General features: G+C 37.3%; 4 protein-coding genes across 4 annotated transcripts; all 4 read right to left on the minus strand.

Moving 5' to 3' along the window:
• Positions 1-3,103: 3,103 nt before the first annotated feature.
• On the minus strand, positions 3,104-4,115 carry LOC126959216 (olfactory receptor 4F6). The gene has a single exon (XM_050798147.1). It carries the CDS (start codon positions 4,100-4,102, stop codon positions 3,104-3,106), a length of 999 nt encoding a protein of 332 aa, XP_050654104.1. The 5' UTR covers positions 4,103-4,115.
• A 12,851-nt stretch (positions 4,116-16,966) lies between these two features.
• On the minus strand, positions 16,967-17,906 carry LOC126960098 (olfactory receptor 4F15-like). Its single transcript, XM_050800067.1, is given in 2 exon segments — positions 16,967-17,362; positions 17,364-17,906. Coding segments are annotated over 2 exon segments (939 nt in total).
• Positions 17,907-32,674: 14,768 nt separating this feature from the next.
• On the minus strand, positions 32,675-33,664 carry LOC126959217 (olfactory receptor 4F3/4F16/4F29-like). The gene has a single exon (XM_050798148.1). It carries the CDS (start codon positions 33,662-33,664, stop codon positions 32,675-32,677), a length of 990 nt encoding a protein of 329 aa, XP_050654105.1.
• Positions 33,665-61,975: 28,311 nt separating this feature from the next.
• LOC126959218 (olfactory receptor 4F15-like) lies at positions 61,976-62,908 on the minus strand. Its single transcript, XM_050798149.1, has one exon. It carries the CDS (start codon positions 62,906-62,908, stop codon positions 61,976-61,978), a length of 933 nt encoding a protein of 310 aa, XP_050654106.1.
• Between the last annotated feature and the right edge of the window lie 9,181 nt (positions 62,909-72,089).

The raw sequence follows: 72,089 nt of genomic DNA on the forward strand, positions 1-72,089 counted from the left end.
CAAGAAAATCTCTACCCCAGCCATATCCCCAAGAAAAATCTGTTATATACTCAAATTACACCAAACCATCATCAATCCCATAGATAACTTGGGGGGACTTAATCAGGAAGAAAGAATGCAGATGCCGTATGTAACACCTAAGAAGTCACTTCTATCAAGATCAAATACTAAACCAATTGAGCAAATTTAACATCACTAGTGATGCTGTGTGGATATTATGTACTCTCTGATATCATGTGATTAGAAGATCTTTTCATCTTTTGGGTATTCTTTTCAAAAATCCAGAACCCATGTATAACTGTAATGAAAAATGTCAGACAAACTCAAATTGAGGGACATTATACAAAATATCTGACCAATATTCCTCAAAGATGTGACACCATGAAAAGCAAGGTAAGACTGAGAAATTGTCACAAACCTCAGAGGAGATTAAAGAGACATAATAGCTAAATGTAATGTGATATAAGGATTGGATTCTGGAACATAAAAAGACATTAATGGAAAAAAACTGGTGAAATTTGAATAAAGTCTAGAATTTAGTTTACAGTAATGTATTATACCAGTGATGATTTCTCAGTTTTGGAAAATGTACCATGGAAATACGAGGTGATAACATTAGGGGAAATTGAAACTTGGTAAGGGGCATATGGGCACCCTCTGGACCATCTCTGTAACTTTTCTGTAAATCTAAAATTATTCCAAAATAAAAGCCTTATTTTAAAACAATCCAAAGGATCAGAAAAAGAAATGTAAAATAGGACTGAATAGATTAAGTGAAAACCATGCTTGAAGATTTGTTGAAACTCTGCTATTTGACAGTCACTCAAGATACAAGGTGAATAATATGTTATGTAAGTAAAAAATTAACAGTCCAGTGGGAACACCAGATTTATCAACTAAGAAAATATGTTCTAAAATGATAGAAAACAGCAGAAGACCAGGAGTCTGTCAGTCTGGGTTCTAGGGTCTAGATTTGGATCTTCCATACACTACTTTTAGCATTTTCTTTTCTAGTAGTCGAGAGTTTCCAAAATGAGGAAGGACTAAAATTATTTATAATTTACTTTAAAATTCAAAAACTCTATTGTCCTACTAAGTAACCGCATGTGCTTTCAGTGCCAACATATCTTTCTACACTCTGTATGATGCAGGAGCTGGCACTCTGCCAACTTTCTCTTTTTTCTTTTCAGTTTCTCCTTGCTTGGATTCACCATTAGGGATACTAGAGGGAAGTGAGGGAAGTTGAAAGGCTGGAGATGGAAAAAGGGACTTCCTTCTTCCTGTTTGCCTCCTTTCTGCTTGCTGTGCCTGTCAGCATCACCCAACCACACTCATCACCTCAGCAACCTTGGTTGTTTTCCAAAGCAGCAGCTGAATCCAGTTAGTTTTTCTGATGCTAGAGGAGCTCTGCACCTCACACCCTCACTCAGGAACACCTGCACCAGCCAGTAGTGCCTCTCCCTCAGGGGCGTGTTATGACCCATAGGGCCTCCGCTAAGCTCAGAGACACTAGCCCCAGCCAGGCAGCATCCACCTCTGCTCAGATATTTGAGTTTCACCTCCACAGGTTCTTCCTCCAAGCTTTAAGAGTTTGGGGTTTTTTATTTATTTAAGTCTTAGTAGTTCTAACCTCTTTCCTTTATTTTCCCTTTTCTAGGAGTGAAAGCTGCTTCCTACAAATGCTACATTTTTATCTCAAAGTTTGATTTTTTCAAATAACTAGTTAACAACTGTCAAAACTAAGAAGTTACAATTTTAAAGATGTAATTGGCTTTTATTAGTGATTCTAGAATTGGGCAATACTTCGTTCTATCAACAGAATGAGTGTTCTCAATGAGCTGAGCAGAAGAGCTTGGCTTTGTAGGCAGAAAAAGGCTGAAGATAGCAGAATCAGAGAAAAAAAATGGACTGGCCTTTTCAAAGATACTTGAAACAGAAGGGACTTTTGTGTTATAGTGACTCAGGCTGACTGAGTTAATGGGTTTTTTGGGGTTTTTTTTTTTTTTTTTTTTTGTTTTGTTTTTTTTGTTTTTTTGTTTTTTTGTTTGTGGGGGAGTTGAAAATGGCTAATTTTGAAGTTTAGTCTGATTACGTGGCACCTAGCACAAGTGACTCTCTTCTGGTTTGCCTGCTGTATTAGTTCATTCTACACTGCTATAAAAAAAATACCCATGACTTGGTAATTTATAAAGGAAAGAGATTTAATTGACTCACAGTTCTGCATGGCTGGGGAGGCCTCAGGAAACTTACAATATGTTGGAAGGCAAAGGGGAAGCAAGCATCTTCTTCACAAGGCAGCGGGAGGGAGTGAGTGCAAACAGGGGAAATGCCAGTAGTTTATAAAACCATCAGATCTCGTGAGACTCACTCACTATCACGAGAACAACATGGGGGAAACCATGTTGTTCCCATAATCCAATCACCTCCCATCAGGTTCTTCCCTTGACACATGGGTATTATAATTCAAGATGAGATTTGGGTGGGGTCACAGAGCCAAACTATATCACCTGTTTGGCTGGGGCCTAATACAGGAGGCTAACCCAAAACAGTAGCTCCCATAAAATTTATTTAACACAAATTCATACTTAGTTAATTCTTTATACCAAAATTCCCCTTAAAAAAAAAAAAAGGCAACAGTGTACTTTCTCTTTACTGGACTTTGAGAAAAGATTAGCAAATAAATAGCTAACAGATAATGAGCTGAAAAAATAAAAAACAACTTTAGCAAATAAATAGCTAACAGATAATGAACTGAAAAAAATAAAAAAAATTACTTAGCTACATAGTAAGACAAATCATTAAGTCTAGTAAAAACCTTTATCTTTAAAGCAAGATAGTCTACCTTAAATGAAAAAAATAGAAAATGGGCAATAAACCACATACTGACATTCAAAATGAATTGTTTAACATTTAGAGTAATTCTATTTGACACTATATATAGGTAAGAATGTTGGTGAGATAAAGTAACCACACTCTTTAATCTTTAAATCTCTTACATAAGCAAGAAATCTATATCACAATTCAATTTGGGAAGGAAAAAAAAAAGACAACCCAACACATACTAGTAGAAAGTGATATTCTGGTTAAATTTAACATAACTTACTTAGCACATATCTGTCTGAAATTCTAGTATAATTTGCCTTTTTGTATATTCTTGATATATTTTAAAGATTTTACTGTAATTCACAAACTGAGACCATAGTCTTCTCATTGCCACCTTCATCTCTTTATTCCTAAAAGTATAGATGACTGGATTTAAAACAGGTGTGATAACTGCATCAAAGATGGCAAGGAATTTATCCAGATGTGATGTGGGAAATGGGAAAATATAGAAAAAGATTAATGGCCCAAAGAACAAAACCACCACAGTGACATGAGCTGACAGCGTAGAGAAAGCCTTGAATATACCACCCAAAGATTTTTTCTGAACAGTCACCAAAATAAAGATGTAAGAGATTATGAGAATTAAAAAAGAAGCCAGAGAAATAAATCCACTATTGGCAGTAACCATGAATCCCAATGTGTAGGTCTCTATGCAAGCCAGTTTGATAAATCGAGGAAGATCACAAAAGAAACTATCTAATTCATTAGGGCCACAGAACGGCAGGTCTACAACAAAAGCCAACTGAATCACTGAGTGAATAATACCTATAATCCAGGAGATGACTAAAAACAAAATGCACCTTTGTGGGCTCATGATGGTCAGGTAGTGGAGAGGCTTACATATGGCCACATATCGGTCAAAGGCCATGACTATAAGCAGCACCATCTCAGTGCCCCCAACTGCATGGATAAAGAAGATCTGAGCCACACAGCCCCCAAAAGAGATGGTTTTGTGCTTCCTGAAAAGGTCATAAATCATCTTGGGAGCTGTGGAGGAGCAAAATACCAAATCAATGATGGAAAGGTTGGCCAGCAGGAAGTACACAGGGGACTGTAAACGAGGGTCAGAGGTCACAGTTAGCACAATCAGGAGGTTTCCCATCAGACTTGACACATAGAACACTGAAGAAAAGAGGAAGAGGAGGAGCTGGATCTTCCATGAATTGGAGAGTCCCAGGAACACAAACTCAGAGACCACAGAATGATTGGCTTCATCCATTGCCTCTGTCGGCTGTGACGACTCTCATGCTACCTGAAAGAGTAGAGTAAGGAGAAACTTTGATTTAGGACAAAAAGCATTGATGTTAGCAAAATCACGAGCAATTCATATGTTGTCAGAAAACTAGACATGGGCTAATATACGCCTTTGGAGACAACTTCAGTCACAAAGCAACTCATATTCCTCTATCATAAATTTTGTCACCAGAAAGTACATTGCACAGAATAAGAACTCATTTACTTACTTGAATGGATACCTTTGTTTTATTTTTAAGTATTTTTTTATAGCCATATCTCAGATATGACTGTAAGCTAAAGACTTTCTGTAAAGTACGTGAAATAGTTAAGTGACAGTGGATTTCATAACTTGGGCATCCTTGATATACATATTAATTAATTAATTTATTTATTTATTTTTGAGACAGGATCTTGCTCTGTCACCCAGGCTGGAGTGCAGGGCATGATCACAGCTCACTACAACCTGCCTGCAATTCCTGAGTTCAAGCAATCCTCCCACCTCAGCCTCAGCCTCCCAAGTAGCTGGCACTACAGGCACATACCACCACACTTGGCTAATTTTTGTAGTTTTTGTAGAGATGGGGTCTCACTGTTTCCTAGACTGGTCTCCAGCTCCTGGGCTCAAGTGATCCTCCCACCTCAGCCTCCCAAAGTACTGGTATTACAGGCATGAGCCACCATGCCCAGCCCTCAATATACTAATATCATTTATATGACCATATTGACAAGTTCTTTCAATATTAATATGCTCTCTTAAGGCCTGGAGATGTAAATTTCTCATATCTGTAAATTGGGTAGATAAGGTGAGTTACCTATAAGAAGGCAAGAACTATAGGAGTAGAGGATGCCAGATCATGGCACAAACCATGAATGCTAGAAAAAATGACACAATTATGGGTGCTGTTAAGGAGATTCTAAGAGAGATTATTTCCTGAGGGAGGAAAGAATGTGAGACATTAAAAAAGGCAACCACAGAATGAAAATGATGAGTTCTAAATCTTAAGTAAAGGAGAACAAGAAAGAGTGAAAATATCAGAAAATTTAGAAACTTTCTGTCTACTTTAACTGCCCGTTAAAGTCTCTGTCTAGCTTTAAATGAGATATTTAACCTCATTCATAAACAAACACATACTAAAATAGTAAGACACCAGTTGTTTCATCAGTTTGGCAGATATGCAAACATTTGAGAAAAGTCAGAGCTTGGTAGGAAATGGAAAAATAGGCTATTTCATAACTGGTGATGGGGAAGTAAACTGAGAAAACATTTGCCAATTTGGAAACATCTTCTGAATTTTTATATTCTCATATACTTCGACTCGGTTCTATTTTGGGGGCAGGGAGGAAAACCCTTGAATATACCTACGTGTGCATATGAACAAAGTGGACAAAGCATGTCTTTGTTATTTTTGCTAAAGCATTACTTTGTTTGTTTGTTTGTTTTGTTTTAGTTTTTGAGATGGAATCTCACCCTGTCACCAGGCTGGAGTGCAGTGGTGCAATCTCGGCTCACTGCAACCTCCGACTCCCTGGTTCAAGTGATTCTCCTGCCTCAGCCTCCCAAGTAGCTGGAATTACAGGCATGCACCACCACACCAGGCTAATTTTTGTATTTTCAGTAAAGACGGGGTTTCACCATATTGGCCAGTATGGTCTCGATCTCCTGACCTCATGATTCGCCCGCCTCAGCCTCCCAAAGTGCTGGTATTACAGGCGTGAACCACCACGCCTGGCCTAAAGCGTTGTTTTAAGAGCAAAATCCTGACACTAATGTCAATGTATAGACTAAGAAGCTAGTTAAATAACTTATCTTAGATAGTTTCCGTGAAATACTATGCAGCCATTTATAATATTGAGGCAGATCTAAATATACTGAGGAGAGATAGGGGAGAGGTTGTCAGTTGCCTGCACTACGTCATTCCATCTGGACTTAAAAATAAAATTAGTCAAATAAAATAATAAGTAGATAGAAAATGTCTAGATTGATACACAAAAACATGTTAATAATTATCTCCAAGGGTTGGGATTGAGACAGTAATGAAGGAAAAGATAACTTTCAGTTTTTGCTTTTCCTAGCTTACATTTTTGCAGTGAGCACACATCAATTTCACTCTTACAATAAGGTAAATGTTTTCCAAAATTACACAATTAGTGTCTTCAGAGTATCCAAAGATATTACCATAATCTAACCCTCAAATTAAGATAAGAATCAAAGCTATTCCCAAAATATTCACTAACTTTGTTACTTCATTTCTCCCTACACCTTATACACGCTAAGCTAAACTACTTCTTTTTTGCTGGACATGTTCCCAAAAGGCATTTATTCTTCACACACGCGCGCGCGCACACACACACACACACACAACTTCAGCTCATGTCTTCACTCCACATTCTTCACTCAGCCTACATGCCTTTGTCATCATTACGTCTCTCTAATTTTTCCTATTTTCTTTAGTACCCACTCTGTCTAATTCCTTTCTCCATGAAGTCCTCTTTGATACCCTTACCTTTATATACACTAAATGGAAATAAACCTTGTTTATACTGTGGTAACCAAACCGAAAACCTTTGTACTAATAGTGTGCTACGAGTGATCTAACAAAGAACGCTATTGAATTTCCGATCATTGTAAATAATGTGTCTTCAACATGTCTTCAAATTATCCTTTTCAGACTTTTGCATGATAATACTATAAATGGCATTTACATTCATAAAGGGCAACTCAGCTTGGAATAAATTAAGTTCCTTTCACACTGATTATCATCAGCACCCTTCCCACTGAAGCAATTTATTTAAATGAATGATTAAATTCTAAATTGCTCCCCTAGAAGCTGAAAGATACTCTATCAATGTCTCCAATTTCCACTCACTCCTAAAACCATTTTAATTTTTACACAAGACTTTTGTTTTATCTTTAAAATAACACTTTTTTATTTTTATATATAAGATTAGCAAAGATTTATATTAGATTATTCCTAGTGTTGCTAAAAATTTGGAAAACAGGTTTGTCTGCTCCTTGTTGGTATTACTGCCTTCTAGCCAGTCTGTCATGTTCTATCTCTATTTTAAACTTAAGGTCTTTAGGTACCACACTTTGTATTAGTCCCCACTGAACATTTGTTTTAAAGCAGGGCAGAATAGTTGTTTAAATCTGATCTTTTCCATAATGACAGAGTTAAGCTCTCCACTTAGCTCACTCCTACAAAAGGAAAACAGGTTATCAGTGGTGATAAGCCACTCAATCCCAGTGTGACTTTGTAGTGTTCTGAATCTCATGATTGCATTCAACACAGAGCACCAACCTCTCTCACACTCCTACTATTAAGCCCAGAATGTAAGAAAAGAAAGATACGTCAAAGATCATCTACTGATCAACTCATTCTCTCCTCTGCTCAGGTTGCTCATCCCTGTGCTGCCCAACATAAATAGGAAATGAATTAAAGCCATGTGAGCTAATCACCAATCCAAATAAGGATGATAATTCTAATGATTTTTAAGTAGATCAGTGTTTGAAGTCTCTCAGATAAAGATGGATAGAAAGAGCTCAGGACACCACTCAAAATACGAAAAAGATGGACGGGAATGGGCACTGGAGCTGCATGCTCCCAAAATTACTGTTCTTACTACCATCAACAATACAGCAAGCCTTGTAGAAGTCTGCTGTTATGACTTGAATGAAACTTTGCTAACGATTGTAAAATTCTTTCATTTTAGGGTTAAGAAAACCAAGGTACAAAGAGGGTAAATGACTCTGCTAAAGCTACAGAACAAGTTGGTGGCAAATCCAGAATATGTTTGACTTTTGGCTTCCTTAGTACAGGTTATTTCTACTACATCGTGTTTCTTTTGCTGTGATGGTCTTTGCGTACTGTATGTGGCCCAGGAAACCATAACATACCAAAACTAGTTTGTTTAGCATTGTCTACTTACACTGTACTCAAATTTTCCACTCTGGCTTTATTATTTGCCTGGAGACCCACACATGACACATCCGTGTGCAAATGTCACTGGAATAACCTTTCCAATACTGAACACGAAATTATGACTTGACTCTACTCATTCAGATGCATTCTATATTTTGGTTGTTAGTTAATCTGCTGCAATTTTCCTGTTGAATAACAGATAATTCATTACTCCTAGTTGATTAAATTCTCCCTCTCACTGTTCTGTGTGTTTCCACTTAAAGTTCTGATCTCCATCAAAGACAGTTTCTATCCATTTAACCTACCTGGACCAATGTTGGAATAGAGGATCACAAAATGCAGAGCTCACTGATGTTATGATCGTCACTTGGCATAAAAAATCATGTGTAATACCTCCACAGGGGGAAAGGGAGCTAATTAGCAGCACAGAAAAGTTACTTCAATGTTGCTGTAGAGACCTGGGATTGCCATCCTGAGTACATTTGGCCAAGGGAATTAATTCTGTGCCATCCACAGAACTTTGGCCACAGCAATTAAAGGGAAAAACTGGCAATGGGTCACCTGAAGAGAAGGAAGAAGAGAAACTATGGACCTTTTGTGTGTAAAAATTACAGATTTTTGTTTGTTTGTTTTTGTTTTTGAGACGGAGTCTTGCTCTGTCCCCCAGGCTGGAGTGCAGTGGCCGGATCTCAGCTCACTGCAAGCTCCGCCTCCCGGGTTCACGCCCTTCTCCTGCCTCAGCGTCCCGAGTAGCTGGGACTACAGGCGCCCGCCACATGTCCGGCTAGTTTTTTTTTTTTTTTTTGAGACGGAGTCTTGCTCAGTTTTTTTCTCGGCTCACTGCAAGCTCCGCCTCCCGGGTTTCGCCATTCTCCTGCAGAGCCTCCCGAGTAGCTGGGACACCAGGCGCCCGCCACTACGCCCGGCTGTTTTGTATTTTTAGCTAGGACGGGGTTTCACCGTGTTAGACAGGATGGTCTCGATCTCCTGATCTCGTGATCCGCCCACTTCGGCCTCCCAAAGGGCTGAGATTACAGGTATGAGCCACTGCACCTTGCCTGTTTTATCTTTTTACCTGCTTGTTTTCCTTATCTATAAGGGAAGAAACGCCGTAAGAATGAAAATATATACTTTTCAAAAAGTGAAATCAAGTTTACCATTGAGGAAGGAAGGAAGAACGGAAGGGAAGGGAAGGGGAGAGGAGGGGAGGGGAGGGCACGGGAGGGGAGGGGAGGGGACGGGAGGGAGAGGCCTCCAATGTGGCATCTAAAATGTGATCCATGCCCCACTAGAAAGGATAACTAAATTAGAGGTAATCATATGTACAGTTGTGTAGTCAACATTTGGTTAGTTCTTAATCGTGTGTATGATATGGGGAGATGAATAAGGTGTTATAAAAGCAGCATACCAGGATGGACTAAAAATACTAGTACAGCTGAAATAAAGAAAATCAGTAATTGACTTAACCTCTCATAGATTAAGTTTTTTTATTTATAAAAACAATCAACAAAACAGAAAACCTCTGATTATGTTTTATTTCTTTACATCAAAAATATGCAGAGTCAGTGAAAGGGCCACTGATAAATTATAATTATACAGAGTATACTATATCACTTATCTATTGCTGCACAACAAAGTAGCCTAAATCAATAACGTTTTACTCACTCATGTGTCTGCAATTCAGGCTAAGGTCAGCTGGGCAGTTCGTCTGCTGGTCTCCCCTGGGCTTTCTCATGAGACATTAGTTATCTGGCAACTTGACTGGGGTTGGAGGGTCTATGGTGGCCTTACTCACCTGTCTGAAGCCTAATCCTGGCTATAGACTGGGACTCTCTCTCACAGGGTCTTTTATCATTCATTAATCTTGCCTAAGCTTCCTTACATGGTGGTGGAGGATGCTATGAGTGAGCAAAGAGAGAAGCTACAAAGCAACTTATACCTAAGTTCTGGAGCTCATGCAACATAAATTTTGTCATATTTCCTTCATCAAAGCAAGCATAACGCCAGGCCAGATTGAAGGTGGGGAAATAGACTCCACCTCTTCTCAGGAGGAACTACAAAATATTGTTGCCATGCTTTTCAATCAACTAAATACTCTGAAACTAACCATTCTCAGTTGTATTGATTGACTAAGCTTCATTTAGAAATATTTTTAGTATAGGCACGTGACATATGTCCTATCCAGGGCTCTAAGGTGCTGTTACTCCAACTTTCACTAACTCAAAGGAACATCAGCTCTCTCCCACTCCTGCTTTTGTCTTAGATTCAACAGGTTTGTAATAAGTAATTTTTATTGTTATTAATGAGTTTATATCCTGATACAAAACTCAGTTAAGTCACATGACCTTCTAGAGTCTTCAGCACCACAAATAGTCCAGCCTCCTACTTGTCAAAGAAGGTTCAAGAACACTCAGGTAGAGGCACAGTCACATTACTTGAAAGAAGTCTAGAGGCCCTGTGGAAAGAAACTTTTCACCATCAACAAATGAGATCAAACATATATAGAATGATTTGATGAACTTGAGTTGTCCAAAGGAGGGCAGTCTGATGCATCTCAGATAAAATCATTACAAAAGCAAAAGATATCTAGCAGAACAGGCTAGACTAAGCAGCAAGGCCTGGCGACTGCATGGGCAGCAATTGAACAGGGATGTACATGAACATGCTCTAACACAGCCTCTCTACCCCTCCCCACACAGTCCTCAGATTCCTACAGTTTCAGGCAGTGCATGATATGCAGAGATAAGCAATTCAGGAGAGATGAGCAGTGGCTCAAGCAGATAGCTGTGTGCCACAGAGTGGCTTCTGTCTCTGAAGCAGAAGAATGGCTATACCACAGTCAGCAGAACAAAGGGGTAGCACTGATTATATGCAAACCCTCCCATCCTAATACTCTAGAGAGAACAGTTGGGAAGAAGAATCCCAGAAAAGATTAAAATTCTGCTTATCAAGCAGGACAGAGAAATGAGACTGGGAAGAATATTGTGTCAGTGTGACACATTTGTATTCAGCAGGTCTTGCAGTCTGGTGTTTTGATTGTCTTAATTTTATTTTTTTGACTTGATTCCAGGGCGCGTCTGTTGATCAGCATGTGATGTCATTTACTAAAATATCGAATGCCAAGACAAATATTTTACTTACTCCAAATACTATTATCTTTACTAGCCAAGGGTTACATCTACAAAATGAATGTGTCAATATGAGGAAGGTTTTACTTACAAATCCCTTAATTTAAATGCCCATGAAGAAAGCATATCAATATCTGTTGATTTTAGAACCTGCATATTCCACCTACTGGTGTCTTATACAGCACAGATGCATGGTTAGTGTCTGTTATTACATATGGCATCTACGTTTATTAATTGCTGCCATAAGAAATCATTAGGGTTTCAGAAAAAAAACTATTTCCCAATTAGTTTACTTGCCAATTGGCTCACCTAATAAGAGAGCATTCTATTGTAACCAAAGCAAATTCACAGAAAGTTTGTCTATTCTTTCAAAATGTATGCTGAATTCATCAACTTTTGTTTTCTTTTTTATGGTTTGCTGATATCCTTTTTTTGTTGCTGTTTACAAACAGTAACAAAATTTCATATACATTTTTCCATATGTTGCCTGACTATATTATCTTTTGTGCTGCTTTTTTCAACTTTTACTTTAAAATAAGGGGGTACATGTGCAGTTTGTTACACAGGTATATTGCATGGTGCTGAGGTTTGGAGTATAAATGAATCCATCACCCAGGTGGTAAACATCTACCCAATAGGTAGGTTTTTTTCAGCCCTTACCCTGTTCTCTCCATCCTCACTCTTGCATTCTTCCGTGGCTTTTTTTTTTTTTTTTTTTTTTTTTGAGACAGAGAATCTCGCTGTTGCCCAGGCTGTAGTGCAATGGTGCAATCTCGGCTCACTGAACCTCCGCCTCCCGGGTTCAAGTAATTTTCCTGCCTCAGCCTCCTGAGTAGCTGGGGTTACAGGTGTGCACCACTAGCCCTGACTAATTTTTGTATTTTTAGTAAAGAGGGGTTTCACCATGTTGGCCAGGCTGGTCTCGAATTCTTGACCCCTACCTGCCTTGGCTTCTGAAAGTGTTGGGATTACAGGCATGAGCTACCTCACCCAACCTTATTGTTCCCATTTTTATAACCATGTGTACCCAATGTTTAGCTCCCACTCACAGGTGAGAACATGTGATATTTGGTTTTCTGTTTCTGCAGTCATTCACTTAGGATAATGGCTTCTAGCTGCATCCACGTTGCTGCAAAGCACATGATTTTGTCCTTTTTATGGCTTCATAGTATCCCATGGTGTACATGTACCACATTTTCTTTAGCCAATCCACTGTTGATGGCACTGGGCATCAACATGTTTTTAAGCCATCACATTCATACTAATTTGTTATGACAGCCTTACGAAACTAATACAGAGATTAATCTGTCATTAGAAGTAAAGTGGATTCAAGAAAGAGATTATATTTATTTGTTTGATGTTTTTAAGCTTAGAAGAGATGTGGCCATGTTTGAATACTGACAAAGAAACCAAGAGAAAGGATGGTTTAAAACTATAGGAAGAGGAGGGAGTAACTGACAGAGCAAAGGCCCTGAGGAGGTGGCAGAGGATGAGATCTATAACTCAACCACAGAAAGGGCCCTGCATCTTGAGGGTCCTGACTTCACCTAACCAATCATATTCTCCCTCCTGGAAATTTGAAATTTGGGATTCATAAATGCTGGTCAGCTTCTGCTGGTCCCTTAAACTAAAGTGATGTAGCTACAGGGATAGGACACAGAAAGAAATACAAATGAGAGGCCCGCAACTTCAGAGCATCGTAAGAAATAGCGGGTTTAGTTCCTTCTCCTTCAACCATTCATGTTGCTGTTCCTGGTGGTTCTGCTCTAGAATTCCACCAAATACTACTGTGTGAAGATAAGTCTCCTCTTCCCATATCTGTGACTTGCAACAAGGAGCTGTGAGTAAGAAACTGACAGAATTTGGTTTTAACCCCAAGTCAATCACTTTCTAGGTGTGTGACTTCTAGGCTGAGGCTTTCTCATTTATGAAGCAGGGATAGCAAAACCTACCGCATTGGTTTTATGAGTTTTTAATGAGAATACATATGAAGGCCCTGAAGTATAGTAGATATTTGGTTACTGTTAATTCCCCTGCCCATTCCCTAGGGGTAACTTAAGGAAAACAGAAAGCTCTGCCCAAATAGTTTATTTTGATAGTTTATTGTGATAAGCACTCGGAAATGGATACTAAAGAAAATCTCACCACCAAAAATGATTGTAGAGTGTAGAGAAGTTTTAAGCTTCTTTGGAAATCTGAGAATACATAAGGTATAACAAAAATTGAGGCATAATACAAGTGGGCCTTTCCATACAAGGTTGCCAAATCACTGTCTCTTCCCCAAGGTCTCTGCCAATCATCCCTGTCTCTGTTTCTATCCGCTGCTCCCTCTCCAGACAGTTATAAAATAAAAGCTCACCTGGTAAGCTATCATAGATAGTCTATAAAGGTATCCTAGATTCTGTTTATTTAGCCTGAGACACAGTTCTTAAATTTTACTTTCCGTAAAAAGCCATGTTATGATTCTTCTAGCACTGGAGTTGCAACAGAATAGCTTCATCCTCAGATTAGTAGTATGCAAGGTCTTTGAAGTTACGCAAGGTCTTTAAAATTACCCAATGGTAGGATTCATGCTACATCACCACAGATCTGGGTTTTGCTGCTGCAAACAGGCTGACCTTAGCACAGGGATGACTATGTCTCGGATCCTACTCTACACAGCACCTAAAAGATGTAACAGGGAACCTTTGAGCAAAGTGATAGGAAATCGTTTTACCTCTCCAGATTTTCTTTTCTAAATGAGGACATAACAACGCCTGCTCCATATAATTTTTATGTGTAAATTAGATAGTGCCTGGCACACAGCACTTAATAAACGGTAGCTGGAAGGAGGAGAGAAGCCCTACTGGTTAAATATACTAGCTAAGGAAGAAGCGTTTTGTATACACCAGAAAGAGCTGTGCTTGAAGCTTAGTGTTTTTTCTTTAAGCTCTTGTTGGAGTACTTTGGACATGTCTAATGGTATAGAATCAAGAAGCAGTGTATCATTTGTTCAGTCGTTTCCAGCTTAGACAGTCATTAAAATTGGCTTATCCTCTGCCTGGACTAATGCAAACTCTCTTGTTCCATGAGAGTGAAGGAACCGCATGAGGTATTCCTGAGGCTTCGTTCTTTTCCTGCAACAAAATTACTCTATCATGGATTAAGTATCTCCAAAGCACAGACGGTGCATTGTCTTTCACTTATGCAAAATTTTATTTGAATATGATAAAGTTATAAAATTATTTTAGTACCTAAGCTGCTTCTGAATCTTAACTCCTTTGAATAGTAAATATATGGATATTTTAATGATACATTTAAATGACAGAACACAAATCTTGAATAGCATTATATTTTATTGAGTTGATGCATATTTTATGTTCCCATTTTATGCTAGTAAGTATAGAAAGGAAAAATGTGTTCAGATTTTCGCAGTTCAGGAGAGAGGGTCTTTGAACCATCTTGGCAGGTAGTGGAGTGTGGTGATTAGGAGCAAGGATGTTGCAGCAGGACCTGCTTGAATTTATGTCACAGCTCTACTGCTTACCAGCTATGTCCCCCTGGGATAGTTACTGAATCTTTCTGTGCACTAGTTACCTCGTCTGTAAAAGAAGAATGACAATATTACCTACCCAGTTGCTGTGAAAATTAAATGAGTTAAGGTATGTAAACAACTTAGGATAGTACCTGGCACATCATAACTGTTCATTTAGACAACTCTTGGTCAACGGTTAATTTTACTAAAAAGAAACATCTCTCACTTGGTTAAGTTAATGTCTTAGCATATGTTTGTCCTAACAAATGTTTTACAAGCAAATTAACAGTTTTAAAGAAGTCCAAAATTTAAAAAAGAAGAAAAGTGAATATAAAAGAGTAAAGTAACTTCCTAAAAGAATCCTGAAATAGTCAATTCTTTAAGAAGATGGATTCATTACAAGGTTCTACCAAAAATCACTAACTTACAGGGACATATGAGTATACATGTGACATTTTAAAGAATCTTTAAAGTAAGTAGGTATTAGTGTAATATCATCATAGTTACTCATTTATAAATCAAAAAGTTTGTTTATAGAACAGAAAGACTGGCTTATATTATTTTGGGGTCCCAAAAGTTCTAAGGTCCCCAATATTTCATTCAAGGAAACTATGATCCTCTAAAACAAACAAACAAAAAGAATAATATTCGTGCCTGAAATTCTTGAAGCTTATTTAAGATAACTGCTAGATTTGGTAGCAGTAAGAAAAGTGATGGTAGGCTGGGCGCAATGGCTCATGCCTATAATTCCAGCACTTTGGGAGGTGGAGGTGGGAGGATAGCTTGAGCTCAGGAGTTTAAGACCAGCTTGGGCAACATAGTGATACCTCATCTATACAAAAAATAAAAAAATTAGCTGGGTGTGGTGGCACACGCCTGTGGTCCCAGCTACTTTGGAGGTTGAGGTGGGAGAATCACTTGAGTCGCAATTGCCACTGGGAGATGGAGTCGTGATCGCCACTGCACTCCAGCCTGGGTGACAGAGCAAGACCCTTTCTCAAAAAACAAAAGAAAGAAAGAAAGGTGATGGCAAATGCTCTTTGGAGTGTTCAGTAGAGTAGAAAAGCAATATAGACAGAGGAATACTGTTTAATTATGGATTTTTAAAGTAAGTGACACAAATAAAAGCCACGGATGAAACCAGACATGAGTGATGATATGATCATGCATTTTGAAAAATAACCAGAACCTGGTTCAAGAAATTTCTTGTTGGGCTGCAAATAAAGAAGGAACTTGGAAACAACAAATAACCATATGAAATCGGTGACAATGAAAACAGTGTCATGCTCACTAGCTGGGTGATGGGATCAATTGTACCACACACCTCAGCTTCACACAATATACCCATGTAACAACCTGCAAATGTACCACTGAATCTAAAATAAAAAGTTGAAATTTAAAAAAAAAGAAAGAATAATGAACTCACTGGTGTCTCTTCTGCTCACTGGGGTCAGAAATAAAAAGGCAATAGAAGGGCAGAGGTACAGTTTGTTAGTGGAAAGCTCAAGAATCTAAATCAATAAGTGGGCTTAAATTTTTTTTAATCTAAAAGTGAGGAAACCAAATTCTCATTTCAAATCTATCATCTAATATCTGTGTCTGAATATAATCATCTATAAAATAATAGGTTGGAACAAATGATCTCTCAAATTCCAGTTCTAAATTTCCATACTTCTATTATATAATCAACAGTTCTCTAAGTAGCCAAAGGATACAGGAAGCAAGCAGATACTAAAGCAAGAGTGAGTGAAATGAAAGCAATTAGGCATTATGACAGTTTGGTAGGTAGTTTGAGAAAAGGACATTAAGCAATTCAAAACAGGGAAAGTATAACAGCGAAGAGGAATAATACACTAACTTCCAACACTGAATTATTGAACACATCCTCTGTTTGACACCTTTTGACAGAGATTAATGAAAGCGGGAAATTTGGTGAAAAATAGCTTAGGTTTGAAATATTTCACATAGTAATTACAAAGACAATGAGCAGACAGCATATCTTAACTTATAAAAAATATTATTGAAGTAAAAATACTTACTGCACAGAGTTGTCATGAATATTAAATGATTTCTGTTAAACATCCAGCATAGGGTCTGAAACACAGAAGCCTCCAACGTTAGCTCCCTATATCGTTATTGATTAGAGTACTAGAGATACACAATAACGTGGTAAATGCCTAAATGTAACCTAGTACACAAAAGTAATTGAGATATAAATTTCGTTGACTTTATTTTTTCCATTGTCTTCAAGTGCAGAGCTACATTGTTGTTTATCTTTAAAATAGCTAAGACATCTTCCTGTAACTCACAAGTTGATGGCAAAGTTTCTTCATTGCTGCCTTCATCTCCTTGTTCCTCAACGTATAGATGACTGGATTCAGAAAAAGAGTGAGAATTGCATCAAAGATAGCAAGAAATTTGTCCAAATGTGATGAGGGGAAGGGCCAGATGTAAAAGAAAATCAATGGTCCAAAAAATAAAACAACCACAGAGACATGAGCTGACAAAGTAGAGACGGCCTTGGATAAACCACCTGAAGAGTGTTTCTGAGCAGTGACCAGAATGAAGATGTAAGAAATAATTAATATGGAGAAAGACCCCACAGAGATGAGTCCACTGTTGGCTGTGACCATGAACTCCAGTCTATTGGTCTCTGTACAAGCAAGTTTAATGAGCTGAGGTGAGATCACAGCAAAAGCTGTCCAATACATTAGGGCCACAGAAGGGCAAGTCTATGACAAAAGCCAGTTGGGCCACTGAGTGAATGAGGCCAAGGATCCAGGCAGTAGCCAAAATTAAAATGCATATTCGTGGGTTCACGATGGTCAGGTAGTGGAGGGGCTTACATATGGCCGTATGCCGGTCAAAGGCCATGGCTATGAGCAGCCCCATCTCCGTGTCCCCAACAGCATGAATAAAGAAGATCTGAGTTATACAGCCCCCAAAAGAGATGGCTTTGCGTTTTCTAAAAAGGGCATACATCATTTTGGGGGCTGCAATAGAGCAAACTCCCAGGTCAAGAAAGGAGAGGTTGGCCAGCAGGAAATACATAGGGGAGTGTAAGTTAGAGTCAGAAGTTACAGAGAACACAACGAAGAGGTTTCCCAGCAGACTTGCCATGTAGAACGCAGAGGAAAAGAGGAAAAGAAGAAGCAGGATCACCCATGAGTTAGAGGGTCCCAGGAACACAAACTCAGACACCACAGAGAGGTTGGCTCCATCCATTGCCTCCGTGAGCAGAGCTGACTCTAACACTACCTGGAAAGGAGAGTAAAGAGAAAATCACACTTTGTGGGTAGTGTCTGATTGCATGAGTTTCAAACTGTAAGGAAAAAATATTGCTTTAACTCACAGAGCCGAAACATCTCTATATAACCCCTTTAAACTGTAGTTGCAGAAAATAGGCAGTAACTCACTGTCACAAAGCACAGCTTCCAATTTCCTAGACTCCCTAACAAACTACAGGTTGTGATAAAAGAAGATCAGGCAAAAACAAATGCTAAATGCACTGGAATAACATGAGGGGAAAAAAGAGGAAATGAAGATGAACTCATTGATTTCTCCCTCACAGTTTGTTATTCCTGGCCATAGTTCTCCCCAAACCTCAAGCAACTTCTGATGACCTTTATTTTTCTTACCTTTTTTATTTCTTCCATGTGCAATACATTACCATTATTCATACTCTCTCACGTTCAGCCTCATGCTATTGTAGTTTTATCAGATTATATTCACCTTTTCCTCATAAGGAGAGAAAATAATGTAGAAACCCTAAAATTATCCCACCTTTGTAGCCCAGCCCAGGGAGTGGAGGTGATCACAAAGCCTGAGCAGTGACAGCATATGGTGGAGAAGGACAAGGCCAGGAAAGAGATGTACGCTGCAGGATCCACACATGAATAGAGCTCATGCAACATAGCAAAAACAATTCCACATAATTGATATCTAAAATTCATTGGCTGTGCTAACTTTTCATGGTTCATGGAATGGTGGAAAGACATTACACTTGGAATCAGAAAAGTATGATCAAGTCCTAGCCCTAAGCTCATGGAAATTTGACCAAGTTCTTCCTCCCATTCCCTCTACACTTGAGACACTTTTTCAACTCAGTTGTATTATTATAAAATAAAGGGGTGGAGACAATCCTTCCAAGTTTGCAATTACTATTATTTTATAATCCTATGCTATCCCGGTATGTAACAAAGTTCACCATAATGATGGTATTTTCTGCATTGGGTAGCTCCCATATTCACTATTTCTTTCCCTTGTTTGTGGTTGGTTGTAAGTCACATATCCCATACAAGACTATCTCTTCACAGTAATCTCCCTCTTATCTAATTCCCTTTTTGACTCAATTAGCATGTTATATAAATCTACAATCTGCTAAATAGCAGATATAAATCTGCTGTATCATTTATTTTGCCCTTTATCATAACCATTTGTAATCAATCAATAAATATTTACTAGATGCCTCCCATGCACAATGGGCACTATTTACTTATAGAAGTATTAAAATATTTACTACTGTTAAGAATTTTACATCTGAGCACACACAATGTGAACAATAAAAAATATATTGTGTAAAAATTTCCTATGTAATATGATCATAAAATTGTTGAAGTAGAAAATATACTCCTGAGCCAGGGTGATCAGAGCTGTCTTCAGAAAGGAAACAGAATCTATGCTGCACTTTAAGAGACGGATCTAATTTATTTCAATACACAGCTTCATGTCTGAGCTTAAAGAATTACTTAGACATTATCAGGGAATATCTCCCAGTCTGGAGCATTGTTTGATGAGCTTTCTGTGGAAATAATGATAACCAAGGTAAAACAAAAACAGCGGCCACCATGTGCAAGACACAACAATGACTGCTTCATATACACCATCTTGTTTGATGTCTACAAAAACTGTGAAAGTTGGTATTATAGGCTCCTTTTTACATTAGGGAAATCAAGACCAAGAGTGGAGAAGCAACAAGATAGAACATAAGAGGTAGAAATGAGATTGATACTCTGGTCTACCTCTCAGCCAGTATGGAAAGAAAACTGTTTCTTCCTCATGACTTTCTGATTGTATGATATATCTTAGTCCATTTCTGAATGTCCCATGTTCTATCCTCAGCACCCTAGGCAGATTTAAGTGAAAGAGAAGGAGATAGCTTTGTCCTTAAGTATTCATAGCATCTGGGTTTCCTAAGCTACTGCAAATGCATCCATAATTTATCCTGGTTTTTTAAATAAACATAGTAGCAGAAGGTGAATTTGTATAATACCTGCAGCTCAGAGGATCCTGGTTGAATTTCCAGACTGCCACCATCTTGATCCACATAAAATCCTTCAGCTTTCCATAAGAGACTCAGTTTCTACTATAATATAATGAATGAAGAAAATAAAGGTGCTCTGTCTGCATGTCAAGAAATAGAATAAAGCCCAGAACGAAAGCAAATCAGATTCTATTCCCACTTACAAGATTGCCTCATAGCCATGCTAACTCCCTTTTTTGGATTTCAACTTTAGATAGCAATGAGGTCTTTAAAAAAAAAAAAAAAAAAAAGATTTTGCCCATTCAGTATGACATTGGCTGTGGGTTTGTCATAAATAGCTTTTATTATTTTGAGGTACGTTCCATCAATACCGAATTTATTGAGCGTTTTTAGCATGAAGGGCTGTTGAATTTTGTCAAAAGCCTTTTCTGCATCTATTGAGATAATCATGTGGTTCTTGTCTTTGGTTCTGTTTATATGCTGGATTATGTTTATTGATTTGCGAGAGAAACAAGAAATGGGGAAAGGAGTCCCTATTTAATAAATGGTGCTGGGAAAATTGGCTAGCCATAAGTAGAAAGCTGAAACTGGATCCTTTCCTTACTCCTTATACGAAAATTAATTCAAGATGGATTAGAGACTTAAATGTTAGACCTAATACCATAAAAACCCTAGAGGAAAACCTAGGTAGTACCATTCAGGACATAGGCATGGGCAAAGACTTCATGTCTAAAACACCAAAAGCAACGGCAGCAGAAGCCAAAATTGACAAATGGGATCTCATTAAACTAAAGAGCTTCTGCACAGCAAAAGAAACTACCATCAGAGTGAACAGGCAATCTACAGAATGGGAGAAAATTTTTGCAATCTACAGCAATCTACTCATCTGACAAAGGGCTAATATCCAGAACCTACAAAGAACTCAAACAAATTTACAAGAAAAAAACAAACAACTCCATCAAAAAGTGGGCAAAGGATATGAACAGACATTTCTCAAAAGAAGACATTCATACAGCCAACAGACACATGAAAAAATGCTCATCATCACTGGCCATCAAAGAAATGCAAATCAAAACCACAATGAGATACCATCTCACACCAGTTAGAATGGCAATCATTAAAAAGTCAGGAAACAACAGGTGCTGGAGAGGATGTGGAGAAATAGGAACACTTTTACACTGTTGGTGGGATTGTAAACTAGTTCAACCATTATGGAAAACAGTATGGCGATTCCTCAAGGATCTAGAACTAGATGTACCATATGACCCAGCCATCCCATTACTGGGTATATACCCAAAGGATTATAAATCATGCTGCTATAAAGACACATGCACACGTATGTTTATTGCGGCACTATTCACAATAGCAAAGACTTGGAATCAACCGAAATGTCCATCAGTGACAGACTGGATTAAGAAAATGTGGCACATATACACCATGGAATACTATGCAGCCATAAAAAAGGATGAGTTTGTGTCCTTTGTAGGGACATGGATGCAGCTGGAAACCATCATTCTTAGCAAACTATCACAAGAACAGAAAACCAAACACCACATGTTCTCACTCATAGGTGGGAACTGAACAATGAGATCACTTGGACTCCGGAAGGGGAACATCACACACCGGGGCCTATCATGGGGAGGGGGGAGGGGGGAGGGATTACATTGGGAGTTATACCTGATGTAAATGAGGAGTTGATGGGTGCTGACGAGTTGATGGGTGCAGCACACCAACATGGCACAAGTATACATATGTAACAAACCTGCACATTATGCACATGTACCCTAGAACTTAAAGTATAATAATAATAAAAAATTAATTAATTAATTTTAAAAAAAAGAAAGAAAGAAAGAAAAGTAATTTTAGATTCTGATTTGATGTCCTTCTTCTTCTCATTTGTATTGATTCTTGCTCATTAAGCTCAACCGAAGCTGCTTCCTTTGTACAAGGTATATTTAATTAATTTCTATACAAAACAAACCTGTCATCAGAAACATCTATTCAGTACCAACCCTTGGGGACTTGACTGTAAGCCAATGCCCCTAAGCCATTTCTATATTTGCCACCAATGTACTTATTTAAAGACCAAAGGTGTGTCTATTTCCAAAGATTTAACCACATTCAACTGTGGTTAGAACTACCATTGCTTCATGCACAAACTATAAAAATGTTATTACTGTGAAAGATATGGCTAATTGGCACACAGGTAGTACTGACCAAATGATACTGCGGAGACTTGGGATCACCAATATAAGTTCATTTATCCAAGGGAATTGTCACCCAGAATCCTGGCAAGCCAACAGGGAAAGCTATAAATAAATCGCAAACGGAGGGAAAAAGAGATCAAAAACATAAGACTAATATAAAAGACCTAAAGCACATAAGTAATAATGTAAATCTAAGTAACATCATACTCTGAAACCTAAAACAGATTATTCTTTTTTTTCAAATATCCACGGAGACCATATATGTGACCATATATTATACCACCAGAAATCTCAACAATTGGAAATAGTACAAATAACATACTCTAATCACAATCTAAGAAAACTTGAATTTAATTTAAAAAGAGGAATAGAGGGGAAGAAATCTCAAACATGAAATAACTGTTCATAGATATATAAAAAGTAAAAATAAAAGCTATAAAAAATCCTTGTAAAAACTGAGAAAACTTGAAAATGAACTGTGTGTCAGATGGTGTTAGTGACTTCGTATGCGTTTTGTTAGACAAAATAATAATTTTTAAGATATTTGTAATTATACAAGATTGGAGAAAATGTTCATCAATGAAGAATTAGCTCAATAAATTATAGAATATATAACAAAATAATTTGAAACAATAAGAAAAGCTTGGGAAAGCTCTCTTTCTACAGATATGAAATGCCTCTTAACAGCAGGAAATCATTTATATTTTTTAAAATGAAAGGACAAGACATAATATTTTATATATGCACAAGCAATCGAATATAAAGAATAAAAAAGAAAAAATAACAATGCTTACCTCTGGGAAAGGAACTGGATATCTAAATAACCTCTTATAATTTTTGAATAGAAAATTTTTATCTATCAATTTTTATTTTAAAAATACAAAGAAAGAATACTCCAAAGAGTTTATTTTATGAAGTCATCCTCTCTAGTTAGTGCCAGAGCACTAGTATTTGAATTTAATATTTCCTCCAAACCTTTGGAGGACAGTTAGGGATGGGAGGAAACTCCAGAAAATCTGAGATTTAAGCATAAAATTTTAAAGTGGGAAACACTTTGGAAAAGAGACACATAAAAAAGCAAGAATTAAAAGAAAAATACGAAGATGTGAATTTTCCCTAGGTTAATCTCTAAACTTAGCACCATTCCATTAAAGTATCATCCAGTTTCATTGAGGCGCTAAATTGATTATAAATTTCATTTGAAAGAACAAGTAAGAGCTGTGAAAACCTGAAAAGGGAGTTCAATGGAGTGGAAGAGGAGGAAGGAAGCCTTAACAGATAATAAAATATTTTAAAGACTCCTACAATGTTTTTTTAAAATTACAGGAATAAACAAATGGATTACTGGCACCAAATAGACAATGAAATATCCCAAATTGCCAGTGGAAATGTAGTATTCAATAAAGACAACCTCTCATATCAGTTGATATGGACATTTTAATAAATGACCTAAGGAGCTAGAGAACTATGTGTAGAAAAGGTTAAATTAAACCAACTTCTGGCACTATACCAAAATAAATTCCAAAGGATGCAGAAGTCTAAAGACTTTTTAAATGAACAAACAGGAATTAGAAGAAACCTAAGTAAATTCCTCTATAATCTGCAAGTAGAGAAAATATTTCTAACTCTAATTCAAAATCCAGACAGAAGACAATGGAGATGTATCCTAAAAATATTGTAAAGAAGGAAAAATGTGGCAATTAAAATTTATTTACATAGCAAAAATCTTTCAAAATTGAAAGCAAGCTCTCAGTTCAAAATAAAATTAAACTAGAAATCCACAAAAGAAAGATAGCTGGAAATTTTAAAACAGTTGGAGTTTAAACACACACTTCTAAATAACACAAGTGTCAAAGGAGAAATCTCAAGAGAAACTTAAAAATATTTTAAATGAAATGAAAATGAAAATACAATGTATTAAAATTTGTGGGATGTGGCAAAAGGCATGCTTAGAGGGAAATTTATTGGTCTTAATGCATATAGTAGAAAAAGAAGCTTTAAACTCAATAATCCAAGCTTCAACTTAGGACACTAGAAGATGAGTAAATTAAATACAAAGTAAGCAGGAAAAGGAAATAACAAAAATTAGAGTAGAAATTAATACAATTGAAAACAGAAAACCAATACAAAAAATCAAGGGACAATTGTGTCCTCAAATTACACAAATGTGCTGGGCGTGGTGGCTCACACCTGTAATCCCAACACTTTGGGAGGCTGAGGCAGGTGGATCACCTGAGATCAGGAGTTCGAGAGCAGCCTGCCCAACATGGTGAAACCCCGATTCTGCAAAACTACAAAAATAGCTGGGCGAGGTGGCCCATGTCTCTGGTCCCAGCTACTGAAAAGACTGAGGCAGGAGAGTCGCTTGAACCTGGGAGGTGGAGGTTGCAGTGAACCAAGATCATGCCACCACACTCCAGCCTGTGTGATAGAGTGAGACTCTGTCTCAAAAACAAACAAACAAAAAAGTAGATAAATGCTACATTAATGTTTGAGTGGTAAGATTCTGTTTTGAAGTCCGAAGTTTGCAGATACGCCTATAGTTTATTTGGAGTTTACTACTTTCTTTTTCTGTATCTTTAATGTAATAACTTAAATTACTACATATTTTACGATTTTTCTGTATTTTGTAAGAAATTTGCATTTTGATTTGATGTAACAAAGGTTTTAATGTAATTTATGTTAGATTTTTGCATTTTTTCATTACTGTTACACTTTAACCTGACCAAATGACTGAATCTTATGTCATGGTATTAGTATGGTGAATAATCATGTGGAATGTTTTGAGACAGAGTACTATATTTGTGAATATAATTTTATGGCTTTTTTACTTAGTAAAAATCTTTCCATCAGTGTGGGAAACCGAGAAATTGCTTTCTGCTGTATAATCTGCCATTCATTGTAGATTAAAGCTTATTTTTCTGTGAAAAAAACTTATTCAATAAAATACTATTCTTTAAAATGAAAAAAAAATCAACAAAACCAAAAGCTGGTTTTTTTAAAGCATCAATAAAATCAGTAAGACTCTAGTTATGTTAACTAAGAAAAAACAAGAAAGGATACAAATTAATAATATCAGAAATGAAAGAAAAAACTACTATAGATCCTGCAGACATTAAAAAAATTAAGAAATACTATAAAATAACTCTATGCCCACAACTTGGATAACCTGGATGAAATGAACCAATTCCTTCAAAGATACAATCTACAAAAACTCACACAAGAATCCGAATATGTCTATATCTATAAAAGATATTGAATCACATTTTCTTTGTCAGTCATCCATGATGGACACTTAGGTTGATTTTGCTATTGTGAATAGTGCTGTGATCAACATGCAAGTGCAGTTATCTTTTTGATTACAATGATTTCTTTTCCTTTGAGTAGTTACCAAGTAGTGGGATTTCTGGATCAAATGATACTTCTATTTTTAGGTCTTTGAGATCTCTCCATATGTTTTCCGTAGAGCTTGTACTAATTTACATTCCCATCAATAGCATATAAGCTTCCCCTTTTCTCTACATCCTTTCCAATATCTGTTATTTTTTAACTTTTTAGTAATAGCCATTCTCACTGGAGTAAAATGACAACTGTGGTTTTAATGTGCATTATCTAATGATTAGTGATGTTGAGCATTTTTTCATATGCTTCTTGACCATTTGTATGGTTTTTTGTTTGAAAAATGTCTATTCATGTCTTTTGCCCACTTTTTAATGGGTTTATTTGGTGGGAATACACACACACACACACACACACACACACACACATATATATATATAAACTCACACATATGCACACACAATGGAATACTATTCAGCCTTAAAAAATAATGAAATAATGTCTTTTGCAGCAACGTGTACGGAGCTGGAGCTGGAGACCATTATCTTAAGTGAAACAACTCAAAAACAAAGTCAAATACCATATGTTCTCACTTAAAAGTGGGAACTAAATAAGGTGTACACAACACAGAGTGTGCAATAATAGACATCAGAGTCCTGGAAGGATAGAATAGTGGAAGTGGGGTGACAGATGAGAAATTACTTAATGGGTACAATGTATATCATTTGGGTGATGGTTACACTAAAAGCTCAGAATTCACCACCATACAATATATCCATGTAGCAAAACTGCACTTGTACCCCTTAAATTTATACAAATAAAAAAAAGAAATTCAATTAATAATTAATAATCTTCCAAAACAGAAAGTGTCAGACCCAGACAGACTCACCGGTAAGTTCTACCAAACAATTAAGGAAGAAAATATACCAATGCTGTACAATCTCTTCCAAAAGATAGGTAGAAGAAATACATCTCAACTCATCCTTATAAGGCCAGCACTACCTTAATACTGAAACCAAACAAAGATATTACAAGAAAAGAAAACTACATACCAATATCTCTCATGAACAAATGTGCCAAAATTTTTAGAAAAATATTTGCAAACTGAGGCCCGGCGCAGTGGCTCATGCCAGTAATCCCAGCACTTTGAGAGGTCGAGGCGGGCGGATCACGAGGTCAGGAGATCGAGACCATCCTAGCTAACACGGTGAAACCCTATCTCTACTGAAAATACAAAAAATTAGCCGAGCGTGGTAGCGGGTGCCTGTAGTCCCAGCTACTCGGGAGGCTGAGGCAGGAGAATGGCGTGAACCCGGGAGGCAGAGCTTGCAGTGAGTGGAGATCGCGCCACTGCACTCCAGCCTGGGCGACAGAGCGAGACTCCGTCTCAAAAAAAAAAAGAAAAAGAAAAGAAAAGAAAAATATTTACAAATTGAATCCAAAGTACAGTCCTTCTTCTTTATCCATGGATTCCACAACTGTAAATTCAACCAACCTCGAATCAAAAATATTCAGAAAGAAAAACAACAAAAAATAACAATACAGCATTAAAAAGTAACACAAATTTTTTAAAAACAATAGAGTTTAATAACTATTTACATAGCACTTACATTGTATTAAGTAATATAAACAATCTAATTTAAAGTACAGTCATGTGTCGCTTAACAAGAGGGATGCATTCTGAGAAATGCATCATTAAGCAAATTCATCATTGTGTGAACTTTGTAGACTGCACTTACACAAACTAGATGATATAGCCTACTGCACACCTAAGCTATACAGTAGGGCCTATTGCTCCTAAGCCACAAACCTGTATAGCATGTTACTGTACTGAATATTGTTGGCAATTGTTAAGTATTTGCGTATCTAAACATAGAAAAGGCACCACAAAAATTCAGAATACAAGGTAAACACTTAACCATGAATGGAGCTTGCAGAGCTGGAAATTGTTCTGGGTATATCACTGAGCAAGTGGTAAGTGAATATGAAAATTCAAGACATTATACTATACTATTGCAGATTTTATAAACGCTGTACACTTAGGCTACACTAAATTTATTTTTAAAATATTTTTATTTCTTCAATAATAAATTAATTTCAGCTTACTGTAACTTTTTACTTCATAAACTTTTCCATTTCTTTTCAACTTTTTGACTTTTTTGTAATAACAGTTTAAAACACAAACACATTGTATAGCTCTGCAAAAATGTTCCTTTATATTCTTATTCTGTAAGCTTTTTATTTATTTATTTTTACTCTTCAAATTTTTTTGTTAAAAACTAAGACAAAAACACAAACATTAGCCTAAGCCTACACAGGGTCAAGATCATCAATATCACTGCCTTCCACCTCCACATCTTATCCTGCTGAAAGATCTTCAAGGACAATGACATGAATGGAGCTGTCATCTTCTATGATAACAATGCCATCTTTTGGAATACCTCCTGAAGGACCCACCTGAGGCACGTTTACAGTTAGCGGGGATTTTTTCATAAGTGGAACGAGTATAGTCTAAAATAACAATAAAAAGTATAATATAGTAAATACATAAATCAGTAAAATCATCATTTACTATTATTATCAAGTATTAGGTACTGTGCATAATTATATGTTCTATACTTTTATATGACTGATAGCATAGTAGGTTTATTTGTACCATTATCACTAAAAACAGGCGAGTAATGCATTGTACTACAATGTTACAATGGCTACATCACTAGGTGATAGAAACTTTTCAGCTCTATTATAATCTTATGGGACCACTATAATATATGCAGTTCACCGCAGACTGAAACATCATTATACAACACATGACTGTACACAGGAGGATGTGAATAGGTTATACGCAAATACTATGACATTTTATATAAGGTACTTCAGCATCTAGATTTTGGTATCCACAGGGGTCCTGGAAATAATCCTGCAAAGATACTGAGGGATAATTGTATATAAAAAGAACTATACATCATGACCAAGTGAGATTTATCCCAGCTATGCAAGTCTAGCTCAACACTCAAAAACCAATTAATGTAATCCATTAAATCAATAAGCTAAAGAAGAAAAAAACACATGATTATATCAACGGACACAGGAAAACCATTTGAGAAAAATCCAACACCCATTCATGATTTAAAAAAAAAAAGTCTCAGTAAACGCTCAGTTATTTTGAGGATATCAATAAACTCCTTTATATGGAGAAGCAAACGACCCAGAATAGCCTTCTGCAAATTTGTTTTTTAGATGTGAATATAGAATTTCACATATTTATTTTTCCTGCTCTCAATTTTTTTAATTTGATGCATCTGAGTGCTTTTGTAACTTTGTTCTGTCATCCAATCTTTTTTTCATTTTTATGTTATTCACAAATTTTCTAAGTATGCCTTCATTTTGTCATCCTGACATAGACTTATTTTTATTACATTGTTTGAGTCTTTTTGGAAAATAAATTCTCCAAATTTATTTCTTCTGCAGCAGGAAAACAAGTTTTGATACATAATCTCAGGGTATCTATCTACCTTAATGCTATTAATATAAATTGTTTCTTCATGGTTTTGATTATAACGAAATTTTCATAAAACAAGTTTTAGTTTTTCAGACATCATAAATTTTACACTACTATTACTTCATTATACAATAATCTAAATAATTTTGAAACTATTTGCCTCAAAAAAAGAAGAAACTCATATTTTTTATTCTATTAGTAAGTAATGTTCTTAACAGAAAAGCAAAATTCTTAATCTACTAGAACCAGGAGAATTCTATCTTCAAGAAAGTATTTTAGCTATTAATAACACTGTCTACTGTATCACACAGTTGATGAATTTTATTTTCTTTTAAACTTTTTCCTTAGCTGTTGCTCTTGCTAGAGCTACTAACAATCTTTAAAGAAGAAACTCATGATTGGACACGGTGGCTCGCTCATGCCTATAATCCCAGCACTTTGGGATGCTGAGGCAGGTGGATCACCTGAGGTCAGGAGCTCGAGACCAGCCTGGCCAACATGGCGAAGCCCCGTCTCTACTAAAAATACAAAAATTAGCCAAGCATGGTGGCAAGCGCCTGTAATACCAGCTACTCTGGAGGCTGAGGCAGGAGAATCACTTGGCGGAGGTTGCAGTGAGCCAAGATCGGCCACTGCACTCCAGCCTGGGTGACAGAGTAAGACTCTGTCTCAAAAAAAAAAAAAAAAAGAAGAAGAAGAAGAAACTCATATTTCTGATTCTATTCTTATCTAAGCTCAGAGACATCTACGTGCCTGTTTGTCACTGGTCCTTGATAAAAGTATTATTCAAATATGATCAAACTTTCTGTATATTTTTCTAATTTTCTTTAATAGATTTGTATTATTTTGTAATAAGAAAACTGCTCTAAAAAAGAAGAATCCTCAAAAATAGGCAAAATTCCTCTGATATACACATTTAGAACATAATTATTGAGATAATTGGGACCCCATTACATTTTATTATCATCCAATCTACATTTTACAATCTTATCTGTAAAGCTATCTTGAGAAAATTTGTCAAAAACCCAATGAAATTTTCAAGTCAGACTCAGGGTCAAAGATTATTAGGAATATGGCATCCATCTTCCTCCAGAAATTATGGCTTTCTTCAAGTCACAGAGCACTGGCAGAGAAAAATTAAAATTTAAAGATTCTTAGATCACGTTTTTTCACCTCATGATCTCTATCAGTGGTATCAGCATACATTATATGTCAGCTCAAGCTCATCCCAAAGAAATGATTTCCACAAACTCTTCTCCAGTTTTCTGCATTCTGAATGCTCTCCTAGATTGGCAGCCCTCGCACCCCAATCCCCATAGTGTTGCAATATCCTATAGCACGCAGTAAAGCTAGTTTTCAATGTTTGTCTTCCAGAGTCACAACCAGTGATCTCAACTTATTATGGGCCATATTATGCTATAATGTGTACCAGAAACATCAATTCTTGAACGTCCCCATTCATGCCAGAGAGACCAGGTTTTGGTGCTCACGATTTTACATGCTTTGTCAAAATGTGACGTCAAAATATCTAAGATTATACAAACACCAAGATTTTATCAATCCTATACAAGAAATCTGGAGAAGTAAAAGAATTCCAACCCTATACGGTAGGTGGTTTCTGAGGGCAGTCATATTATCAGGCTCACATTACAGAAGATCCCTCTGGTGGCTTTCTGGGGAAGATTCTGGGAGGAAGGGGAGGCGAGGCTCCATGCCCACAGACCGATTAGGAGGTAAGGAATAGGAGATCCTAGGCCAAGGAAATGACACTAAAAAGAAAGAGAAAGGGACAAATACAAGCAATATTAAAAAGAACAGACCAGGCCGGGAGCAGTGGCTCATGCCTCTAATCCCAGCACTTTGGGAGGCCAAGGCGGGCAGATCACGAGGTCAAGAGATCAAGACCATCCTGGCTAACACGGTGAAACCCTGTCTCTCCTAAAAATACAAAAAAATTAGCCGGGCGTGGTGGCAGATGCCTGTAGTTCCAGCTACTTGGGAGGCTGAGACAGGAGAATGGCATGAACTCGGGCGGTGGAGCTTGCAGTGAGCCGAGATTGCACCACTGCACTCCAGCCTGGGCAACAGAGTGAGACTCTGTATCAAAAAAAAAAAAAAAAAATCTCTGTGTCACCAAGATTCTAACTTTAAAAAACTGGGTGGTATCACCAATCTGGGTGAGAATGCAGAAAACTCCAGTTTCTACAGGGAAGGTGACAAGTTTCATAAAAGTTATATATGGAATTGCTCTTTCCAGTTATGTCGTCTGGAGTTCATAAAAGAAGCCAGGACTAGTGTTAAAAATATGGGAAGATATTTCAGACGCATGCAACACTTAGGATGAAAGATTTCAATGCATAAAAGCAAGGGGTACAAAACAGGAATGCCAACACATCTTTTCTCAAGTTCAAGAGGGTTTAATCTTATAGCTAAGATTCAGTGGCAAATTTGTGTGGGAGAGAGGGTGAAGATTTGTCAGTAATATTTCTTTCGGCCTTCAACATTATGCTTCCAATTCCTTACTAACAGTCTATTGCTGCCACTACAAGGATTGCTACAGGTCATTCTGGAGCTGATGAAGAGCAGGCCAGTTTCCTAAAAGGTTGTTTAATCCACACTTGAATAATAGCAGGTTCACATGACAGCCACTCCTACTTATTTGGTAACCCAGAGAAGCACTGAAATACTCTCTTTGAAGAATTATTTATACTATTTTTGAATAGTATATTCTTTGAATAATTGTGTAAATTTTATCATGTGGAAAGTTTAATGTATTTCTTAATTTACAGCTTTATATCTCTTCATTTATAGACAGTTTTGTAATATATTTTGTAATTTCTACACTTTGTATTTGCTTTTCTTTAAGACAAGGTCTCACTCTATCACCTAGGCTGGAGTGCAGTGGTGCAATCATATGTATCATTTGCTTTTTATTTAGTTATGAACCTGGTTCACATAAAATGGAAATATTTTGCATTTTTATTTATTAATAAATCAGTGTTTCTTCTTTTCGTCTCCAAAATATTTAATCCATTTATAATCATTTAATATTTATATACTTTTCAATATAAAAAATATAAAAAATAACTTGTTTAGGAAATAATTGGGATAAAAATAATTATCATGCACATTGTGTGGTAAAGCAATTTACATCTTCTGGTCTCGAAATGTTTTCTTGGTTAATAATATTAAAGTTTCCTGAGTTGTCTCTCTATGATTTTCCTCGAATTTTACCTTCCAGTTATAACTGAACAAATTAAGATGGCAAAAGCCTCAAATGCTCGGAGCTATCTAAGCAATTATCTTTACTTTGTTTTTCCCTCAGTATATAGACCCTGAGAAACTGAAAACATGAATACAGGTACACACGTGAATTAGAAGAGATAAACCTTTGAGAATCCATGCCAAGAAGAACAGCATCCAAAATTTGGTATTAATGGGAAATGTGCCCAGTATGTGAGATTTTAGCAATCACTATCACCAAAATCTTCAAAAATAAACAAGGAAGCTACATTCAGAGAGTGAATTCATTCCTCATCAATATTTTCAGGATTCTTAAAGCAAGGGTTCCCCGTGAAGAACTGACCAGATCAGAACAGAATCCGTTGAGGAGAGATTTCACAGTAGATATTGAAAACACTAACTCAACTAAAATGATTTGTGAAATGTTCAATTAAAGAGATTAATTTCCAAGAATAGTCAAGATGAATCTGAATTTTTTTGGACTGGGAGAAAAAGAATTCTGCCTGATACTGAAAGCCCTAAGAAACAGTTTCCTCATTGCTACCTTCATGTCCTTATTTCTAAATGTGTAGATGACAGGATTCATAAAAGGAGTAATAAGGGTATCAAAGATAGCTAAAAATTTATCTATAGGTAAGGTAGGAAATGGCCACACATAGACAATAATGCAAGGACCAAAGAAGAAAACCACAACAGTGATGTGAGCTGTGAGAGTGGACAGGGCCTTGGATGAACCTCCTGAAGAGTGTTTACGAACTGTGACCAGAATAAAGATGTAGGACACAATCAAGATGAAGAAAGTGCCCATGGAGATGAAACCACTGTTGGCAGTGACCAGAAACTCCAGTCTGTATGTGTCTATACACGCGAGTTTGATAAACCGAGGAAAATCACAATAAAAACTATCCATTTTGTTGGGGCCACAAAAGGGTAAGTTTACAACAAAAGCCAGTTGGGCCACAGAATGGATGAGTCCAATGGTCCAAGCAACAGCCATAAAAGAAATGCATGTTCTTAGGCTCATGATGTTCAGGTAGTGGAGGGGCTTACAGACAGCAATATACCGATCATAGGCCATGACTATGAGCAGCACCATCTCTGTACCACCAACAGTGTGAATAAAGAACATCTGAGTAATGCATCCTTTCAAGGAGATGACTTTATGTTTTCGGAAAAGGTCATAAACCATCTTTGGGGTTGCAATGCTGGAAACACCTATATCAATGAAGGAGAGATTTGCCAACAGAAAGTACATCGGGGAATGTAAGTGATGGTCTGAGATTATAGTAAGCATAATGAGAATGTTTCCCAGCATACTTGCTACAAAAAATACTGTGAAAAACAGAAAAAGGAAAATCTGAATCTCCCAAGAACTCGTGAGTCCCAACAAGAAAAATTCAGACACCACTGAGTGATTTTCTCCATTCATCAACTTCATGTGCAAGGCTGACCTTGAAGTTACCTGAAGAACGAAAGAGGAAGAAAAACATAATTTTTAAGTTGAAATTGACATTCTGGCTATGGAATAATGACATAAATGTCTACTACTCTGCTCAAGATTACAAGGTGATCTTGCCATTTTATACCGTTAGAATTTACATAGTACAAGGTTCATGGAGAGCCAGCCCTAGAATTTTTTCCACACCTAGATACTTGGTATTCTTTAATCATGTAGGCTCAAATTTAGTTTGGGCTTTACTGTATAATCAAGAAGAGAAAATATAAATAAAGTCATCTACAAACTTAAGAGAGATAAATCAGATAGTAGAGAGACTTGTGCTTCCTAATTTCTACATGGAAAAAAAATGCTACAGAATGAAAAGTGCAAACATTGGGAAAAGTTATTTATTTTTGTTGTGAAAGTTACTTATTTTGTATATATGTAGCCACCTTACTACACTTTGTAGTTTTTTACTGAAATATCTTGGGTTTTCTAGCTTGACAATCATGTCATCAGCAAAAAGGGATAACTTATTTCATTTTTTAATTTTTGTTGGTTTGATTAAAACTATATTCATTTCATTACCTCCTGATTAAGTTGGAAGTGCTATTATACTTTTCTATTCTGTTAATGGTTACTATCCATTTTCTAGTGATACAGTTCTGCACTCTTATTTTAAAATACATCAACTATTTTCCTCACCAACATGTTCTGTTTCCTTTCTACTTTGCTCAAACACCAATTAAGATGACACCTTCAAAATACTTTTCTCCCCTGTTTACTTTTCTCCTCTTTCCATTCAATTAAGTCAATTCTTCTTCATCCTTCTGGAATTACTATTGGTTTTACATATTGATTTTCTTACCTCCTGTATCTGTCCTTCCTATTTTGTTTTCTTTCATGATTTTCATCTCATTATCTTTATCCTATGTGCTTTAAGATATACATTGCACCTAATCTTCCAGCCTCAAATTTGGATTTCCAAAATAATCATCTGGCCAGGTGCAGTAGTTCATGCCTATAATCCCAGCACTTTGGGAGGCCGAGGCAGGAGGATTGCTTGAGCCCAGGAGTTTGAGACCAGTATGGGCAACATAGTGAGACCCCACCTCTACAAAAAATAAAAAGATTAACCAGGCATGATTGTACATGTCTGTTGTCCCAGCTACTTGGGAGGTAAGGTGGGAGGATCACTTGAGTCCAGGAGTGCAAGGCTATCCCAACCTGGGCAACAGACCTAGATGCTGTTTCTAAAAAAAAATAAAAAGAATTAAAAAGAAATCATCTAAGCCAAGCACAGTGGCACATGCCTGTAATCTCAGCTAGTAGGTAGGCTGAGGCAGGAGAATCACTTGAGCCTAGGAATTCAAGGCTGTAATGTACTATGATCACACCTGTGAATAGCCACTGCACTCTAGCCTGGGCAACACATAGAGACCTCATCTCAAAAAAAAAGAAAAAAAAATCATACTGTCTTTAAATTCATCTTCTGAATTGCTCTGCTCCAAAGAATCTTGTCTATGTTGCACTTGAATCTCTTTACATGCTATTATTATGTTTTATTAAAATAAGTATCTGCTTCTACCAGCAGCTCTGTATCAAAGATCAGCCTAATACTACATATATTTAATATATGCTTTATGCATATAAATTATGAGATTTGAGAAGAACATTCAGAAATATAGGCCAACTACCTGATTTCAACAACTACTCAATATATCCTGCCTAGTCTGTTATTTTGTACACTCTAATCTCTCCAGAGATGTAAATGCCATCTAAAATACAGTGGTAGGCTCCTTGTTGTGTTGTTGTAATAATTACTTGAGTTTTACAAAAGTGCCTTAAAAATCTTTGAAATAAATAAATACCACCGTATTGGGTTTGAAGTAAACTCTAATTTTCAATGACAATATTCTAACTTATTGCTTGTGATGAAGCAATTAAAGAAAAGTTGGTGAGAATTTGATATTTTTAATGATCCAAACTTAAAATTGAACTCGTCTCAAATATTTTCCATCACAATACAGGCTGACCTTGAAGACAAGTAAAATTTTCTCCACAAGATAATAAAGAATGACAATTTAAAATAAAAATTCAATCATGTTAATCTTTTCAAATCTCAATTTAGGGTATTAGATAGTTTATTTAAACCCATGTGTTTTCCTCCTTATGTTTAATAATCTGGGCAGACAGGTAATATATTTGTTAAAAATGAATAACTGGTCAAACTCCAGGGTTTAAATATGACTTAACCATTTACCCTCCCATTTTTTCCCTAACCTTAGACAACATATCTATCTCACTGTATCTAAGATACTATCAAATTGAGTAATAATAGTTCTGGCCTCAAAATTTGCTATGGGTAAAGAGCTTAGAGCAGTTTTTGACACAGCAAGAACTCAATACTGTTAGCTGTAATGACATTATTATAAACATCCTGAGTGGCACTAAATTTGTCTGGTAGTTCACTTAACTCTCAAACTTCTCCTTTTGTCATTCTCTAGTTTTTCATCATTCCTTCACTACATAAATAAGAGCGTTATTTAAGATCTTGCCTCGTTCTCCTCCTTTAATGGGCTTTCTGTTTGGTCTTATTATACCCTCCCCGTAAAACTTGACCACTATGTGAAAGGTAATACATATGGAAAGATCTAGTAGTATTGCTAGCATATAACTTCTAGTTGAATCTGAGTAAGTATATCATTCATCCCCTAATTCTTTCTAAACAATACAGTCATATTTCCCTCAGCCTACTAAGCAGGATTACCTAGATGTTTATATATTACATGCATGTGAAATTTTACATGACTACAACAAAATCCATAATTACCTCTCTAATCCCCAATGCAGCTTTTCCTCAAGATCTACTATATTATCACAAGCATCTCATCTGTCCTGCTCCTCTCAAATCTCTCATTTGTTTTCAATAACCATTACTGAAATTCCATAATTCAGGACAACTGGCTTCTCAATTTCTCCTGAATATGGCCATGAGATTACTTTTCCTAAGTAGCACTTTGATCATATAACTAGCACTGCCAAAAACTGTTCAATGGGTCTCATTACCTCTGAAAATACAAATTCCTAATCTAGAATCTACTGCTGTAATTTGGCTTTATACCATATTGCTAGTATAATCTCCCTTCATGCTCCTACTTTTCAGAAATACTTACTCCTCCTAATACTATCTTCTCCACTGCCCATCAATGACCCCCTTGCCTCCACTTTTCTAAAACTGGTCTCATGAGAATCACCAAATACCTTACAGTAACTAAATCTTAATCCTCACGATTGCTCTGCATTATTTCACACTGTTCACCATTTCCTACTGTCTGAGAAATCATGTAGATAGTGAGATATGCAAAACTTTTATCATCTTCCCCTACTGGTAATGTCTATTCCACAGGCTGAATCTAAAGAGAGTATCTCTTCAAATAAGAATTCTAACTAGATTCATTAACATAGAGAATGATAGAATCATCATTGCTTAGAGGCCAAAGAGCAGATCATACCTAAATGCACAGTGCCCAAAGTAACTTTAAATATACACAAATTACAAATCTCAAAATCTGCTTTGGCATTTTGTTGAGTGTTTCAAAATTGTTTTCTTTACTCTTTTACAAACCCTCAGACATAATCTACTAAGGACGATTATTTAGGATTATTTACTTCTGCTAAATCCTCAGTAGAGATGGAAACTACTACTATTCTCCAGATAGTGATCTTTTATACAAGTGAAATCATGCCCAAAAAATCCATCAACTAAACTTACTAGTCAATGACTCAGTCATAGAGTTATTTAACTATTTACCTCTCCTTAATTTTATGATATCCATAATAAACACTTTTCTGTTATTAATGCCATCTCCTTTCTCAACCCTTTTAAACACATTGGTTGTTCTTCTCTGATTCTCTTCACTATCTACACATCATTTAGCACATTAAGGAATGTGCTAATAAATCTTGGTGATAAAACATTAATAAGGGTCTCTCTAATTACAAATATAATCCAATTATTTCCTGAATCTTGAAGGTCATACTTCTGTTAATTCTGATCTCATATTGGGCTTTAGAAAACAATGTTATATTATAGATGTACTATATCCTCTGGAAATCAAGATATTTTGTGTTAGAATATCATTAGTCCTGATGATTAGCCCTTTCAGTTAAAAACTCATCTGAATTGAGAATGCTCCTATTCTCTCACATAATTACAACTAAGTCAATTTTCTCAAGTTCTGTCCTACCATAAATGCTGCTTGTTGCTTTTTATCCTTTTCATTAACATTTCCTCCAGGAAACAAATACCAAAATTTATACCATGGATTTGCTTTTTTCCTTACAGTTTATAGCCTTTAAAAATCTTTCATATTTTTTGTTATAAAATAGCCCATGAAGAACGTAGGAAAGGTAATACAATCCACATTTTACAGATTAGAAAATAAGGACTTGAATAGATTATATGGATTGCCTGATTTTGCACACCTAAGTATCCAATTCAAACCCAATTTTGCAATTGCTTTTTTAAAATGTAAATGATTAAAAAAGAGTATCTGAAGGAAATGTCAAAATTTTAACAGTTGCCATTTTTCTATGGAGGGACTATGGGTGTTTTTGTCCTCTTCTTCCTACTTTATTTTATAAATTTTCTACGGTACACATGCATTTCTCTTCAAAGAAAAACATTAAAGAGCAAGTTGACTTCAGATTCCAGGCATTCTTCACTATGATACTCCGTAAGTCACCAACAATCTAAAGTCAAAGATTATTTTCAGGGCAGACAGTTTTCAGAAGTATCTTTTACTATCTGAGTACTCAACAGAATTTCAGTGAAGGCAAAGTGGGTCTTGAGCGTCTCTTGCCTTATCTGCAGCTCCTCTACCATCTCTTGCCATACCATCATCTACTCCTACTCTGGTATCTACCATTTTCATACTTCCCCTTTGGCTGTCCAGTAACTTCCACTACATCTTTCTCTCACAGATCTAGTCTCCTCTAAGTTCTTAGCCTTCAGAATTATTCTTTCCAGATACTTTCAATTAGCCTATTTAATATTGAGCCAGCTCTACATGAAGTCATAGGAGGAAATCAATGCAGTTAGTTGCCTGGGTTTATGTAAATTTGATTCATCATATTTTTATTTTAGTTATATATGTCCCTAACTGTGCTATGCTTCCTGATTATTCCAGGCTGCTATAACTCTCCGCTCTCACCCTGCCCTCCTTGCACAGCAGAATAAGGGACGTCAACAACTCAGAACTCAGCTTCTAAAATGTTGCCTATAGCTGATCTCAGCTCCCTATGGCAACGTTTTTAAATGATAATTGATGCTTACCCTATTTTACTGTCTTCTTCGTCTGTATAACATCAATAAAAAAACAACAGATGAATCTTCTCTGAGCCTTGAAATGATTCATACTCGATGAAAATGCCGTTAGTCCTCTTTGCAAAGAAGCACTGTGGGACCCAAAACTGTGTCTTACCTGAGTTAAACCAACGAATCTAATCTATTCTTCTCAGATGATGGGTTAATTCCTTTTGTGAAAAGATAAAACAGCTTGAATTACATGAGAGTTACAATTTCTAAAAAGAAAGAAAGAAAAAGTAGTTTAAGTAATGCTGAGAACTAAAAATGACAAAAATTGGGAGTTTATAACACAGAGACTGATGACATCACTTAGGAATTTATCACTGTGAAAAGCTAAAAGGAAATACAGAATAAAAGAGTTAAAAGAAACAAGGAATAGAAAGAATGAAGATATTATGGTGTTTCCTCCTCCTCCTGAAATATGTTCTTCTGTTTGGAATCCCACTCTTCATTCAAGATCTAATTTAATGTCACCTTCCCCAAAAAACAGTTCCCCAAAAACATCAGCAACAGTCATAGTCTGTTCATTTTGATACTCTCCTCCATGTCTTGCCCAGAATACATATGCAGTGAACATGTTGAATGAGAATTAAATTATAAATTAAATTAAGAGGAGAAATATTTACTGAGCAATACTCAGAGATAGATCAACTATCCAAGGATAGGTTAGATTAATGTCTAGTCTGCTAAACTGTAAAACATTTGTTTTACATACATTTTACAGTATCGTACATGAAGTAGGAACATTTTTCTAGGTTCAGAAGATGATAATTTCATGTTCTGACTGAGGTTGTAACCTTTTCCAAAACAAAGAGTCTTATGTTGTTTTTTGCAAGTAAAAAAGATTCTACTTAACAACCTTGAATATCGGTGACCAAATGATGGTACCGAGTCTTGGGAATAGCCTGTCCTCTCTTGATTGGATTTTCCTGGAAATTATACCTCAGAGTCTACACTGATTTTCACCCAGGGAATAAAAAGTACAAAAGAATAGAAGAAAAGTACCTGCTGGGTATCAAGTGTAATGGTGTCTTGGATGAACGTACAGAAATATTTTTGCTTTAAAATAAGTCAATAGGAGTAACTGACTGAGAAATCCAGCACTTTTAAATACTTGGGAAGCAGAGCTGGAAGGAGAAAGAGTAACTACTTGAGAAACCACAGAATATAAAATTAAATTTAACTTTAGCAATTTTGATTTTTTAGATGCTTTGAGTTCCACAAGGCCCAAACCCCAGGCCCTTAGATTACAGAAATTTTCCATTATACAGCACTGTCAAGTTATAAGATATTAATTACTAAAGTATAAGAGGATTGTGACATCACAAAGCTTTCACATAAATATACCTTTTCTGTAAAAACCTTCCTTTACTGTATTTATTTATTTTTTTCATTTATTATTATTATTATTATACTTTAAGTTCTACGGTACATGTGCATAACGTGCAGGTTTGTTACATATGTATACTTGTGCCATGTTGGTGTGCTGCACCCATCAACTCGTCAGCACCCATCAACTCCTCATTTACATCAGGTATAACTCCTAGTGCAATCCCTCCCCCCTCCCCCCTCCCCATGATAGGTCCCGGTGTGTGATGTTCCCCTTCCGGAGTCCAAGTGATCTCATTGTTCAGTTCCCACCTATGAGTGAGAACATGCGGTGTTTGGTTTTCTGTTCTTGTGATAGTTTGCTAAGAATGATGGTTTCCAGCTGCATCCATGTCCCTACAAAGGACACAAACTCATCCTTTTTTATGGCTGCATAGTATTCCATGGTGTATATGTGCCACATTTTCTTAATCCAGTCTGTCACTGATGGACATTTCGGTTGATTCCAAGTCTTTGCTATTGTGAATAGTGCTGCAATAAACATACGTGTGCATGTGTCTTTATAGCAGCATGATTTATAATCCTTTGGGTATATACCCAGTAATGGGATGGCTGGGTCATATGGTACATCTAGTTCTAAATCCTTGAGGAATCGCCATACTGTTTTCCATAATGGTTGAACTAGTTTACAATCCCACCAACAGTGTAAAAGTGTTCCTATTTCTCCACATCCTCTCCAGCACCTGTTGTTTCCTGACTTTTTAATGATTGCCATTCTAACTGGTGTGAGATGATATCTCATTGGTTTTGATTTACATTTCTCTGATGGCCAGTGATGATGAGCATTTTTTCATGTGTCAGTTGGCTGTATGAATGTCTTCTTTTGAGAAATGTCTGTTCATATCCTTTGCCCACTTTTTGATGGGGTTGTTTGTTTGTTTTCTTGTAAATTTGTTTGAGTTCTTTGTAGGCTCTGGATATTAGCCCTTTGTCAGATGAGTAGATTGCAAAAATTTTCTCCCATTCTGTAGATTGCAAAAATTTTCTCCCATTCTGTAGATTGCCTGTTCACTCTGATGGTAGTTTCTTTTGCTGTGCAGAAGCTCTTTAGTTTAATGAGATCCCATTTGTCAATTTTGTCTTCAGCTGCCGTTGCTTTTGGTGTTTTAGACATGAAGTCTTTGCCCATGCCTATGTCCTGAATGGTACTACCTAGGTTTTCCTCTAGGGTTTTTATGGTATTAGGTCTAACATTTACGTCTCTAATCCATCTTGAATTAATTTTCGTATAAGGAGTAAGGAAAGGATCCAGTTTCAGCTTTCTACTTATGGCTAGCCAATTTTCCCAGCACCATTTATTAAATAGGGACTCCTTTCCCCATTTCTTGTTTCTCTCAGGTTTGTCAAAGATCAGATGGCTGTAGATGTGTAGTATTATTTCTGAGGACTCTGTTCTGTTCCATTGGTCTATATCTCTGTTTTGGGACCAGTACCAAGCTGTTTTGGTTATTGTAGCCTTGTAGTATAGTTTGAAGTCAGGTAGCGTGATGCCTCCAGCTTTGTTCTTTTGACTTAGGATTGTCTTGGCAATGCGGGGTCTTTTTTGGTTCCATATGAACTTTAAAGCAGTTTTTTCTAATTCTGTGAAGAAAGTCATTGGGGATGGCATTGAATCTATAAATTACCTGGGGCAGTATGGCCATTTTCACAATATTGATTCTTCCTATCCATGAGCATGGTATGTTCTTCCATTTGTTTGTGTCCTCTTTTGTTTCACTGAGCAGTGGTTTGTAGTTCTCCTTGAAGAGGTCCTTTACATCCCTTGTAAGTTGGATTCCTAGGTATTTTATTCTCTTTGAAGCTATGGTGAATGTGAGTCCATTCATGATTTGGCTCTCTGTTTGTCTGTTACTGGTGTATAAGAATGCATGTGATTTTTGCATATTGATTTTGTATCCTGAGACTTTGCTGAAGTTGCTTATCAGCTTAAGGAGATTTTGGGCTGAGATGATGGGGTTTTCTAAATATGCAACCATGTCATCTGCAAACAGGGACAATTTGACTTCTTCTTTTCCTAACTGAATACCCTTGATTTCTTTCTCTTGCCTGATTGCCCTAGCCAGAACTTCCAACACTATGTTGAATAAGAGTGGTGAGAGAGGGCATCCCTGTCTTGTGCCAGTTTTCAAAGGAAATTTTTCCAGTTTTTGCCCATTCAGTATGATATTGGCTGTGGGTTTGTCATAAATAGCTCTTATTATTTTGAGGTGCATTCCATCAATACCGAATTTATTGAGCGTTTTTAGCATGAAGGGCTGTTGAATTTTGTCAAAAGCCTTTTCTGCATCTATTGAGATAATCATGTGGTTCTTGTCTTTGGTTCTGTTTATATGCTGGATTATGTTTATTGATTTGCGAATGTTGAACCAGCCTTGCATCACAGGGATGAAGCCCACTTGATCATGGTGGATAAGCTTTTTGATGTGCTGCTGAATCCGGTTTGCCAGTATTTTATTGAGGATTTTTGCATCGATGTTCATCAGGGATATTGGTCTAAAATTCTCTTTTTTTGTTGTGTCTCTGCCAGGCTTTGGTATCAGGATGATGTTGGCCTCATAAAATGAGTTAGGGAGGATTCCCTCTTTTTCTATTGATTGCAATAGTTTCAGAAGGAATGGTACCAGCTCCTCCTTGTACCTCTGGTAGAATTCAGCTGTGAATCCATCTGGTCCTGGACTATTTTTGGTTGGTAGGCTATTAATTATTGCCTCAATTTCAGAGCCTGCTATTGGTCTATTCAGGGATTCAACTTCTTCCTGGTTTAGTCTTGGAAGAGTGTAAGTGTCCAGGAAATTATCCATTTCTTCTAGATTTTCAAGTTTATTTGCGTAGAGGTGTTTATAGTATTCTCTGATGCTGGTTTGTATTTCTGTGGGGTCGGTGGTGATATCCCCTTTATCATTTTTTACTGCATCTATTTGATTCTTCTCTCTTTTCTTCTTTATTAGTCTTGCTAGCAGTCTATCAATTTTGTTGATCTTTTCAAAAAACCAACTCCTGGATTCATGGATTTTTGGGAGGGTTTTTTGTGTCTCCATCTCCTTCAGTTCTGCTCTGATCTTAGTTATTTCTTGCCTTCTGCTAGCTTTTGAATGTGTTTGCGCTTGCTTCTCTAGTTCTTTTAATTGTGATGTTAGAGTGTCAATTTTAGATCTTTCCTGCTTTCTCTTGTGGGCATTTAGTGCTATCCCTCTACACACTGCTTTCAATGTGTCCCAGAGATTCTAGTATGTTGTATCTTTGTTCTCATTGGTTTCAAAGAACATCTTTATTTCTGCCTTCATTTCGTCATTTACCCAGTAGTCATTCAGGAGCAGGTTGTTCAGTTTCCATGTAGTTGAGCGGTTTTGATTGAGTTTCTTAGTCCTGAGTTCTAGTTTGATTGCACTGTGGTCTGAGAGACAGTTTGTTATAATTTCTGTTCTTGTACATTTGCTGAGGAGTGCTTTACTTCCAATTATGTGGTCAATTTTGGAATAAGTGCGATGTGGTGCTGAGAAGAATGTATATTCTGTTGATTTGGGGTGGAGAGTTCTATAGATGTCTATTAGGTCTGCTTGCTGCAGAGATGAGTTCAATTCCTGGATATCCTTGTTAACTTTCTGTCTTGTTGATCTGTCTAATGTTGACAGTGGAGTGTTGAAGTCTCCCATTATTATTGTATGGGATTCTAAGTCTCTTTGTAAGTCTCTAAGGACTTGCTTTATGAATCTGGGTGCTCCTGTATTGGGTGCATATATATTTAGGATAGTTAGCTCTTCCTGTTGAATTGATCCCTTTACCATTATGTAATGGCCTTCTTTGTCTCTTTTGATCTTTGATGGTTTAAAGTCTGTTTTATCAGAGACTAGTATTGCAACCCCTGCTTTTTTTTTGTTCTCCATTTGCTTGGTAGATCTTCCTCCATCCCTTTATTTTGAGCCTATGTATGTCTCTGCGTGTGAGATGGGTCTCCTGAATACAGCAGACTGATGGGTCTTGACTCTTTATCCAGTTTGCCAGTCTGTGTCTTTTAATTGGAGCATTTAGTCCATTTACATTTAAGGTTAATATTGTTATGTGTGAACTTGATCCTGCCATTATGATATTAACTGGTTATTTTGCTCGTTAGTTGATGCAGTTTCTTCCTAGCCGCGATGGTCTTCACATTTTGGCATGTTTTTGCAATGGCTGGTACTGGTTGTTCCTTTCCATGTTTAGTGCTTCCTTCAGGGTCTCTTGTAAGGCAGGCCTAGTGGTGACAAAATAAGCATTTGCTTATCTGTAAAGGATTTTATTTCTCCTTCACTTATGAAACTTAGTTTGGCTGGATATGAAATTCTGCGTTTAAAATTCTTTTCTTTAAGAATGTTGAATATTGGCCCCCACTCTCTTCTGGCTTGTAGAGTTTCTGCCGAGAGATCTGCTGTTAGTCTGATGGGCTTCCCTTTGTGGGTAACCCGACCTTTCTCTCTGGCTGCCCTTAAGATTTTTTCCTTCATTTCAACTTTGGTGAATCTGGCAATTGTGTGTCTTGGAGTTGCTCTTCTCGAGGAGTATCTTTGTGGCGTTCTCTGTATTTCCTGAATTTGAATGTTGGCCTGCCCTACTAGGTTGGGGAAGTTCTCCTAGATGATATCCTGAAGAGTGTTTTCCAACTTGGTTCCATTTTCCCCCTCACTTTCAGGCACCCCACTCAGACGTAGATTTGGTCTTTTTACATAATCCCATACTTCTTGCAGGCTTTGTTCATTTCTTTTTCTTCTTTTTTCTTTTGGTTTCTCTTCTCGCTTCATTTCGTTCATTTGATCCTCAATCGCTGATACTCTTTCTTCCAGTTGATCGAGTCGGTTACTGAAGCTTGTGCATTTGTCACGTATTTCTCGTATCATGGTTTTCATCTCTTTCATTTCGTTTATGACCTTCTCTGCATTAATTACTCTAGCCATCAATTCTTCCACTTTTTTTTCAAGATTTTTAGTTTCTTTGCGCTGGGTACGTAATTTCCTCCTTTAGCTCTGAGAAGTTTGATGGACTGAAGCCTTCTTCTCTCATCTCGTCAAAGTCATTCTCCGTCCAGCTTTGATCCGTTGCTGGCGATGAGCTGCGCTCCTTTGCCGGGGGAGATGTGCTCTTAGTTTTTGAATTTCCAGCTTTTCTGCCCTGCTTTTTCCCCATCTTTGTGGTTTTATCTGCCTCTCGTCTTTGATGATGATGGTGACGTACTGATGGGGTTTTGGTGTAGGTGTCCTTCCTGTTTGATAGTTTTCCTTCTAACAGTCAGGACCCTCAGCTGTAGGTCTGTTGGAGATTGCTTGAGGTCCACTCCAGACCCTGTTTGCCTGGGTGTCAGCAGCAGAGGCTCAGTTGAAAATGCAGAAATCACCGGTCTTCTGTGTCGCTCGCGCTGGGAGTTGGAGACTGGAGCTGTTCCTATCCGGCCATCTTGCTCCGCCCTTTCCACCAATATGCTATTTACAAGACACATACTTAAAAACATAGCGATATACAAAGCTTGAAAGTAAAATAACAGGAAAATTATATACCAAAAAGAAAGCAGCATGGCTGTATTTTTTCAAATAATAAATAAATAAAGTCAAAAAGTATGAATACAAATAATAAAAGGCTCAATTTACCAGTGAGATTCTAAACTTGTATACAATATAAGAGCCTCAAAATGTGTAAAGAAAACATTGATCAAATACAACATTTTTTCGACATAAGAGAAAACTGAAATATATTTCTTACACCACTTATAGGTCAAGCAGAAAAACACCAGAAATGCTATGGATCTGAATAATCATGAGCAATGTTAATTACTAAATAAACAATCATGATCTAATTTAAATACATGGAACTCTATTCCAAACAATTAGAAAATAGACATTTTTTAAACACACGGAGCAATTACAAAAACTTACTAGGTAAAAGAATATAAACGTCAACAAATTCCAAAGAATATGACCTCAACCTCTGAAAACAATGCTATCAACTTATAAGTTTATAAAAGATACATATTTTTAATTCCCATACATTTGGAAACTTTAAAACTTCAAAATAGTTTGTGTTTTAATGAAGAATTTGTAGAAATTTTAAAAAACACAAAACTGAACATGTGGTTCAATGAGATACCATCTCACGCCAGTTAGAATGGCGATCATTAAAAAGTCAGGAAACAACAGATGCTGGAGGGGATGTGGAGAAATAGGAACGCTTTTACACTGTTGTTGGGAGTATAAATTACCTCAACTATTATGGAAGACAGTGTGGTGACTCTTCAAGGATCTAGAACTAGAAATACCATTTGACCCATCAATCCCATTACTGATTATATACCCAAAGGATTATAAATCATTCTACTATAAAGACACATGCACACATATGTTTATTGCAGCACTGCTCACAATACCAAAGTCTTGGAACCAACACAAACACCCATCAAAGATAGTCTGGGTAAAGAAAATGCGGCACATATACACCACGGAATACTAGGCAGCCATAAAAAAGGATGAGTTCACGTCCTTCACAGGGACATGGATGAAGCTGGAAACCATCATTCTCAGCAAAGTAACACAAGAAGAGGAAACCAAACACCGCATGTTCTCACTCATAAGTGAGAGTTAAACAATGAGAACACATGAACATAGGGAGGGGAACATCACACACTGGGGTCCGTCAGGGGGTAAGGTGCTAGGGGAGGGATAGCATTAGGAGAAATACCTAATGTAAATGACAAGTTGATGGATGCAGCAAACCAACATTTTCACATGTATACCTATGTAACAAACCTGTACATTGTGCACATGTACCCCAGAATTTAAAGTATAATAATAAAAAACGAAAAGAAAAAAACTGAACATGTGGTTGTGAAAGCTTATGTGTACCTCAATGGAAATGCATATATGAGAAAAGAAGAAAGCCAACAAATTAAGTATCTAACTTTCCAACATAGAAAGCTGGAAACATAGAAAGTAAGAAAAAGGACACAATAAATTCAAATAAAGTAGACAGATAAGAGTAAAATCAAAGACACCAAAACTAAAGAAAAAATAGGGAAGGTCAACAAAGCTAGAAGTTGGTTCTTTGAAAAGACCGATAACAAGGCAATCCTCTGTTCACGTAACACCCACATAATACAGGAAGAGACAGAGAGAAAGAGACAGTCAGAAAAGAGACAGAACAAAGTAGAGAAAACCACAAACAGAATATATCTACATGGTATTGCAGATTTTTTTACAAAAAGAAATTTTTAAATATTATGAAAAACTTTGATGCTGGTGAGTTTCAAAACTTAGATAAAATAGACAAATTATTCTATTCTTAAAAAGGTATAACTTAGCCAGGTGTTGTGGTGGTTCATGACTATAATCCCAGTGACCAGGAGGCTGAGGTGAGAGGATCAATTGAGGCAACGAGTTTGAGACCAGTATGGGCAACATAATGAGGGCACATCTTTAAATAAATAAATATATATATATAATTAGCCCAGCGTGATAGTGCACCTGTTGTTCCAGTTACTTGGAAGCTGAGGCAGAAGGATTACTAAAGCCCAGGGGTTTCAGACTGCAGTGAGTTATGATCATCCCACTGTGCTCCAGGCGGGGCTGCAGAGCAGAACCTCGAAAGAAAGAAAAGGAAGGAAGGAAGGAAGGAAGGAAGGAAGGAAGGAAGGAAGGAAGGAAGGAAGGAAGGAGGGAGGGAGGGAGGGAGGGAGGGAGGGAGGGAGGGAGGGAAGGAAGGAAGGAAGGAAGGAAGGAAGGAAGGAAGGAAGGAAGGAAGGAAGGAAAAGATGAGGGAAAGAGAAAGAGATAGAAAGAGAGAGAGGAAAAAAGAAAGAAAGAAAGAAAGAAAGAAAGAAAGAAAGAAAGAAAGAAAGAAAGAAAGAAAGAAAGAAAGAAAGAAAGAAAGAAGAAAGAAAGCTTGCAGTAAGCCAAGATCACACCACTACACAGAAAGAAAGAAAGAAAGAAAGAAAGAAAGAAAGAAAGAAAGAAAGAAAGAAAGAAAGAAAGAAAGAAAGAAAGAAAGAAAGAAAGAAAGAAAGTTGGTTATAGAGGAGATGTGAGGGAGAAAGATGGTAAAACAGACGGTTCCACCGATCATCTCCCTGCAAGAACACCAATTTAACAACTACACACACACACAAAGCACCTTTATAAGAACCAAAAATCAGGAGAGCACTCACAATACCTGGTTTTAGCTTAATACAGCTGAAGGAGGCACTGAAGAGGTAGGAAACACAGTCTTCAATTGCTCATACCACCCCTTGAACCTCCCCTGGCATCAGCAGGGTGGTGCACAGAGCATTCCTGTGCTCTGGGGAAGGGAAAGCACAGCAATTGTGAGGCATTGAACTCAGCGCAGCCCTGTTTTGGCAGAAAGAAAAACCTGACCAAATCAGCTGAGGCCCACCTGTGGAGGGAGCATTTAAACCAACCCTAGCCAGAGGGAAATCACCAATCCCAGCATCTGAACATGAGTGCCCTCAAGCCTCGCCACCATTCACTATGAAGTAAAGTACTCCAGAACTCTCAACAAACTCAAAAGGCAGTCTGGGCCACAGGGAATGCAACACCTAGGAGAGTGCCAAACTGGGCTCAGAGCAAACCTCATGTTAACCTCAAACCAAAAAACATATAATGGGGCCAGGCACAGTGGCTCATGCCTATAATCCCAGCACTTTGGGAGGCCAAGGCGGGCTGATCACAAGGTCCAGAGATTGAGACCATCCTGGCTAACACGGTGAAACCCCATCTCTACTAAAATACAAAAAAATTAGCTGGGCGTGGTGGTAGGTGCCTGTAGTCCCAGCTACTCAGGAGGCTGAGGCAGGAGAATGGCGTGAACCTGGGAGGCAGAGCTTGCAGTGAGCTGAGATCACACCACTGTACTCCAGCCTGGGCGACAGAGCAAGACTCCGTCAAAAAAACAAAAAACAAACAACAAAAAAATACAACAAAAACACAAAAGCCTAAAAAGCAAGAACCTAAATTAAATCATATCAAAAGAGAAAATCATCTTCACAAAAAAGAAGACAGGAAGGAAAGAAAGAAGGAAGAGAAGACCACAAAACAAGGAGAAAACAAATAACAAAATGGCAGGAGTAGGTCCTTACTTGTCAATAATAAGATTGAATGTAAATGGACTAAACTATCCAATCAAAAGATAGAGTGACTGAATGGATTATTAAAAAAAAAAAAAGACCTATTAATCTGTTGCCTAAAAGAAACACACTTCACTTATAAAGACACACATAGACTGGAAATAAAGGGATGGAAAAATATATTCCATCCCAATGGAAACCAAAAAAAAAAAACAGCAGGAGTAGCTATACTTATATCAGACAAAATAGATGTCAAGACAAAAACTATAAGACACAAGCTCACTATACAATGAAGAGGTCAATTCAGCAAGACAACATAACAATTTTAAAGGTACATGCACTCAGCATTGGAGCACCCAGATATATAAAGCAAATATTACTAGAGCTAAAGAGAGAGAGAGAGGCCGGGTGCAGTGGCTCACACCTGTAATCCCAGCACTTTGGGAGGCCAAGGCGGGTGGATCACAAGGTCAGGAGATCAAGACCATTCTGGCCAACACGGTGAAACCCCATCTCTACTAAAAATACAAAAATTAACTGGGCATGGTGGCAATCCCAAATGCTCGGGAGGCTGAGGCAGGAGAATCACTTGAACCAGGGAGTCAGAGATTGCAGTGAGCCAAGATCACGCCACTGCACTCCACCCTGGTGACAGAGCGAGACTCCATTTCAGAACGAGAGAGAGAGAAAGAGAGAGAGATCGAATCCAATAAAAAAAATACCTAGAGACAACCCACTTTCACCATTGGACAGATCTTCTAGATAGAAAATCAACAAAGAAACATAGGAATTAATCTGTAATCTATACTACAAATGGACCTAATAGATAGTTACAGAACATTTTGTCCAAAGGCTACAAATTATTCACTCTTTTCCTCAACACATGAGCCATTCTTAAGAACAGATCATATGTTAGGTTGCAGATCAAGTCTTAAAACGTTAAAAAAAAAATTGTAATAATGTCAAAATTGTCTCTGATCACAATGAACTAAAACTAGAAATTAATAACAAGAGAAACATTGGAAATTATGCAAACACATGGAAATTAAACAATAAGCTTCTGAATGACCAGTGAGTCAATAAATTGAAGCAAATTGAAAAATTCCTTGAAACAAATTTTGAAAGAAACACAACATACCAAAACCTATAGGATACAGCAAAAGCAGTACCAAGAGAGAATTTTATAGCTATAAGTGCCTACATCAAAAAAGAAGAAAAACTTTAAGTAATCTAACAATGTATCTTAAAGAACTAGAAAAATAAGAGCAAACTAACCCCAAAATTAGTGGAAGAAAACAAATAAAAAAGATAACAGAAAAAATGAATGAAATTAAAAAGAAGAAAACAATACATAAGTCAATGAAACAAATAACTGGCTTTTTGAAAAGATGAACAAAACTAACAAACCTTTAGCCAGACTAAGAAAAAGAGAGAGAAGAGCCAAATAAATAAAATTAGAGATGAGAAAGGTTTACAACTGATACTGCAGAAATTTGAAGGATCATTAGTTGCTACCATGAGCAGCTAGACACCAATAAATTGGAAATATTTAGAAGAAATGGATAAATTCCTAGACACATACAACCTACCAAGATTACATCAGGAAGAAATCCAAAACTTGAACAGACAAATAATAAATAACAAGATCAGAGCTGTAATAAAAAGGCTCCCAGGACCTGATGGCCTCACTGCTGAATTCTGCCAAATACTTAATGAAGATCTGATACCAATCCTACTCAAATTATTTCAAAAAATAAAAAAAGAGGAAGTACTTCTAAACTCATTATCCGAGGCCAGTATTATCTTGATATCAAAATCAGACAAGGACATATCAAAAAAAGAAAACCATAAGCCACTATCTCTGATGACTATTGACGCAAAACTCCTCAATAAAATACTAGCAAACTGAATTCAACAATACATTAAAAAGATCATTCATGATGACCAGGTGGGATTTATCCCTGAGATGAAAGAATGGTTCAACATACACAAATCAATCAATGTGAACCAAATATCTGCTATTTTCAAGAGACTCACCTGACACATATGAACTCATATAAACTTAAGTAAAGGGGTGGAAAAAGATATTCCATGCAAGTGGAAACCAAAAGCAAACAGGAGTGGCTATTCCTATATTAGACAAAACAGACTTTGAAGCAACAATTGTCAAAAAAAAAAAATAGAGAGAGGCAATAAGCGACATTATATATGATAAAAGGATTAGTCCAACAAGAAAATATTACGATCTTAAATTTATATGCACCTAACACTGGAGCTCCCATATTTATCAAACAATTACTGCTAGGCCTAAGAAATAAGATAGACAACAATACAATAATAGTGGTGGACTTCAATACTCCACTGATAGCACTAGACAGACTATTGAGACAGTCAGCAAAGAAACAATAAACTTAAACTATACCCTAGAACAAATGAACTTAACAGATATTTACAGAACATTCTTTCCAACAACTGCAGATTATACATTCTTCTCATCAGCACATGAAATATTTTCCAAGATAGACTATATGATAGGCCACAAAATAAGTCTTAATAAATTTTAAAAAATCAAAATCATATCAAGTATTATCCAAGACCACAGTGGAATAAAACTGGAAATCAACTCCAAAAGGACCCTTTAAAACTACACAAATACATGGAAATTAAATAATCTGATCTGGAATGATTTTGAGGTTTATAATAAAACCAAAATGAAAATTAAAAAATTATTTGAAATAAGTGATAATAGTGACACAACTTATCAAAACCTCTGGAATACAGCAAAAGCAGTGCTAAGAGGAAAAAATTATAGCAGTAAGTGCCTACATGAAAATGTCTGAAACAGCACAAATTGACAAAATAATGTCATACCACAAGAACCTAGAGAAAAAAGAACAAACTAAATACAAACCCAGCAGAAGAAAAGAAATAACAAAAATCACAGCAGAACTAAAAGAAATAACAAAATTCAAGCAGAACTAAATGAAATTGAAACAAAAAAATACAAAAGATAAATGAAACAAAAAGCTGGTTCTTGGAAAAGATAAACAAAATTAATAAACCATTGGCAAGATTAAACAATAAAAGAAAAGAGAATACTCAAAATAAGCTCAATTAGAAATGAAACTGGAGCTATTACAACTGATACCAAAGAAATATGAAAGATTATTCAAGACTACTATGAATACCTTGTATTAGTTCATTGTAGCACTGCTATAGAGGAATACCTGAGATTGAGTAGTTTATAAAGAAAAGAGGTTTAATTGGCTCATGGTTCTGCAGGCTATACAGGAAGCATAATTCTGGCATCCACTCAACTTCTGGGGAGGCCTCAGGAAACTTACAATCATGGCAGGAGGCAAAGGGGGAACCAGCACTTCACGTGGCCAGGAGCAGAAGGAAGAGAGAGATGGGGGATGTGCCACACACTTTTAAACAACCAGATCTTGTGAGAACTCACTCATGATACAGTAACAAGGGGGAATGGCACTAAGCCATTAGAAACTGCACTCATGATCCAATCACCTCCCACCAGGCCCTACTACCAACATTGGGGATAAGAATTAGACTTGAGATTTGGGCAGGGACACAGATTTAAACCATATTACACCTTTATATGCACAAACCAGAAAATCTAGAGGAAATGGATAAATTTCTGGAAATATACGACCCTCCCAGGCTAAATCAGGAAGAAATAGAAACCCTGAGCAGATCAATAACAAGCAGCAAGATTGAATCAATAACCAAACAAAAAAAAATTGCCAACAACAAAAAAGTTCATGACCAGATAGAATCACAGCTGAGTTCTATCAGACATTCAAAGAATCGGGACCAATCTTACTGAAACTATTCCAAAAGATAGAGAAAGAAGAAAATACTCCCTAAATCATTCTATGAAGCCAGTATCACCCTAACACCAAAACTAGATAAGAACATGATGGAAGAGAAAAAAAAAAACAAAACAAAAAACTACAGTCAATATCCCTGATAAACATAGACGCAAAAATTCTCAACAAAATATGAGCTAACTGAATCCAACAGTACATCAAAAAGATAATACGTCATGATCAAGTGGGGTTCATTTCAGGGATGCAGGGATGATTTAACATTCACAAGCCAATAAATATGATATATCACATAAACAGAATGAAAAAACAAAAACCATGTGGTCATCTCAATAGATTCAGATAAAGCATTTGATAAAATCCAGCATCCTTTATAATAAAAACCCTCAAGAAAATAGGCATAGAAGAGACTTACCTCAAAGTAATAAAAAGCCATTTATGACAAACCCACAGCCAACATTATCCACCTTCTGGGTTCAAACAATTCTCTTGCCTCAGCCTCCCGAGTAGCTGGGACTACAGGTGTGTGCCACCACACTCAGCTAATTTCTGTATTTTTAGTAGAGATGGGGGTTTCACCAGGTTGGCCAGGCTGGTCTCGAACTCCTAACCTGAAGTGATCCGCCCACCTCGGCCTCCCAAAGAGATGTCTTTCAATTTTTATGTCCTTTTCAATTTCTTTTATCAATGTTTTTTAGTTTTCCTTGCAGAGATCTTTCAACTCCTAGTTTCAATTTATTCCTAGGTAGTTTTTGATAGCTATTGTAAATGGAATTGCTTTCTTGATTTCTTTTCTGCTAGTTTGTTTTTGGTATATACAAACACTACTGATATTTATGTTTATTTTGTATCCTGCAACTTTACTGAATGTATCCGTTCTAAGAGTTTTTTGGTGGGGTTTTTAAGGTTTTCTACATAGAAGATCATTTCATTTTCAAACAGGTACAATTTGACTTTCTTCTTTCCAATTTGGATGCCCTTTATCTCTTTCTCTTGCCTAATAGTTCTGGCTAGGACTTCCAGACTTATGTTGAGTAAGAGTGGAAAGAGTAGGCATCTCTGTCTTGTTTCAGTTCTTTTCCTCATTCAGTATTATTCAGTATGATGTCAGCTGTGGGCTGGTCATATGTGGTCTTTATTGTGTTGACATATGCTTCTTCTATTCCTAGTTTGTTGAGAGTTGTTATCATGAAGTAATGTTGAAGTTTATTAAATGTTTTAATGGTATCTACTGGGATGATTGCATGGCTTTTCCTTCATTCTGTCATTGTGACATATCACATTAATTGATTTGTGTGTGTTGAATCATTCTTACTTCTCTGAAATAAATCTCACTTGATCAAGGTAAATGATCTTTTGAATGTGATGCTGGATTTGGTCTGCTAGTATTTTGCTGAGAATTTTTGTATCTATGTTCATCAGGGATATTGGTCTATAATTTTCTCTTTTTGTTGTGTCCTACTCTGGTTTTAATATCAGGATAATGATGACTTCATAGAATAAGTTTGGAAGAATTCTCTTCTCTTTAATTCTCTGGAAGGTTAGAAAAGAATTGGTATTAGTTCTTCCTTAAATGTTTGAAGAAGTCAGCAATAAAACCATCAGGTCTTGGACTTTTCTTTGATGGGAGATTTTTTTTACTAACTCAATCTTGTTATTCATAATTAGTCTGTTCTGGTTTTCTATTTCTTCTTGATTCAATTTTGATAAGTTTTATGTGTTCAGGAATTTATCCATTTTTGCAAAGTTTTCCAATTTGTTGACATACACTTTTTCATAATAGTCTCTTATGCTCCTTTGTATTTCTGTGGAATCAGTTATGTCTCCATTTTATTTCTCATTTATTCATTCATGTATTTTCTTTTTTTTCTTGCTCAGTCTAGCTAATGATTTGTCAATTTTGTTTATCTTTTCAAAAAACCAACTTTTATTTTATTGATCTTTTGTGATTTTTTTAGCCTCAATTTTGTTTATTTCTGCTCAATGATTATTATTTCTTTCCTTCTACTTATTTTGGATTTTGTGTGTTCTTGCTTTTCTATTTCCTTGGGATGCACTGCTTTTGCTGTATCCCATAGGTTTTTTTATGTTGAGTTTATATTTTCATTTGTTTCAAAGATTTTTTAAATTTCTTTCTTAAGTTCTTCATTGAATCACTGGTCACTCAAGAGCATGTTTAATTTTTAATTTTCAATTTCTGTGGGTATATAGTGGGTATATATATTTATGAGGTATATGGGATAGTTTGACACAGGCATACAGTGTGTAATAATCACATCAGGGTAAATGGGATATTCATCACCACAAACATTTACCCTTTGTGTTATAAATAATCCAATTATACCCATTTCATTATTTTTAATTGTACTATTAAATGATCATTTACTATAGCCACCGTGTTGTGCTATCAAATACTAGATCTTGTTCATTCTTTCTATGTTTTCGTACCCATTAACCATCCTTACTTCCTCCCCACTACAACTCTTCTTGGCCTCCAGTAACCAACATTCTACTCTCTGTCTCCATGAGATCAATTGTTTCCATTGTCAGCTCCCACAAATGAATGAGAACATGTGATGTTTGTCTTTCAGAGCCTGGCTATTTCACTCAACATAATGTCCTCCAGTTCCATCCATGTTGTTTCACATGACAAGATCTCATTCTTTTTTATGGTTGAATAGTACTGCATTGTGTATATGTAGTAAAAACCTCACTTGAAGTCAGAACACTGGGATCCGTGATTCCCCTCTAGCTAGCGCTGGTTCCTTCTGCAGGAGGGCATGACAGTTTGGTCCGGTTTTCCTTTCTGCTGTAACAGGACAGCAATTAGTTCAATACCTCATAATTGCTGTGTTCTCCCACCCCCAGCACCCAGAGACACTCTCTGCACCACACCACTGCTGCTAGGGGTGGAGGAGGGGTGACCTCAGTGATTCAGGACCATTTTTTTCTATTTTTTAAGTGCCTCTCTCAGTGATATGTGTAAGCCACGTACTCTGAGTGCACACATGATTTTTGGTTCTTATGAAGATTTTTTTCTGTGTAAATAGTTGTTAACTTGGTGTCCTCATAGGGGCTGGAAAAATGATGAATGGAGGCTTCTATTCTGCCATCTTGCTCTGCGTCCTTGTACGGCGTTTTCTTTATTCATTCATCTATTGATGGATATTGTATTTTTTATTTCATTCATTGAATTCTTCAGCTGCAGGATTTCTATTTGGTTCTTTTTTAGCGTATCTATCTCCTTGCTTAATTTTTCATTTATATGGTGAATTGTTTTACTGATTTTATTGAATTGTCTATCTATATTTTCTTGTATCTTACTGGGTTTCTTTAAAATTATTATTTTGGATTTTTTTCAGCAATTAGTTGATTTCCTTTTCATTGTGGTCTGTTATTAAGCAGTTATTATATTCCTTTGGTGGTGTCATATTTCCTTGCTTTTTCATGTTTCTTGAGTCTCTGCATTGATATTTGTATGTCTGGTGGAAAAAAATTGCCTTGTCCCAACTTTCTAGAATAAATTTTATAAGAAAAGAATTTAACCTGCAGTTGGATCTCAGTATACTGTTAGGAAGGGTGTGGTAATTCCGTTTCCAGGTGGGGGCAGTGATATGATCTCCATGCAGCTTCTTTGGCTGCAATGTCAGCAATAACTGTATGCATCTCAGTAGCCTAGGCTGTAGAAGTTTGTGGTAGTCTAGTGGCAATATAGGTTATTTATTTCCTCTATGGCAAGGGTTTTTGGAGCCTTCTCTTCTTGGTTTCCCCACACTACTGAGATTTAGCCATGGGAATTCTCTAGGTATCTGGTCTAACACAGCCTAGAAGGAGCTACAGCGTTGCTGGATTACAGGTGCAGATCTTTGGAGCAGCAGCTGGTCTTTGGGGCCAGGCTTCAAGGCTCAGGGTCTAATGAACCTATTGTGGCACCTGGGTCTTGAGGTGAAGGTGTGCTCTTTGTGACAAGGTTGGATGTAGGTGGCCCATAGAGCCAGAATCTGTGACTCTGAGGCACTCCCTAGCAGCTGAGGCCACGTTGTAGCTATGACTCCACCCCTGTGAGGCAGAGGGCAGCATTGGCCTGACTCGCGGGAAGAAGAGGGAATCTGGAGTTTGGGGCCTGGGATGCAGGGTATGGCCATAATTGGGAACCTGAACCAATGGGTTCAGTGGCAATTCAGGTCACTGGGGGGTGAGGCATCATGTAATGGTGACTCTAGACCCTGGAGAATCCCAGACTCTATGAACCCAGGTGCTGCAGATGTGAATTCTCCAGAATGGCTGAGCGCAGCTTTTGTTTGGGCCCTCGGGACAAGGAGTAGCACAGCAACGACTCCACTCTCCGGGGAGAGGAATGTCTCAGCAGCTCAGACTACAGGGAGCTAGTCCAGATCCAGGGAACCAGGGTTCTAGAGTTGTAGGTTCTAGCCTGTAGGGTGGGGTGTTTCAGATCAGCCACTGCTCTGTTTCCCTGGCATGCAAGGTACCACTATGTCACCTCAGTCCTGGAATGTGCAGCTGCTCAGTTCAACCAAAGCACCAATAATCCAAACGGAGACGTGCTGCTTCCGCTCAGGCCCAAGGGGCGTGACTGTTCTGGGTGGTCCAGACTCCATTTTCCAGGGATGCAGGGTTCTGCCTGCCCAGGGATTGTTTCCTTGGGAGGCAATGCACAGTTTCAGCTCAGGCCACTAGGGGCAGGGTGCAGCCTTGGCTAAGACGTAAATGGAGCCATTCTGCAAAGCACAGTTTCCCAGGAAGGAGTGCGCCACTTCCAGCTCCAGCCTGAGGGTATTGAGAGAGAGAGGTAGGTGGAGCTTCTTCACTGCAGCTTGGCCCCACGGGGAAGAAGCATAGCAGTTGCTCCCAGCTCAGCTTGGGGATGCTGGGCCACCGGGCATAAGTGGTTTAAGGCAGTTTAGCATCAAAAATGAAAGGGTGCTGTGGCTCCTCACCCTCAGAGCAAGACAAACTCCAGCAGTACTTGCAGTCCCAAGATGGCACAGCGTAGTAACCACACAGGCCACAGGGTGTAAGGCACATTGTCCAGCTCCTTCTTGGAGAGAACACAGCTGTGTGGACTCCAGTCAGTTCTCTCAGCCAGGCTTAGTGGCTGTGAGGACCAAGGAGACCCAGTGGTGAGGACTGTATATATCTAAGGTATTGCTGGGGGTTGCTGGAATCCTCTTGCCTACTTTTTCACCACAGGGAGATGTTCCTCCTCCTTCCTATCTGATCCCTGCTGAGGAATTTGGTGGTGGAGTCCCAATGTTTGCTTCTGTTCTGTATGTGGCTGTTGAGTTTCTGTGCTCCCCAGTGTTTCTGTTACTCCTTTGATGTCTTCTGACGCTTCCCTTTAGTTATTTTTATTCAAATGTAGTTGTTTATTCATTGTTTTTGCTGCCTTTGTAGAAAGAATAAGCACTAGGGGATTCTAGTCAGCCATCTTGCTGACGTCATCCCGCAAGAGGGAACTTCTTAAATAGGAAGTCTTTTCTTGGAATTGACACTCAAGCTGAAACCTGAATGAGGAGAGGGAGCCGGGCTTGCCTACACCTGGGCAAAGCACTCTGCAAACTGTACAGGTCTCAGGAGGCCACAAACTTATTATATTCAAGTGAAGGGAAAGTACAAAATGCCTGAGAGCCCCAAACAGAGAAGAGTGGCATGAACAAGCAGTGGGTGAGACTGGCAGGGTCAGATCTTATCAGGCTTTGTAGACCCTAGTTAGGCAATGAAGTACAGTAGGCATCTAACCTCCCTGATAGTGCTGTGTTATCAACCTGCTCTTAGCCTCCAGAGCTTTTTGTGAGCTTCTCTCCTTGCCAGGACATGTACTAAACTCAGAGGATTGTTCAGCATGGGCCTCAACCCCATCCATAGCATTCACAAATTCATGAATCCCCTCTACTCAAACCCTTTCAATGAATCTGCCCACCATACCATACCCTTGAATTACTTTCATTAATTTTTCACTTCAGAGAAATTTGGGTTGTACAATTTTCTACAATTGGATTGTATAACACTAACACAATTTCGATAGTTCCTACCATAGGAATTAGAATATAGTGAATATTCAATTGTTTTACTTTTTATTCACCCTTAGATTGCTGACAATATACTTTTTGATTAACCAAATTTCTATTTATACAATTTTTGTAAGCTAATCAGCTTGGTAACTTTCTCCGGCACACTAAAAAGCACCATAGATAACCAAAACTAGCTATGTAGAAATATGATGTAGCACATAAGAAGGCAGTTTGGGCCCGGTGCGGTGGCTCACAACTGTAATCCCAGAACTTTGGGAGGCTGAGGCGGACAGATCACAAGGTCAGGAGATCGAGACCATCCTGGCTAACACAGTGAAACCCCGTCTCTACTAAAAATACAAAACATTAGCCAGGCGTGGTGGTGGATGCCTATAGTCCCAGCTACTTGGGAGGCTGAGGCAGGAGAATGGCGTGAACCCAGGAGGCGGAGCTTGCAGTGAGCCGAGATCGTGCCACTGCACTCCAGCCTGGGCATCAGAGCGAGATTCTGTCTCAAAAAAAATTTTTTTTAAAAAGGCAGTTTCTTTTTTTTATTATTATTTTATTTATTTATTTATTATTATTATTATACTTTAAGTTCTAGGGTACATGTGCATAACGTACAGGTTTGTTACATATGTATACTTGAAGGCAGTTTCAATATAAGAAAAAGAAACTATCAAAAGTCAATTGAAGTGTAGCATTTAGAAGTCTGTATATTCAAGGAATTCTCTCATTTAAATAGTTGAAGAATATGTATTCCAGTCCTGTTAGGAAAAGAACAAGCTCTTAATCAAAGATTAATGAATAGAGTTAGAAAGAAAAGAAACAATTTGTACATAGTATGAGAGAAGGTCAGCAAAACTGATTAAGAAGTTGTTTCAATATTTTATTTCATTTTATTGAACAGGCACTTGTATAACACTATAGACAAAGAATTATTTAAAGCACTTTATAGATATTAATTCAGTTAATTTTTAAAACCTTATGAGAAAGATACTTTTAGTTATAAGGAAATGTCAATTTTGTACATTAAAAACATCAAATATGAGGAATTTCAGACAGTTCAAACTACCTCTATTTTATAGATGATGGAAGTTAAACATAAAAAGGTTAAGCAACTTGAATTAGTAAAAGGCATGGCTGAAATTTGAAGGCAGACAGTCTGGCTAGGGTCTGTCCTTGTAATTATCTTACTGAAAAAGAAGAGAGTTTACCTACCTCTGAGGAATTATTGCTGATTCCAGTGTAATGAGGTCAAGCACGAGCTGGAACAGAATTATTAAATAGGTCATTGTTCTTGCTCCTTACTAGGTCTCCATTATTCACATCCTCTGACAGTACAGAAACACAGCTTTTGAAAGAACTGGAGCAATTTTTTTTAAACTTTATATTCTAGGGTACATGTGCAGAACTAGAGTGATTTTAAGGCTTAATTCAGTTACCGTATGCACTAGCTGAAATGCTTAAGAAGCCATAACTTAATAATCCAATTTTAGGCTGATGTTGTGATCAAAAAAAAAAAATTCAAAATAATCTTAGCTCTTTACTTTTGTTTTGTTTATTGAAGGACAATATACATTAAAGGGTAATATAGAGACAATAATATTTTTTAAATCTTCTTTTTGTGGCTCATGCTTGTAATCCCAGCACTTTGGGAGGCTGAGGCAGGTGGATCATTTGAGCTCAGGAGTTTGAGACAAGCTTAGACAACATCAAAAAACCCCTTTCTACCAAAAATACAAAAATTAGCCATGCCTGGTGACGTATGCACATAATCCCAGCTACTTGGGGGTGCTCAGGCAGGAGGATTACTTGAGAACAGGAAGTCAAGGCTACAATGAGCCAAGATCATGCTACTGTACTCCAGCCTGGGTAACAAAGTGAGACCCTATCTCAAAAAAAATCCTGTTTTTATCTTTCATGTTTTCTTCACATTTTATAGCTACTTGCACATATTGCCTCAGAGTCAGAAATACTATCCCCAGCCTGGGCAAGATAGTGAGACCTCATCTCTACCAAAAAAATAAATAAACAAAATCAGCCAAGCATGGTGGTGAATGCAGCAGTCCCAGCTCTCAGGAGGGCGGAGGTAGGAAGATTGCTTGAGTTTGGAAGGTCAAGGCTGCAGTGAACCCAGGTTGCACCAATGTACCTCAGCCTTGGCTACAGAGTGAGACCCTGACAAAAGAAAAAAAAAACACCTATTTCTGATCATTGCAAATCTGTCTCACATTTCCAAAGCACTTTTCTTCAGATTCTGCATCATGAAACCCCAAAAATTAATGTGACAAGGAAAGATTCTCCTCAGAATACAGAGTAAGTTGTAATAGGTCAGTCTGGAATTCTCCTTATCAAGGAGGTGTGAGGAAAATGTAGAAACAGGTCTATATTAACACTTCTTATTCAAACACATTTCATAAGAAAGAATATAATATCCTCCTTCATATGAGCAAAATAACACATTAAGAAAATCCTGCCTATTGGTAAATAAATTAGTAAATAGCATCTATGTTTCACTGGATTCATGTCTGTAGCATGGGCCAGGAATTTTAGAAATGCTTGTCTTTCTTTATATCGAAATCACTTAAAACAACTCAGCACCTGGTTGAATATTCTCCTCATTGCCATCTTCATTTCTTTGTTCCTAAAAGTATAGATGGTAGGGTTCAGAAATGGGGTAATTATTACATCAAAAATGGCAAGGAATTTATCCACAGGCACTGTGAGAAATGGCCATGAATACACAAAGATGCATGGACCAAAAAATAAGACCACCACTGTAATGTGAGCCGACAGTGTAGAGACAGCCTTGGATAAGCCACTTGAAGAATGTTGCCAAACAGTGATCAAGATGAAGATATAGGAGATAATCAAAATGCAAAAAGTCCCCAGAGAGATGAATCCACTGTTGGCAGTGACTATGAGCTCCAATCTGTCGATGATCGTGCAAGCCAGCCTAATAAATCGAGGAAAATCACAGTAAAAGCTGTCCACTTCATTGGGACCACAGAATGGTAGGATAACAACAAATACAAGTTGAATGAATGAATGGATGATTCCAATAGTCCAGGAAGCCACTAGGAGTAGAGTACAAGTTCTGAAGTTCATGATAGTCAGGTAGTGGAGAGGCTTACATATAGCAACATATCGGTCAAGGGCCATGAAAACAAGCAGAACCATCTCAGTTCCTCCAATAACATGAATGAAGAACATCTGAGCAATGCAGCCTTGGAAAGAGATTACTTTTCTCTCCTTGAAAAGATCAGAAATCATCTTGGGCACTGTAATGGAGGAAATCCACATGTCAATAAAGGAGAGGTTGGCCAGCAGGAAGTACATAGGGGAGTGTAAATGGGAGTCGGAGATCACTGTGAGCACAATGAGGAGGTTTCCTAAAATACCTGCTACATAGAACATAGAGAAAACCAGAAAGAGGACAATTTGCATCTCCAAAGAACTGGTGAGTCCCACCAAAACAATCTCAGACACCACCGAATAATTTCCTCCCTCCATGGTCTCAGTCACTTTGGGCTGCAAATTTGCCTGGGAAAAAAAAAAAAAAAAAAAAACAGGAGAAATGAGAAAGTGGAATTACTAACTGTATCATTCAGGGTTCCATTAGAGAGACAGGACCACTAGGAATAATATGCTAGGAAATTGTTACAGGAAGTTGACTTTGCATAATCATGGAAGCTGGTTCAGCAATCCGTGAGTCCATTGTCTTTGCATGTGATGCTATAACTTAAAGTCCACAGGACATAAAAACAGGGAAAAAAAAAAAAGATGAATTTAAAATTTGGGAGAGCAAGAATAAAGTGGAACCCATAAAACCCTCCTTTCCCATCGCACTTTGTAATTATCATAGGACCTTTTGACCTGTAGTATAGAGTTACATGTGCATGATTTACTTCCTTTATCTGTTTCCAAGCACTAAAAGAAAAGATTCATATATTATTTATCTCTGTCTTCATTATTAGACTGTAAAATAGCTTCAGAGGGCAGAATTATCAGTTCTAGGAATTTAGTATTTGCTAAATTAATTTGAATTAATTCCTTTACAAGTGTGAGTGAATTGTTTAAATATAATTTAGAAGACAAAGATAAAGGAAAGATATATAAAGAAAAGAAATTAAAATATGCTGAGGGGTGGGAAGAAAAAGAAAAGACAATGAGAATTACCAAACCCAGAAAAATGGAGAGAAAGAGAGAGTAATTGGGAAAAGTCAAGTAATGACAAGGATCACATAGGCCAAGCGCAGCAGCTTACACCTGTAATCCTGACACTTTGGGAGGCCGAGGCCAGTGGATCACTTAAGCTCATGAGTTCAAGACCAACCTGGGCCACGTGATGAAACACTGTCTCTACTAAAAATACAAAAATTAGCTGGGCATGGTGACGTAGGCCTGTAATCCCAGCTACTCAGGAGGCTAAGGCACAAGAATCGCTTGAACCCGGGAGGGAGAGGCTGCAGTGAGCCAAGATCATGCCACTGTACTCTTGGGTAACAGAGTGAGACTCTGTCTCAAATAAATAAATAAAGTAGAAGAGAAGGAGAAAAAAAAAAATAATGGTCATAGAAACTTCAAGTTGTGGGACTAGAGATTTCAAATAGGAAAATACAGAAAAGGAATGAAAAACTAGCTTATATTTATATCTTTAACATTCCAAAGAGCCCTGGTCACATACCCAGCAAAAGCCTTTAGAGGGAAAAGCTAGTCCCACAAAGACCTGACTTTTTCATCTCAGAAAATACTTGACAGAACCCTTGATGGATGGAAAATGGCAGACCCTTAATTTAAAACCAAAGTTTCCCACCCCTGCCAACCCCGCCCCACCATTTTTTCCACTTCTTTTCTAATGGGACATTTTCCTGAAGAACATTCCTCCCTTATTCACCTTTTCACCTCTCATGTGTTCCCTGCTCTAGCTGCTAATTTTCTGTTTCTATCTCCCACACCAGGCTGTAAGCTCAGAGAGGAAAGATGTTGTCTTTTTCTCTGTCCCCAGTACCCAGCACAGTATTAGAAAAATAATAGAAGCTAAAGAAGTGTTTTTTCACGCCTGTAATCCCAGCACTTTGGGAGGCCGAGGTGGGCGGATCACAAGGTCAGGAGATCGAGACCATGGTGAAACCCCGTCTCTACTAAAAATAGAAAAAATTAGCCGGGCGCAGGGGCGGGCGCCTGTAGTCCCAGCTACTCGGGAGGCTGAGGCAGGAGAATGGCGTGAACCCGGGAGGCGGAGCTTGCAGTGAGCCGAGATTGCGCCACTGCACTCCAGCCTGGGCGACAGAGCGAGACTCCGTCTCAAAAAAAAAAAAAAAAAAAAAAGAAGTGTTTTTTATTGAATGAAAAAATGTGCATACAAACGAAAATGAACCTAACCCAAATATCGAGGTTCTTTGAATATTTCAGAAAGAGTGGATCCAGGACACAGGGAAAATTAGAGGAAGTATTTGCTTTTAGCAATCACTTCAAATTTGTTCTCCTGAGTCATTTAACTGGTTAAATGGTCAGTGTCTGAGGGAAAAACATGCAACTCTTCTTCTTTGTCAAACAGCCTGAATTGCATTCTTTTATTTGCGTGGTCCACATAGAAGTTGTCATCTACAACCAAGACCAAATGCCATTAAGGACTCAGGAGTGGATATTTAGTGCCAACCATAAACATTAGGTTATTCACACTCTTATGTGCCTCTTGACTCATGCCTGATTCTCCTATATCATGATTCTTATCCTTACATACCTGAAACCCTCTCTGTCCATGTTTAAAGAACAAGATAGGTTCCCTGCAGAGTATTTACCAAACCCTATCCATTGACTCAACTCAACTACTGCTCTCAACTCTTTCTCCTCTAGATATCTTCTTCTCTTATGTCCAGAGGTAATTTCAAACTGTGATTTAATCACCATAAAATCTCTTAGTTGGCAAAATACAAGCTGATTGAATGTGTTCTTTCCATCCTTCTCACTCACCTGTTCTCTAGAAGATCTGAAATAACAGTATCTTCAGAAAAATGATACCTGGCACAAGGAGCTATTTGAAATTCCCCCAGAGTAGAAAAGGAATAACTTATTCTCAACATAGAAGCAGTAAAAAGTGGTACCAAATAGAACATGGAAAGGCAATATAACTTCAACCTGTGCTGGGAATGGTCTCATAGAATAAGACTGATTTTCCCAAAGCAACATAGGAGGAGGCAATAAATGGATCCTAGGGGAAGAGGTCCCTCATGAATAAATAAGCTTTGTTGAGCTATTTTTATACTTCAGTGCTTGAGGCAATGAAGTTCTAATGTTCATGAAAATATATTTTAATTATTTTTAATGAAAATCATCTTTATTGTCCTCTCTTATATACACATACAAAACATATGCAAACATACACAATTGATGTATATTTTCTGGATACATGCACTTGGGCAGGTTGAGAAAAGAAAAACAAGCATATTTTGGGAGTTAGCAAATATCACAATTAATTAAAAAAAAAAAAAAAAAGAGTCACCAAAAAATGAGACCCCCTTGGTCTTCACTCTATCCTGAATCTACCCATTGATCTATCTAAAGGTTAGCATCAATACGCTTACTATGCTTACTTCTAAATGCCTATTACTCTGCTAAGTAAATATTTATAAGACTTCTTATAGGTTGGGAGTATGTTTTTTTTTTAATATCTGACAGATTGCCTTTATTTAAAAGAACAGAATAGCATAAAAATCAGGCTACTCCAAAGACATGTGGTCACTATACCCAGGGTACTCTTCGAGGAAGGCAGCATTATGATATGCAGGTCCTTCAAGGACCAATTCTTTCTTTAACTTAACATCTTTGTATTTTTTGAGCTACATGGGTAATATAAATTAAAACCCCCACAACCAAGATGAGGTATAGGCCTATGAATTCCTAGGAAAGATTTCCCTATTCCTCTTATCTGAATTCAGGTTGAGATAGAAAAGTTGTCTAGTCATCTCTTTTTGCCAGTAAGTGGATTAGAATTTCATTTAGGGTATAAATGAAAGGATTTGGAGTATAGCTTGCAAGGATTTGGGGTAGGGATTGGGTGATGTTTCTCATTTAAACTGTGTGCCTGACAAGCCCAGGGTATTTCCATCTGGACTTGAAAACTCAAGCTTTTGTGTGAACTGGTTTAGGCAATTTGTCAGGCTGCCACAAGTTCAACTTATGATTTCTTTTTTTTTCCAGAGGTTATTGGGGTACAGGTGGTATCTGGTTACATAAGTAAGTTCTTTAGTGGTGATTTGTGAGATTTTGGTGCACCCATCACCTGAGCAGTACACACTGCACCGTATTTGTAGATTTTTATCCCTCGCCCCTCTCCCATCCTTCCCCCAAAGTCCCCAGAGTTCGTTGTATTATTCTTATGCCCTTGCATCCTCATAGCATGGCTTCCACTTATCAGTGAGAACATACGATGCTTGGTTTTCCATTCCTGAGTTTATTTCACTTAAAATAATAGTCTCCAATCTCATCCAGGTCTCTGCAAATGCCATTAATTCAGTATTTTTTATAGCTGAGAAGTATTCCATCACATATATATACCACAGTTTCTTTATCCACTTGTTGTTGATGGGCATTTGGGTTGGTTCCATGATTTTGCAATTACAAATTATGCTGCTGTAAACATGCATGTACAAGTATCTTTTTCATATATTGATGTCTTTATCTCTATGTACTCAGTAGTGGGATTGCTGGGTCAAATGGTAGTTCTACATTTAGCTGTTTAAGGAATCTCCACACTGTTTTTCATAGTGGCTGTACTAGTTTACATTCCCACCAGCAGTGTATAAGTGTTCCCTGATCAACACATCCACAGCAACATCTTTTTTTATGTTTTGATTATGGCCTTTCTTGCAGGAATAAGGAGATATCACATTTATTTGCTTGGTCCACATGGTTTTGATTTGTTTTTCTAGGTTTGGGGTATATTTTCTGTTTCAGTTATGCCCTTTGCAGTGTCTAATTAATTCTCTTGACAAGATTTTTTTAATGTTATAGATCATTGATCAAGATGGTAGGGAAAAGGATGAGAGGACCATGGGTTCAAATCACTTCTACAAACACTAATTGGAATTGTAATACACCAAGTTCTATTATATAGAAGATGATCATAAAAGGAAGAAGAGGAAGAAGAGTCATGGACTATCCCTCAAAGAATTCACAGCCTGTAGATGAGAGAAAGGTAAAGAAATATTTTTAAGTAGAATGGTAAGTGTAATATTGAAAGGTCCACACAAAAGACAAAGTAATAAAATATGACTGGAAAATGTAAAGAGGCTTTACCAAAGAGGTGAAAGCTGAATGACAGCTTGGCTTTGAGCAGTGGTAGAGGAAGCTGCATATGCAGAAATACAAAAATCTGAAGTAGCATAGCTGCTCAGGTGTTTACCAGCAGTTTGTGCATGGGGGGCTGTGGTTTGCAAAGGGAGATGAGGGTTCCTGGAAATAATTGTGGGCACGTTGGACTAATGAGAGAAGACATGCTCAAAAATCACAGATCAGCTTATTGTCAAAGAGCACAGAGGGAGGTTGGGGTTTCCCATCCCCCAATCCGGGCACAGTGGCTCATGCCTGTAATCCCAGCACTTTGGGAAGGCAAGGCAGGTGGATTATTTGAGATCAGGAGTTCAAGACCAGCCCGGCAAATACGGTAAAATCCCACCTCTACTAAAAATACAAAAATTAACCAGACATTGGCGGCTTGCACCTGTAGTCCCAGCTACATGGGAGGCTGAGGCACAAAAATCACTTGAACCTGGGAGGCAGAGGTTGCAGTGAGCTGAGATTGCACCACTGGACTCCAGCCTTGGCAAGAGAGCAAGACTCCATCCTTAAATAAATAAATAAATAAAGATAAAGAGCACAGAGGAGGATATACTAAAGGGTATTGTCACTTGGCAGAACATAGCAATGTGGTATTATGATTCTCCTTGTGTTTTTATTTTAAAATTCTGAATTTTTGTTGGATTTGAAGGATTGGGGGTTGGAAACCCCAACCTCCTTGACTTAAGGTAAGTTTGCAGCCAATATAATTCTTTATCGTTATTTAAACTTTAACTCTTCTCACTTTTAACCCATCCTATTTATGTCTAAATCATTAACAAACTGTTGAAAAATAGCAGGAACGTAAGGATATTCAATACTCCACATTGTACCCTTTAAGTTGGTACTCTATGGGTAATGTGTCCCTGAAGTTTCAAACTTATCTAATTGTGTTTTCAAAGAATTCACAGCTTTTAATTTTTATAATAACTGAGATTCACTTTATTGAAATCTAGATATATTATACCTTTCTCTTTTTCTCTTATATAGAAGTAATTAATCCTTATTAGATCAGAAAAACTTTGATCTTGACCCTGAGCTCAAAAAATTGTAGTAAAACTAACCACTGCTAAGCTATCAAATTGCTGTGTGATAAAGTCAAGCTATTCAGTTTATATTTCTAATCAAAATTCATAGCACTAACCAATGGTTATAGCCACAAGAGTGAATAACCTTTACTATTAACACTACTGGTTCAATAAACACATGATAGATTCAAATATTTTCTACAAAGTACCTGTTAATGAATAATATAATGAATATGCATTGGTTTTAAAAACCTTACATTTTCATAAACTTTGTAAATTTGTCCAGTTAGGCTTTTTACTGCTCCACATGTATTTTTACCACTATCATTTGTGACATATCTCAGCAAATTCCACCTCAGATTACACTGAATTTGTGTTTTCTCAACTTTGAAAATATTCTCACCTATAGATGTTCCACATAAACTATTAATAGAGGCTAATTTCTCAGCCATGTTAGACTTGGCATTGACTCCTAAAATTAATGACAATTGAAAAGTATTGGTAATATCTGTCAACCTATCAAGAGCCAAAGGAAACCATTTGATATAACTTACCTTGTTTTTTAATTGACTATTGTTGTTGATCCAATGTTCTTGAATCTTCAAAAAACTGTTCTTATTGAAAGGCTATCGTCTTAAATAGATTTACTTGATCTGAACACCTTTCTTTGGCTGTAACAATCAAACAAGATTTAATTAATTTATCATTGGTAAATGTCTCTCGTTGTTTGGTCAACAAATGAGCTACTTAGAAATTTACTTTGGTTGTACCTTCATTTTCATTTTTTATTGTTGGAAAGAAATTCTACTGTAATGAGATATTTCATTTTAAATTTTCTAATTTTTCTGACCATGGTTTTCCTGTGTGTACTTAGTAATGTTGATTATACAATATATTGTGTACCCTAAGTACACCAACATATGTTGCTTAATAAACAATGCTCTACTATCTAATTCAATTACAAACTAATCTACATTCTACTATGCTTTAGAACACATTGGAAGTCTACCTTTCCCTTCTTTTTAGATGATGGCATGATGGGTATGCACCTGTGTATCAGTCAGAGTTCAAACATGGAAGCAGAACCAATAGGTATAAATTTACTAGAAGGAATTGGCTTATGAAACTCATTTAAGTGTTTGTCTGCTTGAGTTTCTGTTTTTGTTTGGTGTTTTGTTTTGTTTACCTCTTGCTGTAAAGTGTGCAATACATGTTTTTTTAAATTATCACAGTCTGCCTTCAAATAATTCTATACTACTTCACACATAGTGCAAAAAGTTTCTTTCCTCTGTCTTGTTCTTTGTGTTATTGTTGTCATATAATTTATTTCTACATATGCCATTATCTCCATAACATACTGTTATTATTTTCTTTTTAAACAGTTTTGGTTTTGGTTTTTAATTTTTCATATTTGAAATAAGGTCTCACTTTGTCACCCAGGCTGGAGTGCAGTGGCATGATCACCACTCACTGCAGCCCCAACCTCCCAAGCTCAAGTAATCCTCCCATCTCAGTCTCCCAAGTAGCTGGAACTACAGGCACACACAACCACATCTGGCTGATGTTTGTATTTTTTGTAGAGACAAGATTTTGCTGTGTTGCCCAGGCTGGTCTCAAAATTCTGGATTGAAGAGGTCCACCCACCTAAGCCTCCCAAAGTGTTGAGATTACAGGCGTGAGCCATTGCTCACTTTGCTCGCAGGCATGAGCCATTGCATCTGGCCAACAGTATTTTAAAGAGAGTTTGGGATTTTTATAACTTTTATCTTTTTTTTTTTTTTTGAGACAGAGTTTTACTCTTGTTGCCCAGGCTGGAGTGCAATGGTGCGATCTCAGCTCACTGCAACCTCCGCCTCCTGGGTTCAAGCGATTCTCCTGCCTCAGCCTCTCTAGTAGCTGGGATTATGGCGCATGCCACCACGCCCAGCTAATTTTTTGTATTTTTAGTGGAGACAGGGTTTCACTATGTTAGACAGGCTGACCTCCTGACCTCAGGCGATCCACACACCTTGGCCTCCCAAAGTGCTGGGATTACAGGGGTGAGTCATCGTGCCCAGCCTTAACTTTTATCTTAAGTTCAGGGGTACATCTGCAAGTTTGTTATATAGGTAAACCTGTGTCATGGGGATGTGTTGTACAGATTATCTTGTTACCCAGGTATTAAGCCTAGTATTCACTAGTTATTTTTCCTGATCCTCTCCCTCCTCCCACATGCCACCCTCTTGTAGGCACCAGCATCTGTTGTTCCCCTTTATGTGTCCATGAGTTCTCATCATTTAGCTCCCACTTATAAGTGAGAGCATGCAGTATTTGGTTTTCTGTTCCTTAATTGGTTTGCTAAGGATAATGGCCTCCAGCTCCATCCATGTTCCTGCAAACAACCTTATCTCATTCTTTTTTATTGCTGCATAATATTCCATGGTGTATATGTACCACATTTTCTTTATCCAGTCTACTATTGATGGGCATTTGCGTTGATGCCATGTCTTTGCTATTGTGACTAGTGCTGCAATGAACATACATACATGTATCCTTATGACAGAATGAATTATATTCCTTTGGGTATATACCCAGTAATAGGATTGTTGGGTCAAATGGTAGTTCTGTTTTTAGCTCTTTGAGGAATCAACACACTGCTTTCCACAATGGTTAAACTAATTTACACTCCCACCAACAGTGTATACGCATTCCTGTTTCTCCACAACTTCACCAGTATCTGTTATTTTTTTGGCTTTTAATAAGAGCCATTCTGCTGACCGGTGTGAGATAGTATCTCATTGTGGGTTTTGTGGTTCTGGGGTTTTTGTTTTGTTTTGTTTTTTGAGACAGGGTCTTCCTCTGTCACCCAGGCTAGAGTTCAGTGGCACCATCTTAGCTCACTGCAACCTCCACCTTCCAGGTTCAAGCGATTCTCCCACCTCAGCCTCCTTAGTAGTTGGGACTACAGGTGCTCACCACCATGCCCAGCCTCATTGTGGTTTTGGTTTGCATTACTCTAACAACCAGTGATGTTGAGCTTTTTTTCATATGGTTATTGGGCACATGTAGGTCTTCTTTTGAAAAGTGTCTGTTCATGTCCTTTGCCCACATTTTTATGGGGCTGTTTGTATTTTTTTTGTAAATCTGTTTGAATTCCTTATAGATGCTGGATGTTAGACTATTGTCAGATGCATAGACAGCAAAAATTTTCTTCCTTGCTGTGGTTGTCTGTTCACTGTATTGATAGTTTCCTTTGCTGTGCAGAAACTTAAAGAGAGTTTTTAAGGAGCAGGGACAGTCATATTTACCATTTCTAGTGTTACATATTTGCCATTTTCATAATACAT

This window comes from Macaca thibetana, chromosome 7, assembly GCF_024542745.1.
Source record: "Macaca thibetana thibetana isolate TM-01 chromosome 7, ASM2454274v1, whole genome shotgun sequence".
NCBI classification, from domain to species: domain Eukaryota; kingdom Metazoa; phylum Chordata; class Mammalia; order Primates; family Cercopithecidae; genus Macaca; species Macaca thibetana.

Bases quoted from the DNA above. Each gene is read 5' to 3' on its own strand.
- LOC126959216 (XM_050798147.1), bottom strand. From the start codon at position 4,102: ATGGATGAAGCCAATCATTCTGTGGTCTCTGAGTTTGTGTTCCTGGGA.
- LOC126959217 (XM_050798148.1), bottom strand. From the start codon at position 33,664: ATGAATGGAGAAAATCACTCAGTGGTGTCTGAATTTTTCTTGTTGGGA.
- LOC126959218 (XM_050798149.1), bottom strand. From the start codon at position 62,908: ATGGAGGGAGGAAATTATTCGGTGGTGTCTGAGATTGTTTTGGTGGGA.